Source organism: Aegilops tauschii, chromosome 7 (assembly GCF_002575655.3).
Source record: "Aegilops tauschii subsp. strangulata cultivar AL8/78 chromosome 7, Aet v6.0, whole genome shotgun sequence".
NCBI lineage: Eukaryota > Viridiplantae > Streptophyta > Magnoliopsida > Poales > Poaceae > Aegilops > Aegilops tauschii.
This window is the reverse complement of record NC_053041.3, coordinates 216,183,534-216,255,622: the sequence shown is the minus strand read 5'-3', so window position 1 is coordinate 216,255,622 and position 72,089 is coordinate 216,183,534. Positions and strand designations below refer to the sequence as shown.

Here is a 72,089-nt window from a genome sequence, read left to right as displayed (position 1 = left end):
GCCGCAGGTCGGGGGACGTGTGGTGTTGATACGTCTCCGTCGTATCTATAATTTTTGATTGTTCCATGCCAATATTCTACAACTTTCATATAATTTTGGCAACTTTTTATACTATTTTTGGGACTAACATATTGATCCAGTGCCCAGTGCCAGTTCCTGTTTGTTGCATGTTTTTTGTTTCGCAGAAATCCATATCAAACGGAGTCCAAACGGGATAAAAACTGACGGAGATTTTTTTTGGATATTTATGATTTTTGGGAAGAAGAATCAACGCGATACGATGCCCGAGGGGGCCACGAGGCAGGGGGCGCGCCCCAGGGGGTCAGGCACGCCCAGGACCCTGGTGGCCACCCCGTAAGGCGGTTGGAGCCCTTCTTTCGCCACAAGAAGTCTAATTTCTTGATAGAGATCGTGTACAACTCAGCCCAATCGGAGTTACGGATCTCCGGTTATAAAAGAAACGGTGAAAGGGCAGAATCCAGAGGGCAGAAACAGAGAGAGACAGAGAGACAGATCCAATCTCGGAGGGGCTCTCGCCCATCCCATGCCATGGAAGCCAAGGACCAGAGGGGAAACCCTTCTCCCATCTAGGGAGAAGGTCAAGGAAGAAGAAGAAGAAGAAGGGGGCCCCTCTCCCCCTCTCTCCCGGCGTCGCCGGGGCCATCATCATCATCACCACAATCTACACCAACACCTCCGCCATCTTCACCAACATCTCCATCACCTTCCCCCATCTATCTACAGCGGTCCACTCTCCCACAACCCGCTGTACCCTCTACTTGAACATGGTGCTTTATGCTTCATATTATTATCCAATGATGTGTTGCCATCCTATGATGTCTGAGTAGATTTTCGTTGTCCTATCGGTGATTGGTGAATTGCTATGATTGATTTAATTTGCTTGTGGATATGTTGCTGTCCTTTGGTGCCCATCGTATGAGCGCGCGCGTGGATCACTCCATAGGGTTAGTTGTATGTTGAAAGGACTATGTATTGGAGGGCAAGAGTGACAGAAGCTTCAACCTAGCATAGAAATTGATGCATACGGGATTGAAGGGGGACCAATATATCTTAATGCTATGGTTGGGTTTTACCTTAATGAACGTTAGTAGTTGTGGATTCTTTCTAATAGTTCCAATCATAAGTGCATAGAATTCCAAGTCAGGGATGACATGCTAGTAGTGGCCTCTCCCACATAAAACTTGATATCGGTCTAGTAAAGTACTCAATTGCTTAGGGACAATTTCTCAACTCCTACCACCACTTTTCCACACTCGCTATACTAACTTTATTGCTTCTTTACCTAAACAGCCCCTAGTTTTTATTTACACGCTCTTTATTATCTTGGAAACCTATCCAAAAACACCTACAAAGTACTTCTAGGTTCATAGTTGTTCTAGGTAAAGCGAACGTTAAGCGTGCGTAGAGTTGTTTTACCTTTAGATCCTCGTTGGGTTCGACACTCTTACTTATCGAAAGAGGCTACAATTGATCCCCTATACTTGTGGGTTATCAAGACCTTTTTCTGGCATCGTTGCCGGGGAGTTATAGCGTGGGGTGAATATTCTCGTGTGTGCTTGTTTGCTTTATCACTAAATAGTTTTTATTTTGTGCTCTTGCTTTCTATCTTTAGTTATGGGTAGGAACGGAAAATACCAAAAAAATTAGTTGTACCTACTACCCCAATGGTGTAAGAACCACTCAAAATCTACCACACTCCTAAAGCTTTTTACTTGGATCATCTTCGATCCCTTTGTGCTCGTGCTGAAACCCCAGCTAGCTTAGTTGAGGGCAAATCTTTAAATGAGCATGCTTGTTATGTGCGACACCGCTTATCTCAAAAAGGGGAACTTTTACTAGATCAAATTCATCGTTTGCAGTCCTATGCTTGGAATTTATGTGAAATATATGATGTTACTTGTTGTTCTGAAAACCCTAAGAAACACCTTCCCAACCAATGTGAGTTTAGCGACAATGGAATCGTATCTTCGTATGCTAAGGGTGTTTATAATTACTATGATGTTCAACAAATTGAAGAATTTGTTGCTTTTAAGGGTGCTTATGAAATTGCTTCTTTTTATTGGAAAGTATGATGCTACTCTTTACAAATCTGAAAATTTTGTCATACTTAAATATTGTTATGATAATTATGCTTCTAATGCCTATGTTAAACCATATATTGAGGACTCCTCCGCTGTCCAAGAAGAGACGAATATTTTGCAGGAGTCTATGGAAGAAGAAATTGATGAAACTGTGAGCTCATTGGATGAACTAGATGAGGAGGAGAGCGAAGAACAAAAGGAGGAAGAGCGGATTAGCTACCCGTGCCCACCTTCTAATGAGAGTAACTCTTCAACTCATACATTGTTTAATTTCCCTTCATGCTTACCGAAGGATGAATGCTATGATGATTGTTATGATCCCATTGATTCTTTTGAAATATCCCTTTTTGATGATGCTTGCTATGCTTGTGGCCAAGATGCCAATATGAATTATGCTTATGGAGATGAACTTGCTATAGTTCCTAATGTTAAACATGAAATTGTTGCTATTGCACCCACGCATGATAGTCCTATTATCTTTTTGAATTCTCCCAACTACACTATATCGGAGAAGTTTACCCTTATTAAGGATTATATCGATGGGTTGCGTTTTACTATTACACATGATGATTTTTATAGATATAATATGCATGTGCTTGCTGGTCCTACTTGCAATTATTATGAGAGAGGAACTATATCTCCACCTCTCTATGTTTCCAATATGATAAAATTGGAAGAAACTGTTTATACTATGCATTGGCCTTTACTATGTGTGCATGAATTGTTCTTCTATGACATGCCGATGCATAGGAAGAGATTTAGACTTCGTCATTACATGATATATGTTACTTTAGGCTCACTACTAAATTACAAATCATTGTTAATTAAAATTGGCTTTTATATACCTTGGGATCCGGGTGGACTTGAGCACTATATGCCTAGCTTAATGGCTTTAAAGAAAGCGCTGCCAGGGAGACAACCCGGAAGTTTTAGAGAGTCATTTATTTCTGTTGAGTGCTTTTATATACTTTAAAAACAAAAAAAATAAAGAGGGGAACCTAAAACTTTTTCAAAAAGGAAAGTGAAAGTGAGAGAGACAAGCATTGTTAAAGTGGGGGAGCTCCTTGAACTTTGTTCATGCTCACGGAAACTTTGTGAATATTGATTACAGAAACTTTTAAACAAAAATAATTATCCCCTTGTACAATTCCATTGTATAATAAAAATAATGTGCCAAGGTATGCCTTTTAGGATGTTTACAATGCTTGTTGGTTTGTGCGGTGCAGGACATAAACTTTGGCTGTAGTGTGCGATTTTATGTTTTTTACTGGAACGTCATATGGTTCTGAAACTTTCTGAACTGTTTTAATATACAAATTGTTTATTTTTCCTAATTTTTGAAGAATTTTTGGAGTACCAGAGGTATGGTGAATGCTCAGATTATTACAGACTGTTCTGTTTTAGACAGATTCTGTTTTTTGATGCATAGTTTGCTTGTTTTGATGAAACTATCTATTCCTATCAGTGGATTAAGCCATGGAAAAGTTATATTACAGTAGCTACAATGCAAAAAACAAAATATGAATTGGTTTGCAACAGTACTTAGAGTAGTGATTTTCTTTATTATACTAACGGATCTTACCGAGTTTTCTGTTGAAGTTTTGTGTGGATGAAGTGTTTGAAGATCGAGGAGGTCTCGATGTGAGGAGAAGGAGGAGAGGCAAGAGCTCAAGCTTGGGGATGCCCAAGGAACCCCAAGTAAATATTCAAGGAGACTCAAGCGTCTAAGCTTGGGGATCCCCCGGAAGGCATCCCATCTTTCTTCAACAAGTATCGGTATGTTTTCGGATTCGTTTCGTTCACACGATATGTGCAAATCTTGGAGCGTCTTTTGCATTTAGTTTTCACTTTTCTTTGATGCACCATGCTGGTATGAGATAGTCCATGGTTGATTTATAGAATGCTCTTTGCACTTCACTTAAATCTTTTGAGTATGGCTTTATAGAATGCTTCATGTGCTTCACTTATATCAATTGAAGTTTGGATTGCCTGTTTCTCTTCACATAGAAAACCGCCATTTGTAGAATGCTCTTTTCCGTCACTTATATTTGTTAGAGCGTGGGCATATCTTTGTAGAAAGAATTAAACTCTCTTGCTTCACTTATACCTATTTAGGGAGATGACATGAACTAGTCATTCACATGGTTAGTCATAAAATCCTACATAAAACTTGTAGATCACTGAATATGATATGTTTGATTCCTTGCAATAGTTTTGCGATATAAAGGTAGTGATAATAGAGTCGTGCTAGTTGAGTAATTGTGAAATGGAGAAATACTTGTGTTGAGGTTTGCAAGTCCCGTAGCATGCACTATGGTAAACGTTGTGTGACAAATTTGAAGCATGGGGTGTTCTTTGATTGCTTTCCTTATGAGTGGCGGTCGGGGACGAGTGATGGTCTTGTCCTACCAATCTATCCCCCTAGGGTCATGCGTAGTAGTACTTTGCTTCGAGGGCTAATAAACTTTTGCAATAAGTATATGAGTTCTTTATGACTAACGTGAGTCCATGGATTATACTCACTCTCACCCTTCCATCATTGCTAGCCTCTTCGGTACCGCGCATTGCCCTTTCTCACCTCGAGAGTTGGTGCAAACTTCGCCGGTGCATCCAAACCCCGTGATACAATACGCTCTATCACACATAAGCCTCCTTATATCTTCCTCAAAACAGCCACCATACCTACCTATCATGGCATTTCCATAGCCATTCTGAGATATATTGCCATGCTACTTCCATCATCATCATATACATGACTTAAACATTTATTGTCATATTGCTTTGCATGATCGTAAGATAGCTAGCATGATGTTTTCATGGCTTGTCCGTTTTTTTATGTCATTGCTACGCTAGATCATTGCACATCCCGGTACACCGCCGGAGGCATTCATATAGAGTCATATCTTTGTTCTAGTATCGAGTTGTAATATTGAGTTGTAAGTAAATAAAAGTGTGATGATCATCATTATTAGAACATTGTCCCATGTGAGGTTATCAAAATAAAAGAGGCCAAAGAAGCCCAAATAAAAAAAAGAGGCCAAAGAAGCACACCAAAAAAAGGAAAAAAAAAGAGGAAAAATGAGAGAAAAAGAGAGAAGGGGCAATGTTACTATCCTTTTACCACACTTGTGCTTCAGAGTAGCACCATGTTCTTCATATAGAGAGTCTCTTGAGTTATCACTTTCATATACTAGTGGGAATTTTCATTATAGAACTTGACTTGTATATTCCGATGATGGGCTTCCTCAAATGCCCGAGGTCTTCATGAGCAAGCAAGTTGGATGCACACCCACTTAGTTTCCAGTTTGAGCTTTCATATACTTATAGCTCTAGTGCATCCATTGCATGGCAATCCCTACTCCTCACATTGACATCAATTGATGGGCATCTCCATAGCCCGTTGATTAGCCGCGTCGATGTGAGACTTTCTCCTTTTTTGTCTTCTCACACAACCTCCATCATCATATTCTATTTCACCCATAGTGCTATATCCATGGCTTGCACTCATGTATTGCGTGAGGGTTGAAAAGGCTGAAGCGCGTTAAAAGTATGAACCAATTGCTCGGCTTGTCATCGGGGTTGTGCATGATGGGAGCATTTTGTGTGACGAAAATGAAGCATGGCCAAACTATATGATTTTGTAGGGATGAGCTTTCTTTGGATATGTTATTTTGAGAGGACATAATTGCTTGGGTAGTATGCTTGAAGTATTATTGTCTTAATGTCAAATGATAGACTATTGCTTTGAATCACTCGTGTCTTAATATTCATGCCATGATTAGATTATGTGATCAAGATTATGCTAGGTAGCATTCCACATCAAAAATTATCTTTTTTATCATTTACCTACTCGAGGACGAGCAGGAATTAAGCTTCGGGATGCTGATACGTCTCCGTCGTATCTATAATTTTTGATTGTTCCATGCCAATATTCTACAACTTTCATATACTTTTGGCAAATTTTTATACTATTTTTGGGACTAACATATTGATCCAGTGCCAGTTCCTGTTTGTTGCATGTTTTTTTTTCGAAGAAAATCCATATCAAACGGAGTCCAAACGGGATAAAAACTGACGGAGATTTTTTTTTGGAATATTTATGATTTTTGGGAAGAAGAATCAACGCGATACGATGCCCGAGGGGGCCACGAGGCAGGGGGCACGCCCTGGACCCTCGTGGCCACCCCGTAAGGCCGTTGGAGCCCTTCTTTCACTGCAAGAAAGCTAATTTGAGGATAGAGACCATGTCCAAAATGCAGCCCAATCGGAGTTATGGATCTCCGGTTATAAAAGAAACGGTGAAAGGGCAGAATCCAGTGGGCAGAAACAGAGAGAGACAGAGAGACAGATCCAATCTCGGAGGGGCTCTCGCCCCTCCCATGCCATGGAATCCAAGGACCAGAGGTTAAGCCCTTCTCCCATCTAGGGAGAAGGTCAAGGAAGAAGAAGAAGAAGGGGGGCCCTCTCCCCTCTCTTCCGATGACGCCGGAACGCCGCCGGGGCCATCATCGTCATCACCGCAATCTACACCAACACCTCCGCCATCTTCACCAACATCTCCATCACCTTCCCCCATCTATCTACAGCGGTCCACTCTCCCGCAACCCGTTGTACCCTCTACTTGAACATGGTGCTTTATGCTTCATATTATTATCCAATGATGTGTTGCCATCCTATGATGTCTGAGTAGATTTTTGTTGTCCTATCGGTGATTGGTGAATTACTATGATTGATTTAATTTGCTTGTGGTTATGTTGCTGTCCTTTGGTGCCCATCATATGAGCACGCGCGTGGATCACACCATAGGGTTAGTTGTATGTTGAAAGGACTATGTATTGGAGGGCAAGAGTGACAGAAGCTTCAACCTAGCATAGAAATTGATGCATATGGGATTGAAGGGGGACCAATATATCTTAATGCTATGGTTGGGTTTTACCTTAATGAACGTTAGTGTTGCAGATGCTTGCTAATAGTTCCAATCATAAGTGCATAGAATTCCAAGTCAGGGATGACATGCTAGCAGTGGCCTCTCCCACATAAAACTTGCTATCGGTCTAGTAAAGTAGTCAATTGCTTAGGGACAATTTCGCAACTCCTACCACCACTTTTCCACACTCGCTATACTAAATTTATTGCTTCTTTACCTAAACAGCCCCTAGTTTTTATTTACACGCTCTTTATTATCGTGCAAACCTATCCAAAAAGACCTACAAAGTACTTCTAGTTTCATACTTGTTCTAGGTAAAGCGAACGTTAAGCGTGCGTAGAGTTGTATCGGTGGTCGATAGAACTTGAGGGAATATTTGGTCTACTTTAGCTCCTCGTTGGGATCGACACTCTTACTTATCGAAAGAGGCTACAATTGATCCCCTATACTTGTGGGTTATCAGGTGTCATGGGTTCGTGCGGCGTCGTGGGAATCGCGTGTGGCTGTGGTAGAAACTTGATGCTCGCCGCATTTAATGTGGCCCACATGTCATGCACACAAAGGTAGAGGGGCGGTGCGACCGAGAGGGGTGAGGCGCACGTCGGGGGACGTGGTGCCGTGGGTTGGAGCGGCGTCATTGGAATCGCGAGTGGCAGTGGATGAAACGTGATGGTCGCCGTAGTTGAACTTCCATGGACAAGCTGTCATGTCTACGGACACATGCGTTGCATACCGACCACTGGAAGGAGTAGTAGAGAAAGCTAGGCGGATAAATAGTTCCTTATAGTCAAGCGGACCCGCGCTACTACTTGTTCCAAAGACATGCACACCATCGGAATAGTCCATCTATATCAATATACATAGAGAGGGGATTTTTTTTTACAAGAGAGGAAATAGTTCATCCATCCATAATGCCCTGCTGCTGGTGCAACATCTTCTTCTTCTTCTTCTTGTTCTCATTTTCTGTGGGAGACGGCTTCGCAACAAGCTCTCTGGACCTTGCAGCTATCTCGAAACTCACACAGGCATCGAGGGCAGCATATTTTATCCGCTCGTACGTCAAGGGATAATTCTCCCATCCAGACGACCTTAATGCCAGCGTCTCGTCACCCTTCTGAAGATTTGTTCCTAGCACAAAATTTGCTACGTCGAATAGGGATGGTGTCAGTTTATCACAATCTTCTATAGGAATTTTTATTTTGGTTTGTAGGTCAGCGATGCTTTTCAAATCAAAGATGTACGGCTCCAACTTCTATTTGTCCCCTGCGATGGCTGCCCCGCAGAAGTGTATGTCCTCCCGAGACAAGAAATCATGAACCTCACCTGGTATGGAGGGCGCATGTATGATGTGGTACACCAAAACATCATCTTTGAGGCATAGCTGAAGGACAACGGCGCGTTGGATCTTCCCAGTGGCACGCTCCATGTACTCTGCGTCGAGACCGATGACATTCATCTCCACCTTTTGGAGGGAGTTGGATACATTGTTGATCCACTTCCGAACAACTCTTGGGTGGTCGGTGACTATGGCAACTATGCTCAACGAGCCTTCGACGAGGACATGTTGGACGCTAAAAACCTGCATCTCGATCTCTTTCGCCCTTTGGAACCACTGGACCGGAAGGCTATGGTTTGGAGAATTAGGATTAGATGGCTAGTCTAACTGAAGAAGATGATTATTTATAGGTGCTTCGGAATTACTCCAGGAGGATGTGAAGAGGTTAAAACAATGTGAATGCAGTGTGGTTTGGATGCAAATGAAGATCAAGGAGTAGTGAAAAAGCCAAGGAAAATCGGTTCCCGATGGAGAAGTAAATGGGAGAAGTTATGCGCATGCATGAGGAGAGCTGCGGTGGTTTGACTGCTGCATGCAATGGATTGGACGGGCTCTTCGGTTGCCTTTTCTCTCTCCCACGCGCACAGAATGGCCCACTTGCATGCTGCAGTTTATTGGCTGGAGTCTGGCTGCAGCTGCTCATGCGTACGCTAATGCTGTGATTGCGGGGCATGGAGGGAAATGGGCGCATGAAAAAGGTTATATACGCAGACTAATTAGAGAAATACTGAAAAACGTTATGTGCAGACAAAAGAGGACCGGAGGGAGTACTACTCATGTTCCTACTACGGTTAAGGAATATGCGGTTATCCTCAAAAAAGAAAAGTCCTTCTTCGCGCTTCCGCATGCACGAGAATTTGGTTCTGCTCGCAATATGGATGATAGCTGGAGGATGAAGTGAACCCAGAGGCATGCTAGCACGGGAGTACTACTCATGTTCCTACTACTCCTACAAGTAGTAGTAGTACAACTGTGGTACACTTGATGGTCAAAATACTATTATTCATCCGGTCCTCACAATGAAGTGACAAGACCCTGCGCCCGAGGTGACACCAGTCCAGGCGGCGTGTCCGGGTTACCAAAGTTAGCCTCACCTTGTGCACTGTGCAGTCACTGTCACCGCCGTTGTATAGCATGCCTCGCCTCGTCTCCCTCTCCCCTAGCACCACTCCATCTCCATCTCCGTCTCGCCGGAGATCCTGAGGTCACTCTTCATCATCTCACTGTGCCCCCACGTACCCTCGCCTCGCTCGCCTCCCCTAGTACCACTATTCCCTCGCTAGCCGCTCCAGCACCGATAGCCTTCTCCCCCGTAATCAAGCCCCCCAAAACCCCACCTTCCAAACTCCACCAGAGCCGAACGCGAACTGTGCAGCATCCATATGAGCTGCGATTGGAGCAATCTCCCCAGTGACGTCCTCGACCTCTGTTGTTTGTGTATGGATATGTTGAGCGCCCTACAGCTGGCTGCATGCTCGAGGGGCATGCACACGGCCATCATCGAAGTGAGGCCTAAGCTTTTCAAGACACCCCGCTTGCTGCTATCTGGTCTTGCGATATTGGCTCACCATGATACGGAGGCGTACATGATGCCCCTCGACTTCAATCCGATCTCCATTAGCCGAAACTTCTTTGCAGGTATGTAGTGGGTCGCCGTACATCATTTCCCTCGACTTCGATCCGATCACCATCGCCTGAAACTTCTTGGCAGGTATGTACTGGGTCGGCATGAACTCCCACAGGATGGCTGCCTTCAGAGAAGACGGTAAAAAGTTGGTGCTCGTGAATTTCCAGACCTCCCATGAGATTATCCTTCCTCCATTGGATTATATAGAGTTTTACCATCATGGTCCTAGTCATCTAGATTACCATGTCAGTTGGAAGGACCTTGTTTCGCAGAAGATTGTAATCTGCCAAGTGCCCACACGACATGCGAATTACGCAGACTTCAAGCTAATTGCCTTGTTCGACCGTGGACTCGCCTATCTTTACGCCGGTGCCTTCTTTAGCTGGAGACAACTCAGCTCGAAGTGGATCATCGTCAAAGCTGATACACACTTCTGTGATGCTATTGAACACAATGGCATCATCTACGCGATCGACAAAGTAGATGGCACCACGTATTGCTGGGATGGTGCGTGTAAGTTGTTTCCATCTCATGTTAATGATGACGCCATGACACCGTTTGAACTTTTTGTGATGATTGGCATATCCTTGTTTGAGCAGAATTTGAGTAGAACTATGGCAATGTATTAGAGACGCCGTAAATCAGCTATATTTGGAATGAGTTAATTCATGCGATTGTGACCATGTCATTAGAGCCAATTTGTACCCCTGAATAATCAAACGGTTAGGAATATATGGATATTCTCCTTATTTTATAGTAGTCTATATACTGGTACTAAATATGAGTTTGTATCAATGGCCATGTTAGTTTCCTCATTTTCATGATGTAGAAACATGCACCACACTGTTGGTTTCATCTAACCATACATTAGGGAAGTAAATGTGCATATGGAGAACTCTATATTTGGATGTAGTGAAATCCTGTAATGCTTACCATGTGTACATACCTATATTCGCCCTTCAGCAATCAATGGCTAGAATAATATCCTCACAAAAATTTTGCCCAGAGAACACGAGTATATAACAATGCATGGTCTGTTAGTTACCTTGAAGAATTTGTTTGTGAGGACAGAACATGATTACATAACATGCATGACACGGTAGTTTCCTGTGAAGAATCGATTGCGAGATAACATGAGTATAACCATGCATGGCACTTCTATATTTTCGAACCCAGTATACATTTCCCTGTATTTTCCTCCCAGTTCCAACAGGGACATATCAATGTTGTTTCTTGCATTATCCTACTCATACTCTGAACAATGCTGACCTTACATTAACAATGTCTGTCCTTTTTGATATGATGCAGTGTCCCTATAGTTACTGCCCTTTGTAATCACACCACCTTTGCCAAAAACAGGGAAGCACAACTGGTTCCTCGCTCGATCAGACGACGGCAAAAGACCGATGATCATTCGGACACATGAGCCAGAAAAGTTATATTGCAAAAGCCCCACTGTATACAAGCACCGTGAAATACGTGAGTATCCGGACAGTGGCTATTACGTCTATGAGCAGGATACCAGCTTGTTGGGGCCTTCGGTATTTTTTAGTTGGAGGCGGGTAAACATCCTTGGTTCACACTCTCTTTTTCTCGGACTTAGTTATCCAATTAACTAGGAGATCACCGTTGGCAAGGACCTTGATGGCAGAGAGGCTCTGTTTGCTATGGAAAACTGTGTCTACACGGCGAGCCCTAGGAGTTCGGGAGCAAACTCCCCTGATTGTCAATGATACAGCCTGCAGCCAAAAGAAGGTGAGAATGACAAAGGCATCCGGATTAACTTTGATCCTTGGATGTCTCAATTACGACAGGCAGTGATGTGGTTCAAGACTTCAGGTTGATAGGTAATTGGGCTGTTGCATTGAAAGGGTGGAGTACTGGTGTCTCCGGATCATTGGTCGCTGAAGCGGGACTGCAAATTATGATAGTGTTGGATCATCTCTTCGAATGACTTTGTTGTCTTTGCTGCTTGTTCTGGATGGGTAGTTCTTTCTTTTGTTATGCATATTCCTTGTCATTTGGTCATCCTCGTCTATGTCACTCTTACTATGTAATAGTTGCCTCTGTTTAGAATGTCATTCTCGTCTGGATCACGAGAGTCTGAGCGCTGCAGATGGGTGCGTTTTGGTGGTGTAGCAATACTTCTTATGAACTATCATGTCTTGCTGTTTATGTCAGTAGTAGTCGCTAATCAGTGTTTGAATGTTGTATATATCGTTGTTTCGAACTGTTTATTGTCTCGAACTACTGGTGGGCTAAATGAGGGCATCACCATTCTCCAGTGTTCAGAGTGTATCTCCTTTTTTCAAGTTATATAATTTGAGCTCAGTGTCTTTTCGATGATGTACACTTGTTTGGGCCAGTGAGGTGTCGTTGAATATGGGCCGAGTAGTAACGCAATGCCAAACAGGTCAATTATGACTCTCAGGCCGGGCTCTCAAAAGATCCTCAAAAAAAGGTCGGGCTCTCCAAAAAAGAAAGAATAAGGACCCTTAGGCTGACATGTGGGCGCCACCGGTGTTTTCGTGCGCTTGCGCGCCTAGAGCATATTGGCGCGTGTTCGAAATTCATGCTACCTTTTCATCCCCAATCTCCCGCCCCTCCCCTACCTCTGGAATCTCGATTCCTACTCCAGTTCCCCCAAATCCCCCTCCTGTACTCCTATACTCAAGCGCACTATCATGTCGCCGGTCAACGCGGATCTCTGAGCCGGAGATCCTGAGGTCCGTCCTGCCTTCGGTTGCTGCGTGCTGTCGCTCAACAGTGGCATGGCGGCGCTTGACGACCAGTTTGCCGGCAAAGTGCTGATGGTAATCATCAATGACGACCGGCCTCCCGTCTCGCCGGATGACCTTGTCAAAGCTCTTGGCATTGCGCACGGCATCCAAATAAGTGACTTGCTCGTCGAAGTCTGTCCGCCACCGGCTGATTTCTTCGTCAGGTTCCAGACAACTTTCGACTGCAGTCGTGTGTTTGAATCTTCCCGGAGTTTGTTCTGCGATGGCACGCTAGTGAGCTTTTATCGGTGGCACCCAGGATGGGGCTCGGTGCCCTCTGAGATTGAGTTTTTAACAAAGCTTACCTTCCACGGCATGCCTCGACGTGCTTGGAACAGCGAGTCCATGAATGAGCTTATCAACGACCTTAGAGGTGAGCTCGTAAGTATATTTGTTCCTCCAGATAGCTGGGCTCTGACGGTTATGGCATGGATGAAGAAGTCGTCCACCATACTGAAGGTGATTGGTGTTGAGATACCGGTGCAGGAACCGGGGTTGTACTATTCGTCACCACCAAGGCCGCCGCGGACCACGTTAGGGATGTACATGTATCTAGTGTTCGTGCATGTCGAAGAAGTGGTCAATCCATCAATCGAAGTCCTGCCGCCGCCGCTGGTGCCAGGGTCAGTCGATGACGTCCATTACAGGTGTCAACGTCAGACTTTCCCCGTGTTGCTCGGAATGATGGATGGCACAGGGCCTACTCCATCGCGCGGCGGAGGCCACTGCTTCTTTGGGAGAAGCGGCAGGGCTGGCTGCCTGGATGTGCTCTAATTTGAGGTAACAACTGAATCTTGTCAGATACTAGTTAAATCCGAGCTATGCGTGTGAAGCACTGATGTGCCAGTACATTTGATTCTGACTTGTTCTAATTTTGTACCTGAACTTTTTTTAGAAAGGGTTGTACGTCAACTTAATGTGCTAGCAGAACTTATTGTGTTGTCTGTCTGTTTTCTTTGCACAACATTCAAGATATTTCCCCGTCATTGATAAAGACGATGAACCATTATGTACGTGTTTGTTGGTTTCAACATAGCCCTACCCGTAGCGATCCACTGCTTCCATCCTGATTGTGCCGCCTGCGTGAAATTTTTGTATGCAAGTTCAGTGTGCTATGATGTTCTATATGACTGTGTCAACTATATAAGTTTTTACTGAGCATCAGCAATGCATATGGCTAAGAGATGTATTTACCAGCATCGACCGATGGATCTCTCTCTCTCACACACACACACACGCACAAGTGGGGCCTGTTGAATTATTTCTTTGCTCGTGACAGCTTTTAATTAGGTGCCACTGTAATCTAACTTTTTTCTTAAGTCATTAATTGAGCTCAGTGACTTCAAAAAGTTGTACAGAAGCCTTGTTTGCGCCTTTCTGGCGTCGCTGAATGTGGGCTGAGTAGCCATGTTAGGTTGTACTGTACTACACAAGCCTTTTTTCAACATCAGCAATGCAACTGGGCCGACAGTTGTACATAATATCCGGGTCAACTTGTTATTCTCCGCCCCGCTGGGCTGCAAACTTTCCTAGGAGGTATGCATTAGGCTTAACAAGAAAATTGACTTTAAGAAATAATAAATGAGATGTAATTATAATAACGGGACAGTAACTATAAAAAATGCACCAAACGCGTAATTAGTTTAAAAAATATATTATTTTTGGAATTTGAAAATTTTAATTTCATTACTTGTTGCGCGCGCAATATTTCATTGGATTTTAACGTAATACAACTTTATTTTGAAATTATATTTAATCTGACTAGAAATTTCGGATAAAAATATTTCGGATCCCATAAAAACGTGGGAATTTTTTTTGAATTCTGTTTTGAGCGGTTGGTTGAAATTATTAATCGTTGTCCTAGCTAGAAAATCGGTTGTACTTTTAACAAACTATAAATGGGTTGTAGTAAATTCCATTAGAATTAAAAAATGGGTTGTACATTCTTACAAATCGCAAATGGGCTATATGTTCTCTGCCACACACTTGTGGGCCTTCTAAGTTGACGCGTCCCCTAAAAAAACTAAGTTGACGCGTATGCAAGGCTTTGTCAACAACACACAGTTCTGGCAGCTGTGGCCGTTGGATATCCATCCAACGGATATCGTGCTTCTTCTTAAATCTCGGATATTCTTGCTTCAGCCGCCCAAAAAATGATTCCTCCCCCTGACATCTAGGGCGCACTGTTTCAGAGACTGACCTGTGGGCCTACTAAGTTGACGCGTACCAAGGGCTTTGTCAACTTAGTCAATATAAACGATTCTAGCTGCAGTGACCGTACAATGTCCATCCAACGGCCGTAGTGCTTCTTCAACCTATGGTCTTCTTGCTCCAGCCGCCCAAAGCAGCGCCGGTCGTGCCGCGTGCTCCTGCCTCCCATGGCCGGCTATGATGCCGCGGAGGCCTCACCGCCCCCTACTACTCCCACCACTGGCCAGGCCATCCCTCTACTCACCCACACCCACTGTTATTCTACGGCGACGGCAACCTCACACCGCAGCCGAACCAGTGAACTCTCGTACTCCTCTCCACGTGGGCTTCCACTGCCACGTCTTCCTCGGCTCCGCGTCGTCCCCTTCCTAGGCCTCGCCGTCGTGCACCGCCGTGGTGCTCTCAGCACGGCGTGGTCAATGTGGTCAACGACCGACTTCCATCGGAAGAGTACTGTACATGGAGAGGCTGACAGCTAGGTCCACGACGGCCACAAGGAAGTGCCTCCTTATTACGCGCAAAATAATTATTCCTCCACCTGACAGCAGGGAACCACCAGACGGGCCACCGTATTTCGCGAAAAAACGTTTCCCCCCTGACTGTTGGGACCCACTAGCTACATCTTCGCACGCAAGGAAGTGCGTCCGGGCAAATAAAAAAACGATTCGCCCCCTGACTGCTGTGACCCACCAGCTACATCTTCGCACGCAAGGAAGTGCCTGACAGTCGGGACCCACCTGGTCGAAGCGTATGTAGCATTGTCACTCTGGTCGCGAACGTGTACGTACATACTGGTCGATGTAGAGGCATGCACGTGTCTTAGTAGAGGTGCGCACGTAGCATGTACACGTACGTACAGTGGCCAGTGTGCAAGAAAGGAAATACGGCCACGTACATACATACGGGTGGGGTCTCGAACGCCTACTCGCGCATACGTACGGCCAGGGCTCGTGTACATGGCTGGGTCGGAACGGAGAAACAGCGTCTTCGTCGTGTTCATGGGGAGCCAACCGGCTGGGTCGGTACGGAATGCGTCGTCGTGTTCATCGAGAGGGCTTGGACGGAACAGCCGATGGAAACGAGGCATGGCGTACCGCAGAATGGAGGAAACGGCCTTGTGTTCGACCGGCCATGTTCGAAACAGGATCCTGTTCATCGTGAGGGGTCTGGCGTACCGCAAAACGGAGGAAACGGACTTGTGTTGGAGCGCTACGGTCGAAAAGGGGGTCCTATTCATCGGGAGGGGTGTGGCGTACCGCAAAACGAAACTCCACGGGATACTGTTCATCTCCACCGTCGACCCCCTCCAGCCTCCACGGGCTACTGTTCATCCACCATCGACCTCCTCCAGCCTCCACCTGCGACTGTTCATCCACGGACTCCTATTCATCCAGCCTCCACCGCGTGCTACTCCACCGGCTACTGTTCAACCAACCCTCTCCACGGGCTCCTGTTCAACCACCCCTCCACGGGGTGGTCCCGTTCATCCAGCCCTCCACGGGGTCCTGTTCATCCAGCCCCAACCGGCTCGATCGATTGGGATCCTATTCATCCAGAGGCAAAACCACGGGGTCCTGTTAATCCACCCCCACTGGGAACTGTTCATCCAAACCCCTCCCCAGCAACGCTCACTGTTCATCCAGAGGCAGCATCGATCGCCTTCAATTAGCAGCAGTAGCAAAGGAATCGCTCGATCGGGTTCAGTTAATAGCCATCGATCGATCGCTCGGGTTCAGTAACGCGTAGCTTGTAGTGCAATCGCTCGGGTTCAGTTAGAGCCCAACGCCTCGCACCCAAGCGCGTGCGTTTATGAGAGAAACGCGCATCGCTCGGCCCCGACCACCCACCGTAACCGGAAACACCCTGATATTTTCCTCGCCCTCGCTTCTACCACAGTTTCTTCCGTCATGGACACCCCAAAGAATGTCATGCAGCTGTGTCTCCGGCCCGCCCAGGACGAAAAGCCCATTTTCTGTCATGAATTTTTGTCATAGAAGTAGGAGTCCACCACATCTGTGATGATACCGGGTTTTGTCATAATTATCGTTATAGAAGTGTCATAAGTATGACAGGAAAAAAATTCGTTCGGCCCAAAATGTCACGGATGTGTCTTTTTTTGTAGTGTTTGCTGAAGGCGAATATAGGTATGTACACATGGTAAGCATTACAGGATTTCTCTACTTCCAAATATAGAGTTCTCCATATGCACATTTACTTCCCTAATGTATGGTTAGATGAAACTAACAGTGTGATGCGTGTTTCTACATCATGAAAATGAGGAAACTAACATGGCCATTGATACACACTCATATTTAGTAGTATATAGATTACTATAAAATAAGTAGAATATCCATATATTCCTAACTGTTTGATTATTCAGGGGTACAAATTGGCAGTAATGACATGGTCACAATCGCATGAATTAACTCATTCCTAATATAGCTGATTTATGACGTCTCTAATACATTGCCATAGTTCTACTCAAATTCTGCTCAAACAGGGATATGCCAATCATCACAAAAAGTTCAAACTGTGTCATGGCGTTATCATTAACATCAGATGGAAACAACTTACACGCGCCGTCACAGCAATACATGGTGCCATCTGCTTTGTCGTCCGCGTAGATGATGTCATTGTGTTTAATAGCATCACAGAAGTGTGTATCAGCTTTGACGATCCACTGCGAGGTGAGCTGTCTCCAGCTAAAGAAGGCACCAGCGGAAAGATAGGCGAGTCCGCGGTCGAACAAGGCAATTAGTTTGAAGTCTGTGTAATTCGCATCTCCTGTGGCCACTTGGCAGATTACAATCTTCTGCAAAACAAGGTGCGTCCAACTGACTTCGTAATCCAGATGAATTGGACCGCGATGGTAAAACCCTATATAATCCAACATAGGAAGTATAATCTCATGGGAGGTGTGGAAGTTCACGAGCACCAACTTTTTCCGGTCTTGTCTGACGGTAGCCATCCAGTGGGAGTTCATGCCAACCCAGTACATACCTGCCAAGAAGTTTCGGGCGATGGTGATCGGATCGAAGTCGAGGGAAATGATGTATGGCGACCCACTACATACCTGCAAAAAAGTTTCAGCTAATGGAGGTCGGATTGAAGTCGCGGGGCATCATGTACGCCGCCGTATCATGGTGAGCAAATCTTGCAAGACCAGATAGCAGCAAGCAGGGTGTCTTGAAAAGCTTATGCCTTGCTCTGATGATGGCCGTGTGCATGTCCCTCGAGCATGCAACCAGCCGCAGGGCGCTCAACATATCCATACACGAACAACAGAGGTCGAGGATGTCACTGGGAGATTGCTCCAATCGCAGCTCATATGGATGCTGCGCGGTTCGCGTTTGGCCATGGTGGAGTTTGGAAGGTGGGGTTTTGGGGGGCTTGATTTATGGGGGAGAAGGCTCTCGGTGATGGAGCGGCTAGCAAGGGAATACTGGTACTGGGGGAGGCGAGCGACGCGAGGGTACGCGGGGGCACAGTGAGATGATGAAGAGTAACCTCAGGATCTCCGGCGAGACGGAGATGGAGATGGAGTGGTGCTAGGGGAGAGGGAGACGAGGCGAGGCATGCTATACAGCGACGGTGCCAGTGACTGCATAGTGCACAAGGTGAGGCTGACTTTGGTAACCCGAACACGCCACATGGACGGGTGTCACCTCGGGCGCAGGTCTTGTCACTTCACTGTGAGGACCGGATGAATAATATTTTGACCATCAAGTGTACCAAAGTTGTGCTACTACTAGTAGGAACATACGGAGTAGTACTGTATAGCGGAAATAGGTCTCCCGTGCTAGCATGCCTCTGGGTTCACTTCATTCGCCAGGTATCATCGATATTGCGAGCAAAACCAAATTCTCGTGCACGCGGAAGCGCGAAGAAGGTTTTTTTTCTTTTTTGAACATAACCGCATATTCCTTAACCAGGGAATGTTGTGTCTCCCACACACATGCCAATGTCCATCCAAACTAGCTACGGCACATTTTTTATATCTGTTTGCATAGGTCCCACCTGTCAGGAGGGGCGCAGAAATAAAAAGGAATCATAAAATGTGTCGCCCCGGTGATTCGAAAGAGTGACCTCAACTAGCCAGTGGCACATGTAGCGCTAGAAGGATGGGCACGTACACGGACAGGTACCACTCCAGAGTCTACCCGCATAGCCTTTTCTTTTAGTCTACCTAGCCGTCTAATCAACTGCCTGCAGGCCACTTCTCCCATTTACTTCTCCATCGGGAACCGATTTTCCTCAGCTTCTTCACCTCTCCTTCATCTTCATTTGCATCCAAACCCCACTGCATTCATATTGTTTTAACCTCTTCACATACTTCCTAGAGTAATTCTGAGGCCCCTTTAAATAATCATCTTCTTCAATTAGACTAGCCATCTAATCCTAATTCTCCAAACCATAGCCCTCCGGTCCAACGGTTCCAAATGGCGAAAGAGATCCAGATGCAGGTTTTTAGCGTCCAACATGTCCTCATCGACGGCTCGTTGAGCATAGTTGCCACCGTCACCGACCACCCAAGGGTTGTTCGGAAGTGGATCAACAATGTATCCAACTTCCTCCAAAAGGTAGAGATGAAGGTCATCGGTCTCGACGCAGAGTACACGGAGCGTGCCACTAGGAAGATCCAATGCGCCGCCGTCCATCAGCTGTGCCTCGAAGATGATGTTTTGGTGTACCACATCATACACACGCCCTCCATACCAGGTGAGCTCCACTATTTCTTGTCTCAGGAGGATATATAATTCTGTGGTGCAGCCATCGAAGGGGACAAACAGAAGCTGGCACCGTACAACCTTGATTCGAAAATCATCGCTGACCCACAAACCAGAATCAAAATTCATGTAGAAAATTGTGATAAACAGACACCATCCCTATTCGACGTAGCAAATTTTGTGCTCGGTACAAATCTTCAGAAGGGTGACGAGACGCCGGCATTAAGGTTGTCTGGATGGGAGAATTATCCCTTGACGTACGAGTGGATAAAATATGATGCCCTCGATGCCCGTGTGAGTTTCAAAATAGCTGCAAGGTTCCAAAGAGCATGTTGCGAAGCCGTCTCCCACAGAAAATGAGAAGAAGAAGAAGAAGAAGAAAAAGAAGAAGTTGCACCAGCAGCGGGGCATTATGGATGGATGAAATATTTTCTCTCTTGTAAAAAAAATATTTCCTCTCTGTGTATATTGATATAGATGAACTATGTGCATGTCTTTGGAACAAGTAGCAGCGTAGGTCCGCTTGACTATAAGGAAATGTTATCCGCCTAGCTTTCTCTACTACTCCTTCTAGTGATCAGTATGCAATGCATGTGTCCATAGACATGACAGCTTGTCCATGGAAGTTCAACTACGGCGACCATCACGTTTCATCCACTGCCACTCGCGATTCCCACGACGCCGCTCCAACCCATGGCACCACGTCCCCCGACGTGCGCATCACCCCTCTCGGCCACACCGCCCCTCTGCCTTTGTGTGCATGACATGTGGGCCACCTGAAATGCGGTGAGCATCAAGTTTCTACCACAGCCACACGCGATTCCCACGACGCCGCTCGAACCCATGACACCACACGTCCCCCGACCTGCGGCTCACCCCTCTCCCTTCGGGAGCATTACATGTGGACCAGCCACCTATTAGGTCCACATGTTATTGACTCAAACGCAGGTGTAGTAAGGCGCTGAAGCTCAGTCCCGAGGGCCTCGAGAGGGAAATGTAACTCCTGCGCCAGGCCTTGTGGTGCTACCGCCGCACGAACTCGTGCCAAACTCGAGATTTGTTTCTTACTAGTACATGCACGCAACGATTTAATGGACATTGTAATCTCAACATGTGATGGGGAGCTCTAAATTTGAATTTGAAACTTATAAAAAAAATTAAAACAAAATAAACTTGAAGAGAGGGAGTATACCGTAGGATGTGTCCCATACGAAACAAGTTCCCTGGTTTGTCACAGCGAAGATGCGGTTTGAAAGGAGCACAACGTCTTTGTACTCGTACGGCAACAAATCGGCTGGAGACAGCATGGTCCACCTTTGACCATCATGTGCAGGGTTCGTGAAAGCAATCACGATGTCGAGCACCGCGATGAAAGTGTAATTTTGGTTGGCGGACGACATTATCGGGGCTTCCAGGATTGCTATCTTCTTCAATCTCACTATGGTTCTATCGTACCAATTCAGGCGGTGGCCCATTGCATGGCTGATCCCAATGTTGGACAAAGGTTCTACGGGAATGGTGTCACCATTGTAAATGTTGTGCAAATTGATGTTGGTACCCTCCCGTACATATGCAAGCCAATCTCCACTGGCACCAAGCCTAACCTGTGAAACAGTGGGCAGCGGGGGAATTAGGAAATGGACATGGAAGTAGTCTTTAGAATGCATTTACTACGTGATGAAACTCATCACTTATGCTCATCGGACAAAATCCGAGTGCCCCTCAACGTCGGCATCTCAAGGAGCGTCAACTTGCAACTACGGCCACGCCGCGCTGGAGAGACCCCCAAGGAAACTCCCCATGCGTTGCACGTAGGGGTGTGTGTATCTTTTTGCAAAATTGCCATAGTTTCCTTCCTATCCGTCAGATATAAATCAGATGGCCTATATTACAGGATGGCAGGCACACCCTCATCAACAACTCTGTTTTTCATAAGAGTAGAGATAGAGACTACTACTACCAATGTGCCGGCCCGTGCATTGCAATGGATCCAAAGTAGTAGAATAATACTTGTTCACGGGCTTGAAATATAAACACTCTAGTTTGATATACATATATCAGTAAAAATAAATCATGCTTCACTCAAAATATATTCCTCGGGTAGTTTTGATGAGGTGAGGGCGGGTGTGGCTGGTTTGAAGATAACAGGTTTACAAAAAATTGGATCTATTTTTTTTACATTTTGTAGCATGGCACGGCATCCGGTGCACCTAAGCGTCTGAAAAAAATTGAGTTTCGTGTGGGCTTCTTCTATAACTACCAAGATGCCCGTGCATTGCAGGGAACATCGAGATTCATTTTTTTACAAAACACATGTTGTGATTGACCCTTGCAGGAGTAATCCCATGTGTAAAAACTAATGATATCTCGAGAATTTTATTGGAAAAATGGTATCTTTGGAACAAGTTTTCTCTATTACTGCTCCTTGCAGTGAGCGGTATGCAATGCATGTGTCAGCAGACATAACAGCTTGTCCATGGAAGTTGAACCACGACGACCATCACGTTTCTACCACTGCCACACGTGATTCCCATGACGCCACTCCAACCCACGGCATGACGTCCCCCGACGCGCGCCTCATCCCTCTCGGCCCCACCGCTCCTCTGCCTTTGTGTGCATGACATGCGGGCCGGCTAAACTGCGGTGACCATCAAGTTTTTACCACAGCCGCACCTAATTGGACGCGGTTTGCTTGCTCCGCTCCTTTGCTCCGATCCGTACTCCCGCACCATTGAATTTTCATCCAGCGGTTGTGACACATTTCGTCCTGGGCATCAACCCTCAGCTGATATACTTCTGGACTACAGGTAGTACCCGCTGGTGTGGCCATCTACGCCTCATAACGCCTCGACGCCCAGCTGTGGCACCCTCGCCACGGCCACGCCTCCATCGGCCGGTTCATCTCGAACGAGTGAGTCGCGAACCACACCACCACCATGAGAATGACATGTGGGCTAGCCACATTTAAGGTCCACATGTCATTGATTCATCGGCCGGTGCACTAAGCCACTGAAGCTCGGTCCCGTGGGACCCGAGAGGGAAATGTAACTCCCGCGTCAGGCCTTGTTGTTCTCCCGCAGTATGAACTCGTGCCAAACCCAGAATTTGTTTCTTACTACTACCAATGTGCCAGCCCGTGCGTTGCAATGGATCCAAAGTATATCTATTTAGTGGAGTGCACTCTATACACATTATCTATTTATTTTTCTCTAGCCTTTCCTAGCCAGGCAACCAAGCCACATAAGCTTCATGGGTGCCCCCACATCATATTATTCATACTATGTTGACTGAGAAAAAGATAACTCACCCAAAACAAGATCTTCCTGTTTTTTGATCCTGATGCTATGTCGTGCACGTACCTAGTTGTGTAGTGGTAGTACTAGTTGTATTAAAAACTTCGTACTAGTAGGAGTAGTAGTACGGAGTGCTCCTACTCTATCAACGAGCCCCATCTGACACCAAATTTCTTGGCTTCCGTGCTACAGCTAGATCTTCCCCTCCTCATTTCTGTTTTCCAATGCGGTGGGCAGGGTGCGGTTTGCCACTGGTCGGTTTGCTCAACTGCGGTCCCACATGAAAGTGAAAAATGCTAGAAAACATGCCTTCCCTAGCTACGTGGCGTGCCGGACATGCCGTGGAGTACTCCTTATTCCCGGGCGTGTGGGGGTGCGACGCGAACGCGGCAGGCCTTTTCCTTTTACTAGCAATGTGCCGGTGCATTGCGACGGATCCAAAGTAGTAGAATAGTAGTACCTGTTTCACAAACTTGAAAGAAAACACTCCTGTTTTGATATACACTAGTCAATGTGCATGTGCAATGCACGTTAATTTGGAATTGCATTAAGTGCATGCGGATATTAAGTAGGATATTATTGGCGTGTTATTATGTGATTAGCACTATATTTGGCATGAAATTAACTGCACGCCAAACATGTTGAGCGCTCGACATTGAAGTAGTCTAGGTCGTTGGATTGACATGATTTGATGGCCGAGATTAATTGGATCTGCCCATTTGGGTCTTTTTATATTGGTATAGATATAGATATATACCACTAAAAATATATTACTTTTCACTCAAAATATATTTCTCAGGCTGTTTTGAAGAGGTGAGGGAGGGATCTGGTTGCCTACAAGATAATAAGGGGGTTTCTGCAAATTGGAGCAGAGAAGTGGGCTATTGTTGCAAAATGCCCCAACTTACCTCACAGCCGCTAGATGCAGATCTAGTGGTCAGAAACGACGGATGGTAGACACACCAATGTCACCAACTGAGTCTTTTATAGGAGTAGGAGTAGAGAAACATGTATAAATTGTAACATTTGGTTCTGCTCCTTGGCATGATCGATAGATAGAAATAACGATTGAAAACGCTAGGGAGGGGCTTTTTCCGCCAGATAAGCAGGGTAGTAGCTAGGTTGGCGCATCGTCACTTTGGTCACATGCGGTCCGACATGTTCTAGTGTTTCTAGAAAGATGCCCATGCATTGCAGGAAGTTGATGGAAAAGGTAAGCACAACTTAGAAATTGATGGATGGAGTACTAGTTATAGTGATGCACATAATTAAGCAAAGGGATCGCACATGTCTGTATTGACTGGAACGAGAATGCAATAGCACAATAAGAATTAAGGCCACGATGATGCGATTGCAGTGGTGGTTACAAGAGGCAAGAAGAAAGATGCACTAGAAATGACAGCTTGTCCATGGAAGTTCAACTACGGCGACCATCACGTTTCATCCACTGCCACTCGCGATTCCCACGACGCCGCTCCAACCCATGGCACCATGTCCCCTGACGTGCGCCTCACCCCTCTCGGCCACACCGCCCCTCTACCTTTGTGTGCATGACATGTGGGCCACCTGAAATGCGACGAGCATCAAGTTTCTACCATAGCCACACGTGATTCCCACGACACCGCTCGAACCCATGACACCACAGGTCCCCCGACCTGCGGCTCACCCCTCTCAGCCCCACTGCTCCTCTCCTTTCGTGAGCATTACATCTGGACTAGCCACCTATCGGGTCCACATGTTATTGACTCAAAGGCAGGTGTAGTAAGGCGCTGAAGCTCAGTCCCGAGGGCCCCGAGAGGGAAATGTAACTCCCGCGCCAGGCCTTGTGGTGCTACCACTGCACGAACTCGTGCCAAACTCGAGATTTGTTTCTTACTAGTACATGCACGCAGCGATTTAATGGACATTGTAATCTGAACATGTGATGGGGAGCTCTAAATTTGAATTTGAAACTTATCAAACAAAAAAAATTCAAAACAAATAAACTGGAAGAGAGGGAGTATACCATAGGATGTGTCCCATACAAAACAAGTCCCCTGGTTTGTCACCGCGAAGATGCGACTAGAAAGGAGCATACTCGTACGGCAACAAATCGGCTGCGGACAGCATGGTCCACCTTTGACCACCATGTGCAGGGTTCGTGAAAGCAGTCGCGATGTCAAACACCGCGATGAGAATGTAATTTTGGTTGGCGGATGACCTTATCGGGGCTTCCAGGATTGCTATCTTCTTCAATCTCACCGTCGTTCCATCGTACCAATTCAGGCGGTGGCCCGTTGCATGGCTGATCCCAATGTTGGACAAAGGTTCTACGGGAACGGTGTCACCGTTGTAAATGTTGTGCAAATTGATGTTGGTACCCTCCCGTACATATGCAAGCCAATCTCGACTGCCACCAAGCCTAACCTGTGAAACAGTGGGCAGCGGGGGAATTAGGAAATGGACACGGAAGTAGTCTTTAGAATGCATTTACTACATGATCAAACTCATCACTTATGCTCATCGGACAAAATCCGAGTGCCCCTCAACGTTGGCATCTCAAGGGGTGTCAACTTGCAACTACGGCCACGCCGCGCTGGAAAGACCCCCAAGGAAACATCCTCGTGCGTTCCACGGAACATCAAGATGCATTTGTATGAGTAGTTTATCTTGTGGGTGAAAAGGATGAACGAGGGAAGGCCTTATTTGGAAATGTGGAGAGGGGTGTGGGTATCTTTTTGCAAAATTACTATAGTTTCCTTCCTATCCGTCAGATATAAATTGGACGGCCTATATTGCAGGATGGCAGGCACACCATCATCAACAACTCTGTTTTTTTACAAGAGTAGAGATAGAGACTACAACTACCAGTGTGCCGACCCGTGCATTGCAATGGATCCAAAGTAGTAGAATAATACTTGTTCACGGGCTTGACATATAAACACTCTAGTTTTGATATACATATATCAGTAAAAATAAATCATGCTTCACTCAAAATATATTCCTCGAGCTGTTTTGATGAGTTGAGGGACGGGTGTGGCTTGTTTGAAGATAACAGGTTTTAAAAAAATTGGAGCTGTTTTTTTTACATTTTGTAGCGTGGCACGGCATCCGGTGCACCTAAGCGTCTGAAAAAAATTTGAGTTTGGGTTGGTGGCACACCCTGAGGCAAGATGCCCGTGTGGGCTTCTTCTATAACTAGCAAGATGCCCGTGCATTGCAGGGAACATCATGATGCATTTTTTCACAAAACACCCGTTGTGATTGACCCTTGCAGGAGTAATCCCATGTGTAAAAACTAATGATATCTCGAGAATTTTATTGAAAAAATGGTATCTTTGGAACAAGTTTTCTCTACTACTCCGGCTTGCAGTGAGCGGTATGCAGTGCATGTGTCAGCAGACATGACAGCTTGTCCATGGAAGTTGAACCACGACGACCATGATGTTTCTACCACTGCCACACGTGATTCCCATGACGCCGCTCCAACCCACGGCATGACGTCCCCCGACGCGCGCCTCATTCCTCTCGGCCCCACCGCTCCTCTGCCTTTGTGTGCATGACATGTGGGCTGGCTGAACTGTGGCGACCATCAAGTTTCGACCACAGCCACACCTGATTGGACGCGGTTTGCCTGCTCCGCTCCTGTGCTCCGATCCGTACTCCCGGACCATCAAATTTTCATCCAGCGGCTGTGACACATTTCATCCCGGGCATCAATCCTCAGCTGGAGTACTTCTGTACTATAGGTAGTACCTGCCGGTGTGGCCATCTACACCTCGTAACGCCACGACGCCCAGCTATGGCACCCTCGCCATGGCCACACCACTCATTGGCCGGTGCACTAAGCCACTGAAGCTCGGTCCCGTGGGCCCCGAGAAGGAAATGTAACTCCTGCGGCAGGCCTTGTGGTGCTCCCGCAGTACGAACTCATGCCAAACCCAGAAGTTGTTTCTTACTACTACGAACATGCCGTCCCGTGCGTTGCAATGGATCCAAAGTATATCTATTTAGTAGAGTGCACTCTAAACACATTATCTATTTATTTTTCTCTAGCCTTTCCTAGCCACGCAACCAAGCTACATAAGCTTCATGGGTGCCCCCACATCATATTATTCATACTAAGTTGACTGAAAAAAAAAGATAAATCACCCAAAACAAGATCTTCCCATTTTTTGTTCCTCTGATGCTGTGTCGTGCACGTACCTAGTTGTATAGTGGTAGTACTAGTTGTAGTACAAACTATGTACTAGTAGGAGTAGTAGTACGGAGTGCTCCTACTCTATCAACGAGCCCCATCTGACACCAAATTTCTTGGCTTGCGTGCTACAGCTAGATCTTCCCCTCCTCGTTTCCGTTTTCCAACGCGGCGTGCAGGGTGTGGTTTGCCAATAGTCGGTTTGCTCAACTGTGGTCCCACATGAAAGTGAAAATGCTAGGAAACACGCCTTCCCTAGCTATGTGGCGTGTCGGACAGGCCGTGGAGTACTCCCGATTCCCGGGCGTGTGGGGGTGCGACACGAATGCGGCAGGCCTTTTCCTTTTACTAGCAATGTGCCCATGTGTTGCGACGGATCCAAAGTAGTAGAATTGTAGTACTTGTTCACAAACTTGAAAGAAAACACTCTTGTCAATGTGTACATCCAATGCACGTTAATTTGGAATTACATTAAGTGCATGCGGATATTAAGTAGGATATTATTTGTGTGTTATTATGTGATTAGCACTATATTGGGCATGAAATTAACTGCACGCTAAACGTGTTGAGCGCTCGACATTGAAGCAGTCTAGGTCGTTGGATTGACATGATTTGATGGCCGAGATTAATTGGACCTGCCCATTTGGGTCTTTTTATATTGGTATAGATATAGATATATACCACTAAAAATATGTTACTTTTCACTCAAAATATATTTCTCAGGCTGTTTTGATGAGGTGAGGGAGGGATGTGGTTGCTTTCAAGATAATAAGGGGTTTTCTGCAAATTGGAGCAGAGATTGTTTTAAAATGCCACAACTTACCTCACAACTGCTAGATTCAGATCTAATGGTCAGAAACGACGGATGGCAGACACACCACCATCACCAACTGAGTCTTTTATAGGAGTAGGTGTAGAGAAACATGTATAAATTGTAACATTTGGTTCTGCTCCTTGGCACGATCGATAGTTAGAAATAACGATTAGAAACACTAGGGCGGGGCTTTTTCCACCAGATAAGCAGGGTAGTAGCTAGGTTGGCGCATCGTCGCTTTGGTCACATGCGGTCCGACATGTTCTAGTGTTTCTAGCAAGATGCCCGTGCGTTGCACGAAGTTGATGGAAAAGGTAATCACAACTTATAAATTGACGGATGGAGTACTAGTTACAGTGATGCATATAATTAAGCAAAGGGATAGCACATGTCTGTATTAACTGGAACGAGAATGCAATAGCAAAATAAGAATTAAGGCCACAATGATGCGATCGCAGTGGTGGTTACAAGAGGCAAGAAGAAAGATGCATCCATCAACGTACGACCTCCTCCTCCTCAACTCAGTGCGCCAGGCCACCGACCGGTGGCTAAGTAGCGGCGGCTTTTGTGGCGAGGTCAAGGTGCTTCTCAGTAAAGGCATCCAAGGCTTCCAGCCGGTTGAGGAAGGCCAACATTGTAGCGTCCTCACTGGCCTTGTAGATACCTATGTACACGACTTTCTCGTACACGTGGATGTGTAGGTCTACGAATTCTTGCAGGCGAGCGCGACCTCCAGGTGGACATTCTTCATTGCGTCAGCGGGCAGTCGTAGGGCCACCAGTGCTTGAAAGTGGTCCCGGCCATGGAGGCCGATTAGGGTGGAACGCAATGAGGAGCCCGAGTGTGCGGGCTGGAGGAGTACGGCGATGTCGTCTGCGAGCTTCTTGACGATGGTGAACTTGTTGATGGTGGCAACGATCATCTGGTCCAACTGAGAGTCATAGCTGGCATCGACGATGGCCATCCACCAGCCGGTCGCCAACACCGTCTGGAGACGATCCTCGGCGCCATGCCGCAGGCCGGCGTCGTGGATCATCTGGCACAGCCGCTGGCCGCTCGCGTGCATCGCTGCCATGGGTCTGGAGTGAGCACTTTTGCGCTTAGTGTAGGTGCTTAGGTGCGTACGATGTGGTAGATGTATTGGAATGGAGGGGTGATGTCTACTACGCTACGTTCTCCTTGTAGACGTTGTTGGGCCTCCAAGTGCAGAGGTTTGTAGGACAGTAGCCAATTTCCCTCAAGTGGATGACCTAAGGTTTATCAATCAGTGGGAGGTGTAGGATGAAGATGGTCTCTCTCAAACAACCCTATAACCAAATAACAAAGAGTCTATTGTGCCCCCCACACACCCAATACAATGGTAAATTGTATAGGTGCACTAGTTCGGCGAAGAGATGGTAATACAAGTGCACTAGTCGGTCAGGGGAGCCATGAGGGGCCCACGAGGGTGGAGGGCGCGCCCCCTGCCTCGTGCCTTCCTCGTTGTTTCCCTTACGTATACTCCAAGTCTTCTGGATTGCTTCCGTTCCAAAAATAACTCTCCCGAAGGTTTCATTCCGTTTGGACTCCGTTTGATATTCCTTTTCTGCGAAACACTGAAACAAGGAGAAAAAAAGAAACTGGCACTGGGCTCTGGGTTAATAGGTTAGTCCAAAAAATAATATAAAAGTGCATAGTAAAGCCCATTAAACATCCAAGATGGATAATATAATAGCATGAATACTTCATAAATTATAGATACGTTGGAGACGTATCAGCATCCCCAAGCTTAATTCCTACTCGTCCTCAAGTAGGTAAATGATAAAAGAAATAATTTATGAAGTGTGAATGCTAGCAGGTGCACAAGTTTGATCAATGATAATTTCAATCACCTTTTCTACCATCATTATATGTCATAACAGTAGCTCATATCATAAAACTTTGCATGATCAAGTAACAAACTATTCACATGTTAAAGTATAGATCATAAACTTTCTTGAAAACTAACAAACCGTGTTATTAGTCATCAAACAATTACAATTCATCTTATTTTCAAGAAGAGTCTATGTCAGAGCTTTGATTCCGCAAACTTCACATACTCAACTATCATTTAGTCTTCCATGATTGCTACCTCTCAAAGCATATTTTTAGAACAAATAGTCATCGGACATAGAGAAATATAGGGGCTTAATGTTTCGCCTCCCAACCTTTTACCTCAAGGGTAATGTCAACAATAATAATTCATGCTCAAATATATTTGAATGGCCATATATGCTTAGATCTTTCTCCACCACATGATGCTTGCCAACTAAAAAGTAGGTTGGAATGAGAAGGAATACTACTGACTCTTGCATAAAAGTAAAAGATAGGCCCTTCGCAGAGGGAAGCAGGGATTTGCAGAGGTGCCAGAGCTCGAAGCTAAAACAGAGATGAAAATAATTTTGAGACGTATGCTTTCATTGTCAACATAACGACCAAGAGTTCCCAATATCTTCCATACTACATACATTATAGGCGGTTCCCATGCAGAAAGGTAAAGTTTTTACTCCCTCTCCACCAACATTCACACTCCACGGCTTGTCCGAAACAATGGGTGCCGTCCAACTATCAACATTCCTGGCGGAGTTTGTTTAAATTATTTGTGATTTTGTTTTTGATCTTTTGATTATAGGACAGGGCATCCCAGTTACCAGCCATTTTCTCGTGAATGATGAGCGGTGTCCACTCATCGTGAGAATAACCCACCTAACATGGAAGATACTGACAGCCCCTAGTCGCTACATGAGCGATTCGGGCATACAAAACAGATTATTATTTGAAGGTTTAGAGTTTGGCACATGCAAATTTACTTGGAACGACAGGTAAATACCGCATATCGGTAGATATGGTGGACACTCATGGAAGAAACTTGGTTCAAGGAATTTGGATGCACAAGCAGTATTCCCGCTTAGTACAGACATTTTGGCTAGCAAAGGATTCTAAATAGCAAGCACCACATGTTAGAGGATCCATAACAATATAAGTTCTATACAAATATACCCAAGCATAACTCATTATGTTGTCTTCCTTGTCCAACTTCAACTAATTTGCTCAGGTTTGAAAATAATTAATGGGGCTCACAATCATAGAAGATGTCCAAGATAGTATTATATGTGAAATCTCTCTTCCTTCAATATTCTTTCATGAATTGTTCAAGTGACCAATACAATGTTTGCTAACCTTCAATAAACTTACCACCTCTACTTCTTATATGTGAAGGCATTACTCCCCATGGGAAAGGCATATGAAACATATATAATTTCGGATATATGACATTCAAATCATTCAACCATTTACTCATAGGATATAAGTGAAGCACACGAGTAAATGACAAACTACTCCAAAAAGATATAAGTGAAGATCAATGAGTAGTTAAATAATTATGTAGCTATGTGAAGACTCTCTCTCATTTAAGAATTTAAGATCTTGGGATATTATTCAAACAGCGAGCAAAACAAAATAGGATAGCACTCATCATGTGAAGAACCAAAAACCTAGGCTCAACCAATACTAACCGATAATTGTTGAAGAAGAAAGGTGGGATGCCTACCGGGGCATCCCCAAGCTTAGATGCTTGAGACTTCTTGAAATATTATCTTGGGGTGCCTTGGGAATCCCCAAGCTTGAGCTTTTGTGTCTCCTTAATTCCTCTCATATCACGGTTTCCTAAATCTCGAAAGCTTCATCCACACCAAACTCAACAAGAACTCGTGAGATAAGTTCGTATAAACCAATGCAAAAACCTTATCATACTCTACTGTAGCAAATCACTAAAATTATTATTCAACATTGCCTACTAAATGCCTCTGCATATTTAATACTCATATCCTCAAATAGAATCATTAAACAAGCAAACATATGCAAACAATGAAAACATAACAGCAATCTGCCATAACAGTACAGTCTGTAAAGAATGCAGCAAGATCCATACTTCCCTAGCTCCAAAAATTATGAAAGAAAATTCCCACTATAGTAAATTTACAGAGCTTATTATGCAAAAGGTTTCAACATTTTATCACGTTCTGAATTTTCTAGGGAATTTTTGCAACAGCGGTAAACTTTCTGTTTTTTAACAGCAACATGTAGACTTGTAAAATAAGCATGGTAAAGGCTATCCTTGACATTTTTATTGAAAATAGATATGCAAAACATTATTCTAAATAACAGCAAGTAAATACTAACAAAATCAAATGACGCTCCAAGCAAAACACATATCATGTGGTGAATAAAAATATAGCTCCAAGTAAAGTTACCGATGAACGAAGACGAAAGAGGGGATGCCATCCGGGGCATCCCCAAGCTTAGGATCTTGGTTGTCCTTGAATATTACCTTGGGGTGCCTTGGGAATCCCCAAGCTTAGGCTCTTGCCACTCCTTATTCCATAGTCCATCGAATCTTTACCCAAAACTTGAAAACTTCACAACACAAAACTTAACAGAAAAGTCGTAAGCTCCGTTAGTATAAGAAAATAAATCACCACTTAGGTACTGTTGTGAACTCATTATAAATTATTGGTGTAATATATACTGTATTCCAACTTATCTATGGTTCATACCCTCCGATACTACTCATAGATTCATCAAAATAAGCAAACAACACATAGAAAACAGAATCTGTCAAAAACAGAACAGTCTGTAGTAATCTGCATCAAACGCACACTTCTGGAACTCAGAAAAAATCTGCCAAAATAGTACGGCCTAGATAATTTGATTATTGATCTACTGCAATTGGAATCAGTATTTTATCACTTTCTGGTGATTTTTAACAATTGTTTTCGTGAGCAGAAAGTTTCAGTCTTTTTCAGCAAGATCAAATAACTATCATCCAAGAAGATCCTATAGGTCTTACTTGGCACAAACACTAATTAAAACATAAAACCACATCTAACCAGAGGCTAGATGATTTATTTATTACTAAACAGGAGCAAAAAGCAAGGAACAAAAATAAAAATTGGGTTGCCTCCCAACAAGCGCTAACGTTTAACGCCCATAGCTAGGCATGATGATTTCAATGATGCTCACATAAAAGATAAGAATTGAAACATAAAGAGAGCATCATGAAGAATATGACTAGCACATTTAAGTCTAACCCACTTCCTATGCATAGGGATTTTGTGAGCAAACAACTTATGGGAACAAGAATCAACTTGCATAGGAAGGTAAAACAAACATAACTTCAAGATTTTAACGACATAGAGAGGAAACTTGATATTATTGCAATATGTAGAAGCATATGATCCTCTATTATAATAATTTTCAGTAGCATCATGAATGAATTCAACCATATAAATAGCACATAAAGCATTCTTTTCATGATCTACTTGCATAGAAATTTTACTACTCTCCACATAAGCAAATTTATTCTCATCAATAGTAGTGGGAGCAAACTCAACAAAATAACTATCATGTGATTGAAAATTAAGATCAAGATGACAAGTTTCATGGTTAGAATTATTCTTTATAGCATATGTATCATCACAATAATCATCATAGATAGGAGGCATGCTTTCATCATAGTAAATTTGCTCATCAAAACTTGGGGGACAAAAAATATCATCTTCATCAAACATAGCATCCCCAAGCTTGTGTCTTTGCATATCATTAGCATCATGGGTATTCAAAGAATTCATACTAACAACATTGCAATCATGCTCATCATACAAAGATTTAGTGCCAAACATTCTAATGCATTCTTCTTCTAACACTTGAGCACAATTTTCCTTTCCATCATTTTCACGAAAGATATTAAAAAGATGAAGCATATGAGGCACCCTCAATTCCAATTTTTTGTAGTTTTCTTTTATAAACTAAACTAGTGATAAAACAAGAAACTAAAAGATTCGATTGCAAGATCTAAAGATATACCTTCAAGCACTCACCCCCCCCCCCCCGGCAACGGCGCCAGAAAAGAGCTTGATGTCTACTACGCAACCTTCTCCTTGTAGACGTTGTTGGGCCTCCAAGTGCAGAGGTTTGTAGGACAGTAGCAAATTTCCCTCAAGTGGATGACCTAAGGTTTATCAATCCGTGGGAGGTGTAGGTGAAGATGGTCTCTCTCAAACAACCCTGCAACCAAATAACAAAGAGTCTCTTGTGTCCCCAACACACCCAATACAATGGTAAATTGTATAGGTGCACTAGTTCGGCGAAGAGATGGTAATACAAGTGCAATATGGATGGTAGATATAGGTTTTTGTAATCTGAAAATATAAAAACAGCAAGGTAACTAATGATAAAAGTGAGCGTAAACGGTATTGCAATGCTAGGAAATAAGGCCTAGGGTTCATACTTTCACTAGTGCAAGTTCTCTCAACAATAATAACATAATTGGATCATATAGCTACCCTCAACATGCAACAAAGAGTCACTCCAAAGTCACTAATAGCGGAGAACAAACGAAGAGATTATGGTAGGGTACGAAACCACCTCAAAGTTATCCTTTCTGATCTATCTATTCAAGAGTCCGTAGTAAAATAACACGAAGCTATTATTTCCGTTCGATCTATCATAGAGTTCGTACTAGAATAACACCTTAAGACACAAATCAACCAAAACCCTAATGTCACCTAGATACTCCAATGTCACCTCAAGTATCCGTGGGTATGATTATACGATATGCATCACACAATCTCAGATTCATCTATTCAACCAACACAAAGAACTTCAAAGTGTGCCCAAAAGTTTCTACCGGAGAGTCAAGACGAAAACGTGTGCCAACCCCTATGCATAAGTTCACAAGGTCACTGAACCCGCAAGTTGATCACCAAAACATACATCAAGTGGATCACGTGATATCCCATTGTCACCACAGATAAGCACATGCAAGACATGCATCAAGTGTTCTCAAATCCTTAAAGACTCAATCCGATAAGATAACTTCAAAGGGAAAACTCAATCCATTAGAAGAGAGCAGAGGGGGGAAACATCATAAGATCCAACTATAATAGCAAAGCTCGTGATACATCAAGATCGTGCCAAATCAAGAACACGAGAGAGAGAGAGAGAGAGAGAGAGAGAGAGAGATCAAACACATAGCTACTGGTACATACCCTCAGCCCCGAGGGTGAACTACTCCCTCCTCGTCATGGAGAGCGTCGGGATGATGAAGATGGCCACCGGTGAGGGATCCCCCCTCCGGCAGGGTGCCGGAACAGGGTCCCGATTGGTTTTTGGTGGCTACAGAGGCTTGCGGCGGCGGAACTCCCGATCTATTCTGTTCCCCGAAGTTTTTCGGGTATATGGATATATATAGGCGAAAGAAGTCGGTCAGGGGAGCCACGAGGGGCCCACGAGGGTGGAGGGCGCGCCCAGGGGGTGGGCACGCCCCCCTGCCTCGTGCCTTCCTCGTTGCTTCCCTTACGTATACTCCAAGTCTTCTGGATTGCTTCCGTTCCAAAAATAACTCTCCCGAAGGTTTCATTCCGTTTGGACTCCGTTTGATATTCCTTTTCTGCGAAACACTGAAACAAGGAGAAAAACAGAAACTGGCACTGGGCTCTGGGTTAATAGGTTAGTCCCAAAAATAATATAAAAGTGCATAGTAAAGCCCATTAAACATCCAAGATGGATAATATAATAGCATGAATACTTCATAAATTATAGATACGTTGGAGACGTATCAAGGGGCGCCTTTATATGAGTGCAAACTGCATTGCATTCACATCGTGCTGCCTCTTTTCCCGGTCCTCCTCCCATTACTCCCCTCATGCATTCACGATGCTAATTGAAGGAGTATGCATCATTGGCCGTTCAACATTTCAGGACCCGCTACCCTCTCCCTCGTCTGCATTAAAGCCGTATTGGGAACTGCGTCGCCCGCTGTCAAATCAAATAGTACCGCGCCGCCCACAGCACGCCCGGCTGAACATGCCTCCTTGCCTCCATCAAACGCCTCCATTAAACCCGCATGCAAACCGAGAAACCTACTCCGGCCACACGTCCGTTCATGAGCGGGCCGGAATTAAATGCAATGCCGGCCGAGCTCCTCCCGTCCGCCCTTAGTTTAAACGAGGCCATACGCCGTCCAAGCTCCTACCGTCCACCCTCTATCTAAACGAGGACAGACAGACAACGGGTAAGAATTGCACCCCTCCGCCGCTCCCCCATCTCCTCCTTCACCATTTTCTCCACTCTTCCGATGGCTTCCGAGGAGCCGTTCTCCGGCATACTACCCGGCTGGGTGGCCCGCCGAGCTCTCCAGATATGGGCGAGGCTACTCTGATCTTCACCAACCTCGCTTAGCCCGACGGAGCCAATTGCCGCCCCAAGCCGGCGCGTGGTTCAGCAACTCGCCGCTCCAGTTCAGCTCGATGAGGAGTGGCGAGTTGGTCCATGCCGGCACGGCGGCACGAGTGTCGTCGCTACCACGTCATACCGTGCCACCAGTGTCTGCGGTGGTCGCGCCTCCTGTGTCTGTGGGCACGCCTCCCATGCCAGCGGCAGCACCATGCAGGCAGAGACAGAAGCCGGGTGCGTTGAAAGCGACGAGTCAGTGGCCAGCTTCTCCGTGTCTGCGGCCATAATCAAGGAGAAGTAGAACACAGGAGGCCGCCGCCACTTGGGTCCCATGAAGGCCACCGCCGAGGCGACGACTGCATATTCAGGTGGTTTCTTTGCAGCTTCATCTCTTCCAAGGACCTTCGTCGACCCCGCAAGTGTCTGCCGGACATGACGAAGACAAAGGGATCCACGGGCGGCCATTTAGATTAGGTACTCCCTCCGCCCGGAAATATTTGTTCTCAAAATGGATAAATTGGCTGTATCTATAACTAAAATAAGTCTAGATACATCCATTTCTAGGACAAGTATTTCCGGACGGAGGGAGTATTAATTATACCACGAGAGCCGGATTAGCACCACTTAGTTCATGTTAATGTTATGAAATCCATCATGTTTATATGAAGATCCGACTTTTTTATGTGAAATCCTTCATTCTTATATGAAATCAGTCCGTGTTTGCATGAATTTCCTCTGGTTAGTTAGAGTTGTGAAAATGTATGCCGCTGGCATTTGATGTCATCCTCCGCAGAAGGAAGCGGGAGGAAATTTGCCGGCTGCCGTTGGAGATGCTCTTATGCTGGAAATAATAGAGTCACATCCAATCCGTTTGAGTTAATTGCGTGTATGATTCTCCCTCTATAAAAAGTTAATTGCATGTACAGTGTACACGTGACTTGCAGGGTGGCTACAACTTCATACAGAAAGTCAAAAAGAAATAAATCCATCCTTAATCTCGTATTCTAAGTACTCTGTGGGTTCCACTGTCAGTACAGTAGCGAAAGAAGTATATATTAAATAATATATAATATAAAAATCTAAAGTTAAAGACAGAATTTGAACTCAGGTCATCGCACATTTTCGTTGTGGACCATGCTATAGATATATATCTATGTCTACTCTTATACTCCCTCCGTTCCTAAATATTTGTCTTTTTATATTTCAAATGGACTAGCACATACAGGTCTGTATGTAGACATATTTTAGAGTGTAGATTCACTCATTTTGCTTTGTATGTAGTCACTTGTTGAAATCTCTAAAAAGACAAATATTTAGGAACGGAGGGAGTAGAAAACAGAGTTTTTTTGACTGGGAACTGTAGGGGAAACCCCCACAGCATATCAAAACTTTATTGATAAAGAGAGAGCAAGTACAAGTATTATGGAGGATTACAAGAGGTAATCAAACTAAACTAAGGGAAGAAGGAGAAGAAACAAGTTAAAATTACATAATATTGGCCTCAAGGTAGCAGAAATGAGATCCATCTAAGGAGATCATCCTTATAGGCAGCTTTCACTCTATATTGCATTAAGCTAATATCATGGATGAATGCACTTCTCCATTTATTGAATCTAGCTCTCTCATGCCTGAAGACCTTAGCGTTCCTGAGAATCTAGATATTCCAGCAAGCAATAAACACCACTTCAGTGAAGAAGGGCTTCCTAAAACTCCTGCTAGCATTAATAACCAAATCAGCCATGGAGTCACCAGATGACCAATCAATTTGCAGATAGTTCCAAACTCTGACACTAAAATTGTAATTAAAGAACAAATGATCTCTTGTTTCCCTAGTCTGCAAAGGACAAAGGACACAATTTACTCCATCCTCCAAATGCCAATGCCTCCTGTCCACCATGTCCTTGGTGTTCAACCTGTCCATAATAAGCATCCAAGCGAATACTTTGATTTTCATTGTACAGGAGGACTTCCAGATCCAAGCTGTCAAAGGGTTGAAGGATTCTGTTGCAAAAGTATGTGAGTAAAACAACTTTGGTGAGTACCCCTTGGCAGTGCCATTCCAAAACCAAATATCCTTGGACCCAGGTGTTCTATTGTGGCCACCCAACAGAGACTGTAGAGTGGTCAGGTCATCAAAAGCCTGGCTGGACAAAGGAAGGTGGAAGTGCTGGAACATGCCTTGAGAGTCCAGGAACTCTTGAGCAGTGATCCAGGGGTCCTTAACATAGGAATAGAGCCTGGGAAATCTGAATTGAAGACTAGACACCTGATCATCAAGTTGCCAGTTGTCTGACCACATGAGGGCAATGTCCCCTCCATTAATCTGAACCCAAGCACACTCCCTAAAGTTTTGCATGACCTTGCATATATCCTTCCACCAGAAAGAGCCACAATCAGAAGTTCCTTGGGGTACTCTACCATGATAGTAGGTATCCCAAATTAAAGACACCCATGGGAGATCCTTTTTATTAAGAAAGTTATTCACATGTTTGAGCAGAAGTGCAACATTCTGAACACCAAGATTAAGAATACCAAGGCCTCCCTTGTTTTTTGGCCTGCAAATAAGGTCCCAAGCAGCAAGTGAAGGGGTAGGCTCACCCCTATTCTTCCTCCAGAGGCATTGTCTCTGGATTCTCTCCAATTGCTTTAGTATTCCAGCAGGAATAGCCAAACTGCAAAGGAAAAAAATGGGCATAGAAGACAAGACAGAGTTTAGAAACTGCAGTCTTTCCCCCAGATTTAAAAAAAGAGGAACTAGCTGTCATTCTCCTCTCCATGCAGTCCACCAATGGCATAAAATCCACCATTTTAGGCCTTGTAGTTCCCACTGGTAACCCAAGGTAGGTAAAAGGCATTTTCCCAATCTGGCATCCAAATGAAGCAGCTAATTCAGACATGACAGCAGTGTCCACATTGATGGGAATAATAAATGATTTGTGGTAGTTCACATCAAGACCAATGGACACAGAGAAGACCTTGAGAATGTCCTTCAGAGCTATAAGTTGGTCCTTGTCAGCAGGCAAGATACTTAAAGTGTCATCAGCATACTGAATCACAGGGTAGTCCTGGTCATGACAAGGTATAGGTAGATGAAGAATGCCCCTTCTGAACATGTCATTGATTACAGTCTGCAGGAGATCAGCAGCTAGGAAAAAAAGGAGGGGGAGACTGGATCACCCTGTCTGACACCCTTTTTACATTTGAACTTCCTACCAGGAACTCCATTAAGCAGAACAGATGAGGTACCTGTGGACAAAAGTTGCTTCATCCAAAGAATCCACTTCTCATTAAAGCCCTTATATCTCAATATTTGCACTATGGCCTCATGCTCAAGGGAATCAAAAGCCTTCTCAAAATCCAACTTTAGAATCACAATAGGTCTCTTGGACTAGTGGCACTGGTGTAAATACTCAAAAGTCCACCCAATACAATCCTGAATTGTTCTGCTTTTTATGAAACCATACTGGTTCTTGTGAACACACTGCATAATCACCTCTTGAAACCTATTGGCTGCCATCTTAGATAGGAACTTAAGACCCATTCCTGTTAAAGAGATAGGTCTGAAGTCACCCACCTCTTTAGGTGAGGGCTTCTTAGGCACCAGAGTTATATATGAGTCATTGATATTTTCCAGATGAGCAAAACCATCAAAGAAAGCCTGGGCCAGTTCATAAAAATCTTGAGAAATTATGTGCCAGCACCTTTTGAAGAAGAGACCATTAAAACCATCTGGACCTTCAGCTTTATCAACTGGCATATGTTTGACAATCTTGTCCATTTCCTCCTTCTCAAAAGGCTTAGTGAGAATATCTAAACCCTCAACTGGTTCAGTGAGGGAAGAAAGATCAAAACCCATGCTAATTCCCCTGGAAGAACCCATTCTGTTTTTAAAACAATTCCATATAATACCCTCCATTTGTGAGTGATCAGTCACCAAAGTACCATCAGGCAATTTTAAGCTAGCAATAGAATTCCTTCGATGCCTCTCAGTAGCCATAGCATGAAAGAACTTGGTGTTCTCACCACCCACTTTAATGTATCTGATAGTACATCTTTTCTTCCAATAAAGACATTGAAGGTGGAGCAATTTCTCACATGGTTTTTAACCACTTTCCTGAAATTGGATTCATGCATGTAAAGTGGTCTATATTCCTCAAGCTCATCCAAGAGCAGAACAACATTATTGCATTTACATACTAGAGTTTTCAGTTTGGAAATGTTCTTCTGCCATCTCTTGAGACACATTCTCAGGGACTTAAATTTGTCAGCTATCCTAGCAGTAATATGCCCCTTTCTGGATTGTTTCTGCCATGAAGAATCAACACAATCCATAAAACCCTCCAGCTCCAACCAATAATTCTCAAACCTAAAAAGATTAGACTTGGAAATAGAAGTTTTGATTGTAACCACACAAGGCACATGGTCAGATGCAGTTCTAGCAAGAGGTAGCACCTCAGTCATGGGATAGTCAGATATCCAATCAACAGAAGTGAAGAACCAGTCTAGCTGCTCAAGCAGTGGAGTATCCTGCATATTGGACCAAGTGTAGGATCTGCCTTTGATGGGCAATTCCAAAAGACCTAAGTGGCCAATAATCTCATTAAAGATGAACATGTCATTCAAATCACCACCAGGTAGGTTTCTGTTATCCAAAGAACGCAAGAAATTAAAATCCCCCAGTAGCAGCCAATTTTCATCCACAGGAATATTCAGGTGATACATCCAGGTTACAAAATTATCCCTAGCTTCCCCTGACAAGGACCATAAACCACCACAAGTGTCCACCTCTCATTGTTTTGCCTAGAAACAAACTCAATCACCACTGCAAATTGTTGGACTTGCAATAAAGTCCCATCAAAAATAGATGAGTTCCAAACAACTAGAATTCCACCAGAGGCCCCCAAAGAAGGAGAGAAAGCAAAGCTGTCAAATCTCTTGGGGCAAAAGCTTTTAATTGTTCTGGGATCGAATGAAGCACATTTAGTTTCTTGCAGACAAGCAATAGCAAAGTGACTTTCATCTATCTTTTGTCTAATAGCTCTTTGCCTAGTCTCAGAGTTTAAACCCCTGACATTCCAGCACAGGACATTCCAGCTTCTACATTGAGTATTCATAAATAAAGATCATAAAGAAGTCCCCAAACCACATGACACACAATGTCATATGCCCAAAAATCACATAAAGGTCTGAACCAACATTATTACATAGCCAAGGATCAGAAAATGAAAACCAAGCGTAGAAAGCAAATTTATGGGCTTGCAAAACCCAGCATATGAAAAGCACACTATTCATTGAAGGCTTGATTTGTGGCAGCAGTAGGGTCCACCATAAGTGCATCCTCAGTGAGCAGTGTTGCATCAATCTCCAGCTCCTTGCCAATAGCTTGCAGATGACTTATGGGAGTAGGCGGAGGAACATCTCCAAGTGCAGGGTCATCAGGCATCTCTGCAGAAAGGGGCTTGGCCTTGGGCTTCTTCTTCTTGGGCTGCAGAACCAGCTCATGGAAAGTGGGCTTAAACCCATCACGCTGGGCCGAACTTCTAGTACATCTTCGAACAGATGTTTCAACGAGAGGCGTTGGCGCCAGAATTTTGCGAGGCCTCCTCGTTTGTACACGCGCAGGGGGAGAAGGGACAACATCAGGCGTAGCCCTCTTAGCATCATCCACAAATAAAGCTCTAGCCACAGGGCGAGCAGGTTCCGGCTCCTTCCACGTCAACGGAGGAAGATCATCTAGCTGAAAAGCAAAATCCCAGTTTCTCTTTGTCAAAGTGACCGGCGATAGGGGTTTAGGCAGCAGTGGTTTTGGCACCTCAAACACAACTGGTGCATTCAGCAGGTTTTCAAATGATCGCCTCCAGATCATTTCAGGGGGCAGAGGGGGACCAAAGGGGACCTTAATCGCAGGCTGATCCAAAGCTTGAACGTCAATGAGAGGAGGTTGATAGACCACAATTTCCCAGTTACTAGCATCCTCCAGGTCCGGTGCAATCTCCATCAGATCATTTTGGTTCACAGGTTGAGCCCCATCAATAAGAACAGGGGACACCTGTTGCTGCACATCAGAGCTTGGTTGAGCAGAGGCCAACACCATGGATTCTTGATCCTCAACAGCAGGTTCCGCAGCAGGCTCATCCCAGTTTCCCCAATTGTCCTCATGCACCTCATTATGTGCAGGTTCAGGTGGAGGTGGCGGCACATCGGTCCACCCCAGAGCTGGGAATGGAGGTAGAAAAAAAGGTGGCATCTCCGGGAAGTGCACACCAGGCAGGGGATGAGGATTGCCATTGATGGGCATCCAGTCTTCATCTTGGGGCATCTGCTCAGCAAAATTGGCCCCAGGAATATACAGAGGTGCCGTCCAAGACACCCTGGCACCACCCCAGGCTGCATAATCCATGAACACCACATCTCTTGGCACCAGAATATCTTCTGGAAAGGACGCAAAGACTAAAGTGCGCACAAGGTATGGATCCTCACTAATCCAATGATGAAATTTCCCAAAGGTGTTGACCGCTGCCTGAATACCTTCTTCATTGCGAAGATCAAGCGGAATCCCCAAAAACATGAGCAGTCCCTGACGGAAACCCTGAACACCTCTAAAAGATTCGCCCTCATCGTGCTTCATAAAACGAACAAAACGATCATTACCAAGAGGTTGGGGTGGCATCTGAAGGAGCGAGAATCTGACTGCAGCACCCCGAAGCTCAAAAAGACCCACCGATCTAATCCAAGGTTGAGCAGACCTCACCAAAACCCCATGAGCTTGCAGCCATTGAACAACTTCCTCTCTAGCAACACCAATCTGATCGGGAGGAGGGATGGGCATTACCTCAGCTAACATGAACTCCTCATGGCGGCGCACAATTGGGGTATGTGGCGTCACAAAGGTCCGAGGCAATCGAGCATCACCGTCGTCGACAATGTGATGGCCCGCCGGCACATACAGCAAGGGGTCGAGGGGGAAGTTGGCCATCGGAGAGGCACAACCCGGGCTGGAAGCAGACGGCGAGGACTCCGGCGGAGGAGGGGTCTCAAACGGCGCAGACGAAGGTGTTTTGGGACCAGGACTGATGGAACAGGGCGAAGAAGTTAAGGAGGAAGTGCAAGAGGAGTCCAAGTTTGGTAAAAGCTGTGTCAGAGAGATATTCTCGGTAGGAGCTGAGCGATCCTCGGAAGTTGCAACGTTACCGGGTTTCGATTTCCAAACCAAACCCAAGATCCGTGCAAACTTGTTGCAATCTTTTTTACCATGCCCCACCCGCAGACAAGAGGTACAACGCAGATTGGACGTGCATGCCGCAGCAAAATGGCCCTTTTGCAAGCATATCTGACACGTTAAAATTTCGTCCACCATACCCGAAACCAAGTTATCAAAATCTTCTTCCGCTTGCTGAGAGGAAGGAATAATAGAAGGCCCAGAAGATAACACTAGCTCGACTTGGACCGTGGCACGTGCAGATGACGGCCCAACATGGGATGGCACGTCCACATTCAAAGAGCCAGTATTTCCGCCCGAGATAGACGGCGCTCCATCCGCGGCTGGAAGAAGATCCCTAACCGTGCCAAAAGAAATGGAGGGGGTGGTCGACGTCCACCGGAGTTCAGCCGGCGGCGGGGGATGGATGACCACCCTCTCATGCACAGAAAGCGTGTACCCCGCATCTTCAACAGTTTGAATGCAATTTTGTGTGGCCGGATAACGATAACCACGGCAAGCAGGATAATTCTGGAACTTTGAAAATGAAAGCTTCTTGGCAGGGGCATGAGATGATCTTACCGAAGACTTAAGGGGTTTAGAGTGCATAGCCAACATGCCAAGGGCAGCTCGACGTTTGGAAGGACTAACAATGATCCACTCAGCATCACATTCCAACTTCCAAAGTTTAAACTCAAGGCCCCAATTTGGGCCACCATTACCCCAAAGATGAAAGAAACATTTAAAATGATCACAAGAGAATGAACGAAGCTTGAGAATGATCATAGCCACTGCCTTGCAAGAAACTTGAAAACCAAAAACCTTATCCTTGATCATAAAAACCATAAACTCAATGGCAGAACCTCCGATGGCCGCCTCAAGCGCCGCTGCCACTGAATCCTCATTCAAATGAAAATCGTGCCGGCCAAAAGAAATTACCATGGTGAAGAAGCCCGTATCATCCATGGGGTGCACCGGAAAGCCCGTAGATTGAAAAACCTTATCCACAAAAACCAAACCCTTGGAGAAGTCCAAGCCAAGGGTGGATCCATCAACAGAACCCATGGAGATGGGTATTAGGACATAGATCTCAGAGCGCCGGAGAGATCTAATGGAGAGGAAAGGAAATTTGATGGCTAGGGGAGGAGATCACCGGAGGTGGTGGCGATCGCCGGGGTGGGGGTGGGGGCGCCTGTCATTACCGTATTCAATCTTGTTAATACGTCGGATTCATCCTGCAATATAGTCCGTCTGATTTATATCTAACGGATAGGAAGGAAACTATGGCAATTTTGCGAAAGGATACCCACACCCCTCTCCAAATTTGCAAATAAGGCCTACCCTCGTTCATCCTTTTCTCTCACAAGATAAACTACTCATACAAATGCACCTTGATGTTCCGTGCAACACACGGGCATCTAGCTAGTTTCTTTTAAAATAGTTACTGCGATAATTGGGTTGAAGTGATATATTTTATGTCTGTCCCAAATGATTTCAGATTCACTAGTAGTAACAAAGAAAAGGTTGCCTTGTTAATTAACAGAAAACAGGGTGAAAACTATCACATGAGGCCGGTAAAAACAAGGCACACTGGGTTGAGCGTCATCGTCACTATAGCTGTGCGCGCGCAAGAAGTCTACATATCTAGGGGGCTACAGAGTGAAAGATGTATCGAGTGTGTCCGAGCAAGGCACAGAGACACAACTAGCGCGCGCGCGCGCGTGTGTGTGTGTGTGTGTGTGTGTTTGAGAGAGAAACCAATTGATAGATTAAGATCAAGATCGAGTTGTCACCCTTCTGCTGTCATTGTTGGGGGGTGGGGAGGGGGAGGGAGAGAAAGACGTATCGAGAGTGTGCGCGCGGTAGGCACAGAGGCACAACTAGCGAGTGTGTGTGTGTTTGAGAGAGAAGCCAGTAGATAGATTACTATCAAGATCGAGGTGCCACCCTACTCCTTCGGTGTCGGGTAGTGTGTGTATGTGTGTTTGACCGAGAAACCATTAGATAGATTAGTATCAAGATCGAGGTGTCACCCTACTCCTTCGGTGTCGGGAAGTGTGTGTGTGGGTGTGGGGTGGGGGGGGGCAGTGACACTTAGATATAGGGAGAAGGATTTTGTGTGACACGTATCTATATTAAGGGATAGGTAGATAGCATGTGTGTGAGGCATACTTAAAGCATCACGGAGATAAACAAACGGTGTGCATGCAAGTGCCAGAAAAAAATGAAGAGAGAAACAATGTCTACGCGCGCGCGCGCTCATGTGTGTGTGTGGGTGGGTGGGTGTGTGTGCATGTGTGTGTGTGTGTGTGAGAGAGAGAGAGAGAGAGAGTGAGATCTCAAAACAAAAGGTGCTCTGCTGGAATCCCATTGTAGGTATTCATATGGTTCCGGAACTCGAGTTAACCTTAGGCATATGTGTGAGAGACATAATTATACATTGAGACATTAGTGGCGGTGGGCGGAATTAAAAGGGTGGGCGTGTTCGACAGAGAGAGCGTGTGTGTTTCTGTGTGAGAGACTTGTAGGACGGGGTAGAAAGACGAATTCTAACCTTGACAGAGGGAGAGAGATACACGAAGTGCGCGTGTGTGATTCCGATGCCCACGGAGAAATGAAATATGTATGCGTGTGAGAGAGATTGCACAATTCATTCACGTATCACTATCTAGCGATCGTGGACGTGCATCGCTTGAACATAAATCAATATCTACTTCGTATTTTGGCCAAAGATACAATATCGACTCAACGCTATAAAGATTGGACACTCACATATCTCATTTTTTTCTAAATAATACTTTTCAATTGTGCATGCCAAAGTTACAGTGATGTTTCTTCAAACAACCAATGTAGCTATCATGTACATGCACCATTGTTAGTCATGCATTAAAATTCATTAGTCTGGGATGGTTTAAGGTTCTATTATGAAGTAATATATGTAATATTCGTATATGAATTCAATGGGTACGCAATTTATGAAATGGAGGCTATGTAATCATATGAGGTAACACTTTTAAGTAGCGGACTACAATATCCATTTCTTTTTCTGCGCTTACAATAACACGTCAATGCATTATGTTTAAAGTAAATAACCAATGGCACTAAATTATCTATTTACACGAGAAAAACATATGCTGAGTGTTTGATCCCTTCTTTTGTGAACGCGCCTCTACACCCATACAATTGGCCGTGCCCGTGTGAACGTCCAAGTTATCGGTGCATCATCCCGAGTTATTGTCTTTTTTCTAGGGTGGACTTCACACCAGTTATTAACTGCTGACGCGTGCCCCGTGTACACAGTCTCGCATGACCTTCCCGCTAGCACTGTCCAAAATTATTTGAAACTGGATACGAACGATCCTGCGGGCGGCAAAATCTCCCGCCTCCTTCTAAAATTTTCGCCACCTAGTCTTTAGCATGCGAAATTCCCGTTTTGTCCTTGGTGCACGAAGAACAATAGTTACAATACTGCCCTCATTTACTAATAGGTCATCGCTGCTTTGGTAACTTCCGGTTCCCCCACCACACAGCACCCCCATTTCCTCTCCCCCTCCTGCAAAAACGACTAACTCATCCACCGGCGTACCAGAGCCCATAGGCCTTTCTACCCCTCCCCTCTCGAAACCCTAGACTGCTCATCCACCGGCGTACCAGAGCCCATTCACTGCCAGCGGCGTCCACATCGCCGGATCTGCTTCTGTGGCCGCATCTACCCCTCCCACCTCCCCTAGAAACAAGTAGACTGCTCGTCCACCACTGTACCACAGCCCATTCAGTGTCGGCCTTGTCCACGACGCCGGATCTGCTTCGCCGGTACTCTCGTCAACCGCAATGCATCTGTAGCGGCTCTTTCGTACTCCCCACCGAAGACGCTTTGTCCACACCCCCCGGAGCCGCCCCACCGACGCCCCGTCGACAGCCTCTGATCCTCTTCGCCGACACCTTCCTCAACCCTATCGGAGCCGATTCACCGACACCATCGTCAACCCTACCGGAGTAGCTTCGCTTATACCATTCTCAACCCTATCGGGGCCGCTTTGCCAACTCACAAGTCCACGGCCTCAGATCCGCTTCGTCGCACCCTCGTCCAACCTACTGAAGCAGCTTCTGATGCCCCATCCACGGCCGCAAATCTGCATCATCGACACCATCCTGAACCCAACCACCGGAGCAGCTTCACCGACGCCCTCGTCCACGGCCTCAGATCCGCTTTGCCCACACCGTTGTCCACCCTACCGGAGCCGCTCCACAAAGACCCTACTCGACGGTTCTAGATCTCCTTACCGGACCCCGATAGCCAGCACAGTGTCATCACCCTTGACGTTTCTAACCTGATTCCCACCTTCTAGAAAGATGCCAAGCACCCGCCACGGCCTAGGTACTTGTCACCTTTAAACCCGTCCAGCATCACTGGCCCGATGTACTTCAAATATACTAACAGGTTGCTGTTACATGTTATGCAGCTGGCAAAAACTACAAGGACGATGTTTCTTCTGGATCTAACAGCTTGGCCAACCAAGATCCTGGACTGAGGCATTGCTATGATCTTGTAAGTGTGTCTCTCTCTTGTATTGTTGTGTGCCTGCCAGCGTGCTTTGCTAGGATTTTCGACCAGTAATCCCTTTGTGCAGACAATGATTTCTACTACTGGCTGCTAAATTAGATATGTAGATGTCATACATGATACTACCTCCGTTCCTAAATATAAGTCTTTCTAGAGATTCCACTATAGGCTACATACAGAGCAAAATGAGTGAATCTACACTCAGAAATGCATCTATATACATCTATATCTGGTCCATACTGGAATCTCTACAATGACATTTAGGAACAGAGGTAGTACATTACACAAAATCGTAGGTGGCATATAGGAATTCCAGTGCACTACATTAGGCTCCCTAAGAGTGCCTGCTAGTCCAGCACATAGAGTCATGGCTAGTTTATGATGCACACACAATCGTTAATTGGTGGTTTAAATATGTGCAAGGGATATGCAATGTATTATCATGTAGAGATGTCTGAAATTAGCCGTGTCAACTTGCAGATAGGGTTACGCAATGAAAAAGTACAAGATGTATGTGGCAATTTCATGGAACATCGCGAAAGAAGGAGAGGCAGCGGTGAGCCTATACAGTGTGCTATGGTAGGTCACTCCTCCATTGCAATCATCGTGACATGTTATTTGTATGTCAGTTCTATTGGCCAAGTTTCTTAGGGACAGTTATTACGAGTTATCCTTGTCGTGGTTCTAAGTCTGACAGTAGAATGGGGGGTAGGGATGTAGAGGCAAGATCCTAGCTATGGAGAAGTTGTACGCACGAGTTTTATGAGTTCAGGCCCTTCTCGGAGGAAGTAACAGCCCTACGTCTCGGAGCCCGGAGGCAGTCGACTGGATTATATGCGTGTGTGTTACAGGGGGTGCGAACCCTTGTGCATGTGGAGGGGGTGGCTCATATAGAGCGCGCCAGGACCCCGGCCAGCCCACGTTACAAGGGATTTAAGGTACATCAAGAGGGGGGCGTTACTGGTAACGTCCGTAATAAAGTGTTATAAATGGCTATTAAGTCTAGGAGTTAATGCTCGACCGTTGCTGTGTAGAGTGACTTTAGGTCTTCTGTCCGTCGAGTGTTTCTTGTTACGGTCAAGTGATCTTGATTCCTCTGAGTGGAAATGTTTCTAGTCGAGTGGGTGATGGTACCCCACGAATGCTTCTGGCTTTAGAGTGATGTCCTTGGGGAGGGTATTTAGGTCAGGCCTGTGACCCTACCCTAGCTACATGTCCTCATAATTAGCCCCCGAATGGATTAGGGTTTGAGTGGAGAAGGAGTTGAAAATACTTCTGACTCATTTTTCGCGCTTCGGGTGTGTCTTGTCTTGGATCAACGAACCGAGGTGGTGACACCAACTTCTTTTTCAGTCGCCTTGATCCATTCCTGGTTTTGTCGAGTGAACTTTTGCTGGAAGAGATCCGAGTGCTAATGTGGTGGAGATCTTCCGTCTGACAAAGTTGTTCTGCTGCCCGCGGATCTCATGGGATTCGAATTTCGAGAAGCGCGCGGGGCGGAGGAGGCCGCAGTAATTGGGCTGGATATGGGAAGGCCACCTCGATTCCCGTGCCGCCTTTTTTGCCACGTATCACGCACGCGACTGTTGCGGGATTTGATAAGATTGCCCGGGCCTACAGGTTAGTCACTCGGAAGCAACCCCATATAAGGCGCCGGACCGGGGTTTTTGAACAGTGCGTCCTCATTCTTCTTCTCTCTTCTCAGTTTTCCCCACTACGCCTGCTCCTCCTCCTTCGCCGCTGCTCCGCTCGAGCTCCGTTCGCGGCGATGGGGAAAGAAAAGACGGTGGCTCTGGAGCGCGCGAAGAGGCGACGGCGAAGGCGAAAGGGAAAAAGTCCAGCCGGGGCGGATCCTCGTCGCGGTCCGGTTTGCCGTGCGGCTGGATCCAGGGCGACTGGATCCGGTCGATGATCAGTCAGGATGACCTCGATGATCTGGCGGAGGAGGGGTTGATTCCTCACGGATCGGCGTGGCTCCCGGAGGATGAGACCGAACCTCGACCGCGAGAGGGTGAGTGCATCCTCCTTGCCACTCACATCGACCGTGGGTTTTCTCTGCCTCTGCATCCTTTTTTCTGGGCTTTCTTGAATTTCTTTGGAGCATAACTTCATCACTTTTCCCCCAACACCATCATATATCTTGCTGCTTTCGTTTCTCTGTGCGAAAACTTCTTGGGTTGTCGACCACACTGGGGTCTCTTCAAGCACATTTTCACGTGTCGCTCCCAGTCGGTTAAAAAGGCTAACCCGAGTGACGAGAGGACTCAGATGAACCAGATGTGTGGGGGTCTTGGGATTCAGATGAGGGGTAAGAGCTCTTTCCCAGCCATAACTCTTCCTGAGTCAGTATGAGGATGGCAGTCGACTTGGTTTTACTGCAAAGACCAGCCGACTCCAGGTTAGTTTACTGGACTTCCTCCTTTTTCTATGGCTCGCATAGAGAAGCCCTCCACCTTGAAAGTGACTCCAGGGGAGAAAGCGGAGGTGAAAGTGCTGGTTGAGCGAGTGGTCTATCTCATCCGTGAGGGTGTAACTGGAATGGATCTGCTGGAAGTCTTCCTCAGACGACGCATTCAGCCACTTCAAGCCCGCGACCATCCGATGTGGATGTATTCGGGCATTGAAGATTCCACTCGGGTGCACCCAGAAGAAGTCGACAAGGACACGGTGGAGAAGTGGTTGAGGAGTATCACTGGCAACAAGGATAACCCCAGAGGAGCCAGGAGAATCCCTCCACTTGACCAATCCTACGAACCAGACAAGGTCCGATTTTGAATTACCGAGTGTCATCTTGATTTAACATGCAACTGTTTATGCTTCACCGACTGACTTTGTCTTGCTTGTTTTCTTCTAGGCCCTTACTGAAATGTATTCGATGCCCAACAGAGAGCAGGACCCGGAGGGGGAGGCAACCGGAGGTGAAAGCGGCGAGTGGCATTCCAACGGAGAGGGGGGCGAGGAGAGTGACGACCCGAGTGACGAAGAAGAGGTCGACTCTCCTCCCCGCAGGGAAAGGCGATCCAAACTTACTCACGACCCGGCGAGCGCCTGTGACAAGGCGACCGTTCAGACCGGGCAGTCGTCAAAGCGTCCTCGAACGTCCTCTCTGGCACCAACTGAAAAAGCTCCAAAGCAGTCCAAGGTTGTAGTGCAGAATACTCGGAAGGCGCTGCCGAGAATCAAAATTGTCGTTCCTGTTGCTTCTACGTGAGTGTTCTTCTTTCGCTTTTACTCAACGTTCTGTGCTGTTTATTTTTCCCTTGGTTTGACCAAATGAATCTTGAAACTGGCAGTGCCGCTACCTCTGGGACCTCTGCTTATAAGAACGAGGATGAGGAAATGGAAGATGCGGTGACCTCCAATCCGGGTACAATCCTCGTGATTTTGTCTTCAATTTTTCGATTGAACTGTGCTATATCCAATCGGGTGATGAAACTTTGGCGACTGATCTTTTTACAGCCCTCAACGTCATTGACCTCCCCGACGACGACGAGGACGAGCCACAGAGGCCCTTGGGGAGAAGAAACAGGAAAACGTCCACTGGCAAGACGCTTCAATCGACACCGGTGGTGGAACCGGTAATTCAGGACGCCGGCAATGCCAATCAGACTTCCGTCTCCTTCGCCATACCGCTGTCGAGTGCTCAGCCTTCCTCGTTAGCTGCACAGAGTCCCACTGATCCACCTTCACTTTTTGCTACACATCACGTCCCAGAGGACCAAGTGGGTGCCGCAAAAGAGGCTATACGCCAGGCGGGCATTATGATGGAGAAGATGAAGATGGTGCGGGAAGCCAGCCAAGCTGCTTATGATGCCAGCTCCGCTCTCCAGAGCAACGTCCAGGTTAGTAGATCGTCGACTGACTCTTCTGGCTTGTTCTGTTAGGATATGGTACCTGAAAACTTTCTTTCCAAGAATCTTTGCATCTGTCTGCGCCTTGCATCTGTACACCCACTGGGTGTTTTGATTTGTCATTGAATAGATTCGCACTTTGAGCTGATAATGTTGTTGTCAGTTGAATCTTTTGACCAGTGGGGGCATGCTGAGTGCACCCACTGGGTGTAGTCCCCGAGACCATAATTGACTGCGGGCAGTCGACTATGGTGTGAGCATCAGAATTCGAATTTCTTCACTCGGTCTGGTCAGGCCATGTCGGGTGGAACTTTGAACCAGTGGGGGCACACTGAGTGCACCCACTGGGTGTAGATCTTTTGACCAGTGGGGGCACGCTGAGTGCACCCACTGGGTGTAGTCCCTGAGACCATAATTGACTGCGGGCAGTTGGCTATGGTCTGAGCATCAGAATTTGAATTTCTTCACTCGGTCTGGTCGGGCCATGTCGAGTGTAAACTGAACTAGTGGGGGCACGCTAAGCGCACCCACTGGGTGTAGTCCCCGAGACTACTGTTGGATGTTTGATTCAGCAATAGTCTTAGAATTTGTTGGCTTTATCCTTTTACCTCTCCGAAATAACCAATCTTTTCACCAGTCCACTGACCTGTTCTTTGGTTGCAGAAACCTTGTGATCTTGGAGCTCGTTTTGCTGACCTGGAGAAGCTGCAGATTCAGCTCAACCTCAATCCGGAGTTGACCAAGACAGAACTGCAGAAAGCCAAGGATGACGCCGCTGGTAAGGAAGACCTGTCGACTGAGTTTTCCCTGAACCGGATTTCATTCTGCTTTTTCTGAATCCAATATTATTTCTTTCAGAGAAACTGAACCAAGCTCTGGCGAAAAAGGATAAAGATCTGGTGGCCACGCAGAATAAAGCTGATGAGAAAACCGCGCTCGCTGAACAGAAGTTGGCTTCAGTTGGCAAATTGGAGGAAGAAAACTCCAGGCTGAAAACTGCCCTTGACGAAGCCAATAAGGAAGCGACTCGCCTGAAGAAGGACAAAGAAAATCTGAACGAGAAGATGGAAGGTATTGCCCGCAGGAGGAACGATCTGGAGAATTATCTGGGAAGCCTTGCTAAGAAGTTGTTCGTCATGCTTGAAGGTGTTTCCTTTGATCCGACTGGTTTGTTCTTGTCGACTCGACATATGATCATTGGCTTACCCTTGAATTGTGTATGCAGAGTTTTGCTGGGACTTCGAGGAAGAGACCGGGCGAATTGAACCAAGCTTGGACCCCATCAACTCTCCAGTGAAGGATGAAGCTGCCATGAACGTGCTCCGACTGGAATCCCGCATCACTGGTGTTGTCGATTATCTCGCCCGACTGAAAGTCGCGATGTCGCGGATTGACACAGCTCTCTGGCCCATGGCAACACTTCAAAATGACCTCGAGTCTATGATGGCTCGGCTCAATGAAGCCCCTAGTCGAAGTCAAGAATGGAAGAAGTCTTCTGCCCGGTGCGGCACTGATGTGGCTCTATCTCTGGTTCGCGTCCACTGTCGAGAAGCTCGGGAAGAGAAGCTGGCGGCGATTAAAGTTGCTAACACCAAGAGGCATGACTTCCAGTCCTTCATGGAGACTTTCATTGCTGCCGCCACTCGGATTGCTGACGGGGTCAACCTGGACGAATTCGTCGAGCCTGCCAGCCCTCCTCCTGCGGAGTGAACAAACTTTTATGCTCTGCCTTAAATTTGCCTCGGAATGCCAAGTGATTTTGTAACCGTTAAACTCCTTTGGGCTGAATGCCCGAGTACTTTGATCCGTGGTCTTGAACTTTAGGATTTATCTGAACTTGATTTATCTCTGAATATGCTTGTATTTTTCTTCGAGTGGAATTTGTTCTTCACACGGAACAATCTTTGTGCTTGAGATGCAGCTCTGAGGTTGATGCTCCAGTCGACCCGCACCTCGTCATCCTTGCGGATAAGGGTGGAGCGCACGTTGTACTTATGGCCCAGCTCCGAAGGAGAAGGTTGCAGTCGACCTGCACCTCGTCGTCCTTGTGGATAGGGATGGAGCACACGTTGTACTTGTGGCAGAGCTCTGAAGGAGAAGGTTGCAGCCGACCTGCACCTCGTCGTCCTTGAGAATGGGGATGGACTTCGAACTTAGGCGAGTACTAGACTGCAGCTAAGCCCCCGAGTGGGAGGGTTGCTCACCACTCGGTAGGATTTTTCAAACTTAGGCGAGTACTGGACTGCAGCTAAGCCCCGAGTGGGAGGGTTGCTCACCAATCGGTAGGATTTTTCAAACTTAGGCGAGCACTGGACTGCAGCTAAGCCCCCGAGTGGGAGGGTTGCTCACCACTCGGTAGGATTTTTCAAACTTAGGCGAGTACTGGACTGCAGCTAAGCCCCCGAGTGGGAGGGTTGCTCACCACTCGGTAGGATTTTTCAAACTTAGGCGAGTACTGGACTGCAGCTAAGCCCCCGAGTGAGAGGCTTGCTCATCACTCGGTAGGATTTTTCAAACTTAGGCGAGTACTGGACTGCAGCTAAGCCCCCGAGTGATAGGGTTGCTCACCACTCAGTAGGATTTTTCAAACTTAGGTGAGTACTGGACTGCAGCTAAGCCCCCGAGTGAGAGGGTTGCTCACCACTCGGTAGGATTTTTCAAACTTAGGCGAGTACTCGACTGCAGCTAAGCCCCCGAATGGGAGGGTTGCTCACCACTCGGTAGGATTTTTCAAACTTAGGCGAGTACTGGACTGCAGCTAAGCCCCCGAGTGGGAGGGTTGCTCACCACTCGGTAGGATTTTTCAAACTTAGGCGAGTACTGGACTGCAGCTAAGCCCCCGAGTGAGAGGGTTGCTCACCACTCGGTAGGATTTTTCAAACTGAGGCGAGTACTGGACTGCAGGTAAGCCCCCGAGTGGGAGGGTTGCTCACCACTCGGTAGGATTTTTCAAACTCAGGCGAGTACTGGACTGCAGCTAAGCCCCCGAGTGGGAGGGTTGCTCACCACTCGATAGGATTTTTCAAACTTAGGCGAGTACTGGACTGCAGCTAAGCCCCCGAGTTGGAGGGTTGCTCACCACTCGGTAGGATTTTTCAAACTTAGGCAAAACGGATTCACGGGTAAGCCCCCGAGTGAGAGGCTTGCTCATCACTCAGTAGGTTTTTTCAAACTTAGGCGAAACGGATTCACGGCTAAGCCCCCGAGTGAGAGGCTTGCTCATCACTCGGTAGGATTTTTCAAACTTTAGGCGAAACGGATTCGCGGCAAAGTCACCCACTGGGGGATTTCAGACGCAAACAAAAGCAACAACAACCATTTAGGAAGACTGTAAAGCTCTTGTCTTTGATAAACAAACTACAAAGGTATTTCTTATTACATCTCATCCGAATGAGTACTTAAGTATAAAAGGGGCAGAGCAGCTCCGCGTTCCAAGCCCGTGGCTCGTCTCTCTTGTGCTCGACATTGTAAAGATGGTATGCTCCATTGTGGAGAACTCTGGTGACAATGAAGGGACCTTCGCAAGCAGGGGCGAGCTTGTGTGGTTTCTGCTAATCCACTCAAAGAACCAAGTCTCCCTCTTCAAAGGCTTGGCCCCTCACATTTCTGGCGTGGAATCGACGCAAGTCTTGCTGATAAATGGTCGACCGGATTAAGGCCATTTCTCTTTCCTCCTCTAGGAGATCGACTGCGTCCTGCCGGGCCTGTTCTGCTTCATCTTTAGAGAAGAGCTCGACTCGGGGTGCATTGTGAAGCAAGTCACTCGGTAGAACAGCTTCAGCTCCATAAACCAAGAAGAATGGAGTTCGGCCAGTCGACCGATTGGGAGTTGTCCTCAATCCCCAAAGAACTGATGGAAGTTCATCGACCCAGGCGCCTGCTGCGTGCTTGAGATCACGCATCAGTCGGGGTTTCAGTCCTTTGAGAATCAAGCCATTTGCTCTTTCTGCTTGTCCATTCGACTGGGGGTGGGCGACTGAAGCATAGTCGACTCGTGTGCCTTGGGAAGCACAGAAGGCTCTGAACTCATCGGAATCGAAGTTCGACCCGTTGTCAGTGATGATGCTGTGCGGTACTCCATATCTGAATGTCAATTCTCTGGTGAAGCTGACGGCAGTACTGGCTTCAAGATTCTTCATAGACTTGGCTTCAATCCATTTGGTAAACTTGTCGACTGCTACAAGCACATGAGTGAAGCCGCTCCTACCAGTCCTTAGGGGTCCAACCATATCCAATCCCCAAACAGCAAAGGGCCAGACGAGTGGAATAGTCTTCAGGGCTGGCGCAGGCTTGTGGGACATATTGGAGTAAAACTGGCAGCCTTCACATTTATCGACTATATCTTTCGCCATTTCATTTGCTCGTGGCCAATAAAATCCAGCTCGGTATGCTTTGGCCACAATGGTCCGAGAGGACGCATGGTGACTACAGGTCCCCGAGTGGATGTCGTTGAGGATCACTCGACCTTCTTCTGGTGTTATGCATTTCTGGCTGACTCCAGTTACGCTTTCCCTGAACAGCTGTCCTCTTATCGCAGTAAAGGCTTTGGATCGACGGACGATCTGTCGAGCCTCTTCTTCATCCTCTGGGAGTTCCTTCCTAAGGATATACGCAATGTATGGCACTGTCCAGTCGGGAGTGATGACCAAAACCTCCATGATCAGGTCGACCACGGCTGGGACTTCTACTTCAGTCGGATCTGTGGCACTCTTAGGCTGCGGGGGCTCTTCAGTGAAAGGATCTTCTTGAACTGAAGGTGTATGAATGTGTTCCAGAAACACGTTGCTGGGAATGGCTTCCCTCTTGGAACCTATCTTTGCCAAATCATCGGCTGCTTGATTTTTCAGTCGGGGTATATGATGGAGCTCTAACCCCTCAAACTTCTTTTCCAACTTCCTCACCGCATTGCAGTAACTAGTCATAGCTGGACTTCTGACGTCCCACTCCTTCATCACTTGATTGACTACCAAATCTGAGTCGCCGTAGACCATGAGGCGATGGACGCCGAGTGAGATGGCCATACGTAACCCATATAAGAGTGCTTCATATTCCGCTTCGTTATTGGAGGAATCAAAGTGAATCTGGAGAACATATCTGAGCTTGTCTCCTCGGGGGGATACCAGTACCACCCCGGCACTAGAACCATTCAGCATCTTGGAACCATCAAAGAACATGGTCCAGTGCTCCGAGTGGACTTGAGTCGGCAGTTGCTGTTTGATCCACTCAGCGAGGAAATCTGCTATTGCTTGGGACTTGATAGCTTTCTTTGCCTCAAACTTAATATCCAAGGGAAGGAGTTCAATCGCCCACTTTGCCACTCGACCAGTTGCATCTCTGTTGTTCAGAATCTCTGATAATGGAGCGTCGTTGACGACTGTAATGGAGTGGTCAGAGAAATAATGTGCAACCTTCTTCGTGCTCATATAAATCCCATAAACAAGCTTCTGATAATGTGGATATCTTTGCTTTGATGGAGTCAAAACTTCAGAAACATAATATACTGGGCGCTGAACTTTATAGGCTTTTCCTTCTTCTTCCCGCTCGACCGTAAGTACTGTACTGACTACTTGTCCAGTGGCTGCAATGTAAAGCAGTAAAGGCTCTTTGCTGATTGGGGCAGCAAGCACCGGCTGGGTGGAAAGTAGGGCTTTGAGCTCTGCAAATGCTGCATCAGCTTCAGGAGTCCACTCGAACTTATTAGACTTCTTCATCAGTCGGTAAAGAGGCAATGCCTTTTCACCGAGGCGAGAAATGAATCGACTCAAGGCGGCCAAACAACCTGTAAGCTTCTGGACATCGTGCACACGCACAGGGCGTTTCATTCATAGAATGGCACCAACTTTCTCTAGGTTGGCATCGATCCCCCGTTCGGAAATGAGGAAACCGAGTAATTTTCTGCCTGGAACTCCGAATGTGCACTTTGATGGATTAAGCTTGATATCATACCTTCTGAGGTTGGCAAAAGTTTCAGCAAGGTCAGCCAACAGGTCGGAACCTTTATGTGACTTGACCACAATGTCATCCATGTATGCTTCCACATTCCGACTGATTTGAGCGAGTAAACACTTCTGAATCATCCTCATGAATGTGGCTCCAGCATTCTTCAGGCCGAATGGCATGGTGACATAACAGAAGCACCCAAATGGAGTTATGAAAGCTGTTTTTATCTCATCGGGTCCATACAGTCGGATCTGATGATACCCGGAATAAGCGTCCAAAAAGGACAAGCCCTCACACCCTGCAGTCGAGTCGACTATTTGATCGATGCGGGGGAGAGGAAAGTGATCTTTCGGGCAGGCCCGATTGATACGCTTGAAGTCAATGCACATGCGAAGTAAGTCGTCCTTCTTGGGGACCATGACAACATTGGCTAGCCACTCAGAGTGGTAAATCTCTCGGATAAACTCAGCTGCTAGGAGCCGAGCCACTTCTTCACCGATTGCTTTTCTCTTCTGGACGGCGGACCGTCGAAGATGTTGTTTGACTGGTTTCACTTTTGGGTCGACTCGCAAACGGTGCTCAGCCAGCCCCCTGGGAACACCCGGCATGTCAGAAGGTTTCCATGCAAAGATGTCCCAGTTCTCACGGAGGAACTGGATGAGCGCTTCTTCCTATTTGGAGTCGAGTGTTGTCGAAATGTGAGTCGGAGCAGCATTGGGATCGGTCGGGTGAATATGAATCGGTTTCGTTTCACCAGACGACTGAAATGCTGAATCTGTGGTAGGATTCTTAGCTCGCAACAAATCACTCGGATCTGCATTTTTTTGATACTCCTGCAATTCCACTACTGCCATTTGCGCATCGGCAATCTTTGAGCCCTTCTGGAAGCACTCTTCTGCCTTCTTCCGATTGCCAATGATAGTGATCACTCCTTTAGGACCAGGCATCTTCAATTTGAGGTAAATGTAACATGGTCGAGCCATGAAACGTGCATAAGCTGGCCTGCCCAGAATAGCATGATAAGCACTCTGGAAATCGATGACTTCAAACATCAACTTTTCTTTGCGGTAATTCTTTGAATCACCGAAAACCACATCGAGGGCGATCTGGCCGAGTGACTCAGCCTTCTTGCCAGGAATAACCCCATGGAAACTCATATTGCTTTCACTGAGTCTGGACATTGGAATGCCCATTCCTTTCAAGGTCTCCTCATACAGTATATTCAGGCCACTGCCACCATCCATCAGAACCTTAGTCAACCGAGTGCCTTCAACGACTAGGTCGACCACCAACGCTTGCCTCCCAGGGGTGGCTATGTGAGTCGGGTGATCAGACTGGTCGAATGTAATGGCAGTCTGGGACCACTTCAAATAACTGGGCGTCGCCGGAGCGACCATGTTCACTTCTCTGTTGATGACTTTCAGTCGACTCTTGCTCTCAACATCAGCAAAAATCATCAGAGTGGAATTCACGTGGGGGTAAGCATCATCGTCCTCTTCCTTATCCTCAACTTTGTCCGATTCTTTCTCCTTTTCTTTGGGTTGTTTCTCTCGGAACTGCTGGATTAGGAGCCGACATTGTCGAGTGGTATGTTTTGGATAAATGAGATTACCCTCCTCATCCTTTTTGGTGTGAATGTGGCATGGTAAATCCAACACATCATTTCCATCTTGATCTTTTACTTTCTTGGGGTTCCATGGCCCTTTCGGCTTCCCCTTGAACTTTCCTTGAGTCACGGCTAAGGCTTCTCCGGGAGCAGCTGGCTCGGCTTTACGCTTCTGCTTCCGACTGGTGTTCCCTCCCCCGGTTTCGTGGACGACTGTTTTGTGTTTGCCACTCCCCCGATCCTCCTCTTCACCATTAGCATACTTGGTGGCAATTTCCATCATTCGACTCAGAGACATATCTCTGGTCTGACCGAACTTCAGATTCAATTCTCGATACTTGACGCCTTCCTTGAAGGCACAAACTACTTGGTGATCAGACACATTTTCCACCGTGTGGTGCAACGTGATCCATCTCTGGATATAATCTCTCAAAGTTTCATTCGACTTCTGCACACAAGACTGTAGCTCTGTTAGCCCTGCTGGCCGTTTGCATGTACCTTCAAATGTCCTGACAAACACTCGGGCAAGCTCTTCCCAGCTATAAATACTGCCAGGTGCTAACTGATTCAACCATGCTCTGGTCGATCCCTCTAACATTAGAGGAAGGTGCTTCATGGCCACTTCATCATTGCCACCACCAATCTGCATAGCCACTCGGTAGTCCTCAAGCCAAGTGTCAGGCTTGGACTCACCAGTGAACTTGCTGACTCCAGTCGCCAACCTGAAGTTGGGAGGAATCACTGCTGCTCCGATGGCTCTGCTGAAACACTCGGGACCTGAAACATGCACCCTGCTGCCGGTCGGGTAATCTCTATCGTGGCCATCTCTGTGTGCTCTGTTCCTGTCAACCAGACCTTGAACAAGAATGGATCTCACGTCAAAGCCCGGCTCCCAGGGGTCGACTGGAATCCTTCGCCCACCACTGTGAGGGTGCCTGTCATCGTGCTGCCGAGGCGTGTATGACCCACTCCCTGGGGGAGGCGTGGGTACTCGACGATGATGATACTGCTCACAGTTTCTGTACTGATCCTGTCGATCTCCACGTCCTTCACGCCTTGGAGGTGATCTTGGGCTGTGAGCCGACTGAACTGTGTCTGCCATTATGGATCTACTATGAATCCTATTCCGAGACTGTGACACTGTTGTGTTCTGCTCCCCCGCCGCCCGGAGCAAAGCCCGGATCTGCACCAAACCCCTACCAGCGTCCGACTGGGAAGGCTGAATCGACTCTGCTATTCGGGCAGCAGCTGTGAGATTCTGGATCGGAGTTCGATATACCTGGGTTGGAGGCGGAAAAAGTTGTCGTCGACTGGATTCAGGAACTCGCTGCCGAGCACGCTCGTCGAGTGCGTGCTGGAGATTCTCTAGTCGAGTGCGCTCAGCCAAGTTGGCCAGGCGCACCTCCTCCAAGGCCCGGGCCTCGGGGGTTTCTCCAACGATAGGAGTGTGCACAGCATCCATGTTACGGCGGTGAAGCTCTTCCCTCTGCTGCGAAGAGAGGGGCTCGGGGCGGTACTCCTCGTGGACACGCGACGGATCGCCTCCGCCATCACCACCGTCGTCGCGGGGGAAGCCAGGAGGACTGCGCGGTCCGTTGACCATTAGGACTTCCGCCGCGGGGTCACTGCTGTCGCACTCAGATGCGGTCTCAACGGAGCCAGTCGAACAGGCCGTAGAGAGTTTCGTCGGGCTCGATTGCCGCGACTTGGGGGTGGCCGACTGGCGAGCCACCACGTGCCTCACCCACCGCTGGAGCCTCGACCGACTGGAACGCTTGTGCCGGCGGGCAGCAGGGAGTGAAGACGCCACCGGAGCCGACCGATACTGGGTCACCGGCTGCCGCATGAGGACGCCGCAGACGCACGCGCGAAAGTGCGTTGCCCACGGACGGGGAGCGCCTCGACGTCGAGCGGAGCTTCTTGGAGCCAAGCGGAGTCGTCGGCGACGAACACGAGCGTGCCGAGACGGATCTCGTGGCCCTCGGCCAATCCTTCGCCTGAAACCATGCTGATGGGGATCGGAAAAATTGCAACTTCTCCAACAAGTCGCTAAGACACCTGCCCCACGGTGGGCGCCAACTGTCGTGGTTCTAAGTCTGACAGTAGAATTGGGGGTAGGGATGTAGAGGCAAGATCCTAGCTATGGAGAAGTTGTACGCACGAGTTTTACGAGTTCAGGCCCTTCTCGGAGGAAGTAACAGCCCTACGTCTCGGAGCCCGGAGGCAGTCGACTGGATTATATGCGTGTGTGTTACAGGGAGTGCGAACCCTTGTGCATGTGGAGGGGGGTGGCTTATATAGAGTGCGCCAGGACCCCGGCCAGCCCACGTTACAAGGGATTTAAGGTACATCAAGAGGGGGGCGTTACTGGTAACGTCCATAATAAAGTGTTATAAATGGCTATTAAGTCTAGGAGTTAATGCTCGACCGTTGCTGTGTAGAGTGACTTTAGGTCTTCTGTCCGTCGAGTGTTTCTTGTTACGGTCGAGTGATCTTGATTCCTCCGAGTGGAAATGTTTCTGGTCGAGTGGGTGATGGTACCCCTCGAATGCTTCTGGCTTTAGAGTGATGTCCTTGGGGACGGTATTTAGGTTAGGCCTGTGACCCTACCCTAGGTACATGTCCTCATCAATCCTAACAAAATAAGCACTTGTGAATATAAGCTCCAGGTAATAAGCCAACCAGTTCTTTTCATTGCCTTCCTTTTCAGCTTATCTTTGCTATGATCACTGAAAAGTCTAGATTGCATTATATTTTGTCATTTTGCTGCCCATATGAACATTAATTTGACTTGCAAACATCACAAATTGAACCCAGTGCAGTAATTAATATGATAGGAAAATAGACCATCACTATTTGTTCAAAATGCAAATGCAAAGATACCATCTACTTGGCACAATCTACTTTGGTCAATGTCTTCCATAGAGATCCCATTGCCTAACTTAAACGAAGAACGCATGACCCAAATTTAAATGAAGAACAATTATTTATCGAAATTCGATGGTCCAAGTGGCTGGTTATTATCATATAGCAGCACCACCTGAAAGCATCATATAGCAATAGCAGCAGCTCATAGCAACTCATCATACAGCAGCAGCAGCAGTGTGCAATACATCATATACCAGCAGCAGCTCATAGCAATTCATCATATACCAGCAGCAGGAGCAGCTCATAGCAATTCATCATATAGCTGCAGAAGGAGCAGCTTATAGCAACTCATCATATAGAAGCAGCAACAGCTCATAGCAATTCATAATATAGCAGCAGCAGCTCATAGCAATTCATCATATAGCAGCAGCAGGAGCAGCTCATAGCAATGCATCATATAGTAGCAACAGAAGCAGCTCATATCAATTCATCATATAGTGGATCAGAATGAAAATTTGGAAAAACAAATAGAGGAGATCCTCACCTTGTTGGATGAGCTCATCCTTCAACAACACCTCAAGGCCACGGCCTGGGAGGAGGGGAGGGGAATGAGGTGCCTTCTGCCGCAGTGTGGCACCGTTCGTACTTGTGCGGCGCCTGCTGGAGTAGTGCGTTGGACGGACCATAGTGGAGCAGCTGCTGGAGACCATGAGAATGAGGGGCGGCGCCAGAGGGAGGAGCAGTTAGGGAGATTTGGCCCTACCCGCCGGCCATGTAGCCTAGCTGGACAGAGCATTGTTGAGGACCAGGCCAGATGGGACCAGTGGCGACGGCTCGCTGGAGGAACCAAGCGCTGCAGGCAGGGGATCGAGGTAGAGGGAAAGGGGAGAGGAGATGCAAGCGGGCAGGGCAATGAACGCTTGCGTGTTTGTTTTTACTTGAGGGTCAGGTGTGATGCGGGCGTCACCAGTTGCATTTTGAGTGTAATATAGGAAGACAACAGAGTCATTTCACTATTCCCCTTCCCTTCAATTTATAGTGAGGTTCTACCCGAAACACCCCCCTCCAAAGCGAAATTAGTTAAGCCAAGCCCATAACTCAAAAATGACTTCTTTACATCTTTTATGGCTTATTTTGACAATAAGCCCTGAAAATGCGGAATAGAACTGGCCCTTAACCTGCAATTCAATTGTGCGTGCAATGATGAATCACTCCTGCCTGCTATAGTGTACATTTAGGCATCATCATACATGGCATAACCTAATACATGTGCATTCCATTGTAGAATCTGGAATATGCAATGTCTATGTTAGTTCATACGTCGCACATGATGTTTAAATGCCCCTTAAATCTGGTCAGTCAAGTGATGGTCTTTAAGCCTCCATTTGCTTCTTTTCTTGATATGTAAGATTTGCTCACACATCTGTTCAATTGCTTGTTTGTATCAGCCATCAATACAAGGACGGTTTGCTTTGATTACTTGTTTTTCTTGACCTAACACTCTAACAGAGCTTGTCAATGATTTAAACACTATGGGCTGCTGTAGTGGGGGCTTGTATAACTCATAGGTGACATAAAGGTTTGGCTGTACACTAAAGTAGGCTCTCCAAGAGTACCTGGAGATCCAGTTCGAAGGTATGCCTAGTTTTTACATAGTGCACACATAGTAAATGTTCATTTCATTGTGTGCAAGAGATGTGGCATGTTTCATTATGTGGTGTTGTTTTTTTAAAATCTCATCCTTTTGTGTTCACAGACTGGAAAGTATGCATATTTATCTTCCAAGGAGACGAGTAACTAGTTTGTGTCACCTTGCAGAGCGGGTGCAATGAAGATAAGATTGAGGATTTCCATGTAGAAGATGTTAGGAAGGAGCCTTACAAGAGAAGGAGTAGCGCTGAGCCTGTTCAACCAGTTAAGGTAAGTCACTGTATCCAACTCAAAAGTTCAATTGCTTGTTTGTTTCAGGCATAGTTAAATTGCTCTTTTCAATTTCTTTATTTGTCCTTAGTTAATGAGATGCCTAAACAATGATGCCTGATGTTGGGTACTTGTATAACTATTAGTTGACATAATTAAAGGCCTTACCATTTAATTACTCTAGCAAAGTATGTCTGAAGCTTTGAAGTCTATTAACCAACTATTACTGCATGAGGCTCACAATCTAGTTTATACTAGGCTAATGATTGCATAGTTTTGCTTGATGTAGTAGGTTTGTATGAATCCCTCTGCTGTTCATTATGCTCCCTAAGACTTTAATTGAGCTACAGAATGGCCAACTGCTTGCTTAATTATACGCAACGTGTTGTCTAAATTTGTAACATGTCTGTGTTTTGGATTTGGCCCCAACATCATGCTCCTCTGGTGAGCTAAGAGAGATTACAGTATGCGGGCTGCACAGACTACCATTTTTACAATTTTCAAAATATCACCTGCTTATGCTTCATGACGTGTACGATTATTGTTAGCCCTGTTTGCCATGTACAAAATGGTCTCTCTTGCTCGCTTCACTGTTGTAACTATATTTTTGCCCTAGTCATGTGTACTTACAGACACATTTCAGGATGAAGTGACATCAACACAAAGATCTGTGAGCAGTGCATCATGGCCGTTACCAAATGATTATGGATTGGAATTGGAATGTGCCGATGTTCCCGAGTATCAACTAGAGGTGGCAAGACAACGTGTACATGATTCTCAACGTACAATCAACAAGTTGAGACTGGACTTGCAGGTATTAGATGCAGGAGTCAAAAAAAATGAAACGAGACACTGAGGTAACCATGAAGGAATTAGAGATTTTGCAGACTGAAATTTGTGCTATCCGAATCCGACCAATCCTATTTTCTGAAGAGATTATAGTTCAAATGGTAAGTTCTATTGATGCGTGTCCATGATGTATGAGCTTTATTTGTCCAGTGTATGTAATTTGCTGTTTGTGTACGCTTTGTTATCGCTGGTTCCGAACTATAATGCCCAGTGGGTATATTCGGCTATAATTTCTTTATTGTATAGTGTAGGATTATTCTACGTTTCTATGCCTTAGTCTTTTTATTGTATAGTGTATGTTTTTTAGAGGTGATAGTATAGAGTAGGATAATTCTTGAATATGCTATATGGTTGAAATGGGGGCCAACACACCCAAACATTTCCTGGACGCCATACAAACGAACAAATTGTACTGGTCAAAATAATATTTAGTGGATCCCAAATGATGTGGCCCACCGTAACAACGGCTCTTAGCAGGCCGTTAACAGGCCAAAAGCTTGATAGGGTCGTATAAATGGAAATGGCCCGCGGGCCTCTAGCAGGACGAAATAAATGTCAATTTTGTCTCGGCCCTTTTACTTTACGGGCCAGTAAGAGGCCGAAAGTGTTACGGGCCAGAGGAGGCCCAATTTGCAAACTAGGCTTTTAACAGGCCGAAAGTTGCGTCGGGCTGAAATTTTGCCCCACGAAACGTGGGCCCCTAATGGACCCAAATCAAAGGCCCAACTGTTATGCGGGCCGTTAACACGCCGAAAGACAAAATGGGCTAGGAATTGGCCCATTTACCAAATGGGCCGAGGACAGGCCTAAAGTCACAACGGGCTAGAATTGGACCAACTGCAGAATGGGCCGAGAAAAGGCCGAAAGACGTTCTGGGCCATTAACGGGCTGGAAATGACGATGGGATGCTAACAGGTCGAAAGAAGCTCGGGCCGTAATTGGGCCCAAAGACGTAGCGGGCCGTTAACGGGCTGAAACTGACGATGGGCTGGAAATTGTCAAATCTAGAATGGGCCTTTGATGGGCCAATTCTGTGTAACTAGTATGGGTCGTGCTTGTGAATGGGCCTGACTCAAGTAGGCCGCTAATGGGCCGGCCCACTTATTTTGATAGGTCCAGCCTTTTAACCTGAATGGGCCACTGTTGGGCCGAGAGACGTGTCGACGTATCATAGGCACGTTCCGTCCATTCGCTGGATGACAACTATCCGAACGCCGGGCCGACACGTGGATCTTCTGGCGAATGAGAATTTTACATGTGGAAAATCCCCATTGGTGTGCGCTGTTAACGGGTTATTGGATCCAAATCGGAACCCGATAGCTTAACGGCGACCCGTTACGGTGGATGCCACGTGTCGGTTACCCTTGACGAAAGCACTTCTTTGACGCGTGATTTATCGTCATGGAAGTGGACACTTCTGTGATGATAATTTTTGTAATGTCATGGAACACTTCTACGGCAGCACATGTATGACTATCTTGATTCTGTCATAAAATCGTCATGGATGTACATGCATGATAGAAAACGTGACCTACTGTGACAAACACGTATCATCACGGAAGTGTATTTTTTGTAGTGTATTGGCCACCCCCGCCGCTTCCTGAGCGGTATGGGCGCACATAATGGAAACTTATTTTGAAAAATTAGATTTGGGACATGCAAATTTACTTGGAATGGCATGGAAATAGCCCACATAGGTAGGTATGGTGACTCATTTGGCACAACTTGGGTTTAAGAAATTGGATGCACAAGCAGCATTCCCGCTTAGTACAAATGAAGGCTAGCAAATAGATTGAGAAGCGGCCAACCAAAAATGAAAACGTTCATAAACATGCATTGAACATAACTAACACTAAATAATGCACCATAAGTAGGATATAACTTCGTTGCATAACTATTGACTTTACGTGCATGCATAGGGAATCGCAAACGTTAACACCAATATTCTTACTAAACCACAATTACTCACTAACATGACTCACATATTATCATCTCCATATAGCAAAACTATTGCAAGGGATCAAACTTATCATATCCAATGATCTTTCATGAAAGTTTTTATGATATCCCTCTTGAATATTCATAACTTTGGGACCAAGTTCATATCTTGTGCAAATTACCATTAGTATTATTAACTCTCAAAAAGATATAAGTGAAGCATGAGAGTGCAAATATTTCTTGAAAATATAATCTTATCAACTCTCAACATAATATAAGTGAAGCATAAGAGTGCATGTATTTCTTTAAAATATAATCACCGTCGTGCTCAAAAAGATTTAAGTGAAGCACTAGAGCAACTGCCTAGCTCAAAAGATATAAGTGAAGCACATAGAGTATTCTAACAAATCATGATAAATGTGTGGCTCTCTCAAATAGTTGTGTCCGGAAAAGATTATTGTGATAAACTAAAAATCAACCAAAGCAAAGACTCATATAATACACGACACTCCAAGAAAAACTAATATCATGTGACGAATAAAAATATAGCTCCAAGTAAAATTACCGATGGTCGGTAGAAGAAAGAGGGGATGCCTTCCGGGGCATCCCCAAGCTTAGTTGCTTGGGGATCCTTGAATATTACCTTGGGGTGCCTTTGGAATCCCCAAGCTTAGGCTCTTTCCACTCCTTATTCTTTCATCCATCGTGATCTCACCCAAAACTTGACAACTTCAATCACACAAAACTTAACAAAACCTTTGTGAGATTCATTAGTATAATAAAACAAATTATTACTTTAAGTATTTTGCAAACCCATTCATATTTTATTTTTGCATTATACCTATTGTATTCTAACTTCTCCATGCCTTATAGCCCCCGATACAATCCATAGTTCCATCAGAACAAGCAAACAATGAATCAAAAACAAAATAGTGTGTAGCAATCTGAATATTGACTATACTTCTGTAACTCCAAAAATTCTAAACAACTACGAAAACGTAGGCCATTTCTATATCAATCGTGTGTAAAAACTTCAGAATTTTATCACGCTCAAGTGATTTTTGATAATTCTATAACTAGACGCAAAACTTTCTATTTTTGCACAGAATCAAAGCAACTATCATCCAAATCATCCCAAAGGCTTTACTTGGCACAAACACTAATTTAAACTCAAAAACATAACCATAATAGTAGCATAATTGTGTGCACACAAGAAAACAGAAAAATAAACAAGAAAATTAAAATAACTATTGGGTTGCCTCCCAACGAGCACTATTGTTTTATGCCCCTAGCTAGGCATAATGCATAGTTTCAAGTATTGTCGTATTTCTTCTTATTTTCTAAGGATATTTCTCTTCTGGAGGATTTTAAAAGATAATATGAAACACATCATCCATAGGAATTTTAGGATTACTAAGTTGACCGTCTTCGAATCCCTCTTGATTCCCTTTTACAATCCAAGAATATTGTTTATTAATACCATTGAAAACTTGTTAGATTATGTTTAAGGGAGGGACCTCCTTTTTGGTATTCTCATCAAAAGTGTGATCATTGCAAAATAAATATCTCAACAAGTAATCACTATTGTATAAAATCTCATCTATCACTGGTTTTTCGCGGTTCATACCGTAAAAATCAAAGATCTCTCTAGCTTCTCGCACTATGTAAATAAATTCACTCATGACGATAAGGGTAGCTATCTTCTTAGCTCTAGGGTTTTCTATAACCGGAAACTCATAAAACAATCTTTGCAAAGTAGGATGGGTACGGATAAATCTTCTCTCAAGTTTAAGAATAAGTCCAGAAATAGCTTTGGCATACTTTTTTTGTTCTTTTAAGTATAGGAACATCATCACAGGCCAAGGATCCAATGCAATTAAAGAATTCTTGGATAACACTTTTTCCTATAACATTCCCTTGTCCAATCACAAAAGTTTTAGCATCAAGATTGGTAGAAATTTCAATTTTAGGATTTTACCATCCTCACTTACTGCCATGCCAAAATCACCCATGATAGCAGTTTCAAACAAGCAATAAGCAAGAAAACACGCAAAAAGGCAAATGGAAAATATTTTTGTATTTTTGTAAGAACTTTTTAGAAGTGGGGGAGATGAAAACGAGAGGCAAAGGCACATAAGATAAATGCAAGGAGATTAAAGTTTATGCGTAGGTACTTGATAGATGTTGATGATGTCTCCTCGATAACGGCACCAGAAATTCTTCCTGCTACTTGTGAGCTGTGTTGGAATTTCCCCGAAGAGAAGAGGATGATGCAATACGGTAGACATAAGTATTTCCCACGGTTATGAAACCAAGGTTATCAATCCAGTAGGAGAATCATGCACCACTCGTTAAAAACACCTCCACACAAAATAACAAATCCTTGCACCCAATGCGAACAAGGGGTTGTCAATCCCTTGGCGGTTAATTGCAAGATTAAATTGTATGGTGATAGATAGATTGATTGAACAAAATACAAAATAAAATAAATAAAGTAAAATTGCATAAAGGTATGTTTAGGAATTTTAATATATGATATAAGTAGACCCGGGGGCCATAGTTTTCACTAGAGGCTTCTCTCTTGAAAATAGCATATGGTGGGTAAACAAATTACTGTTGGGCAATTGATAGAAAAGCAAATAATCATGACAATATCCAAGGCAATGATCATATATATAGGCATCAGCTCCGAGACAAGTAGACCGAAAGGATTATGCATCTACTACTATTACTCCACACATTAACCGCTATCCAGCATGCATCTAGAGTATTAAGTTCATGAAGAACGGAGTAATGCCTTAAGCAAGATGACATGATGTAGACAAAGTAAACTCACGCATGAATAAACCCCATCTTTTTATCCTTAATAGCAACGATACAATACATGTCATGTCCCTTTCTGTCACTGGGATTGAGCACCGCAAGATCGAACCCATTACAAAGCACCTCTCCCATTGCAAGATAAATCAATCTAGTTGGGAAAACCAAATCAATATATCGGAGAGAAATACGAAGCTATAATAATCATGCATAAAAGAGTTCAGAAAACTCAAATAATATGCATGGATAATCTGATCATAAACTCATAATTCATCGGATCCTAATAAACCCACCGCAAAAAGTGATTACATCGGATAGAACTCCAAGAACATCGAGGAGAACATTGTATTGAAGATCCGATAGAGACAAGAAGCCATCTAGCTACTAACTATGGACCCGTAGGTGTGTGGTAAGCTACTCACACATCATTGGAAGGGTAGCAAGGTTGATGTAGAGCCCCTCCGTGATTGATTCCCCTCCAGCAGAGTACCGGAAAAGGCCTCCAGATGGGATCTCTAGAGAACAAAGACTTGCGGCGGCAGAAAAAGTATTACATGGACTCCTCTGTTGGTTTCCCGATCTTAGAGAATTTATAGAGGCGGAGTTAGGTCAAACGGAGCCACATGGGCCCCACGAGCCACCAGGGCGCGCCCTACCCCCTGGGCGCACCCTGGTGCCTCATGGGCCACTGCTCCATCTTCTCGTCCCCTCTTGAAGCTTCCAGGGTCTATTATGTCCAAAAAAGTCTCCAAAAAGTTTCATGGCATTTGGACTTCGTTTGGTGCTGATATTCTGAAAAACCAAAAATAGGCAAAAAAAAACATCAACTAGCACTAGGCACTAAGTTAATAGGTTAGTCCCGAAAGATGATATATAATCACTTGTAAGTGTATATACATCCAAGATTGATACTATAATTGCATGGAACAATAAAAAATTATAGATATGTTGGAGACGTATCAGTGCTTCATTACATTGGCCTCTTGAACCTCTTTTCCTTATGCCACCGGGTGTGCTCTGCTATTTCCCTCAAAGAAACAAAATCCTTGTAAACGAGGGATTATAGGAAAGTATCGGAGGATCTTGTGAGGAACCTTTTTATTCCCATGAATGTGTCTCCACCTTGATGTACCACAGTGGGGACAGTGAGTACTGTTGGCATAGTCTCCCCAATACAAAGGCAGTTATACATGCATACATGAATTGTCTTGTATCCAAGACCAAGATTAGAAAGAGCTCTCTTAGCATCAGCGTAAGATTTCAGAAAGTCCACCTTAGGCAAATCAATATTCAATAGTTGACAAAGCATATTGAATGTCTTGCCGATCATACGCATATATGTTTTGATATGAAGCACCCTGATAATGAACACCATCCGTGTCATACTGCCACATTCCTTGTGAAGGGGTTTCATCGCTTATTCGTTGAGCTTCTTAAAAATGTCCAACCCATGCAATGCATCTTATTTATTTCTAGTTGCTCTACCCATGTCTTCCACTAGACCTCCACCATATCAAACACAGATTGCTGGTACAACTCAAAATCATCAGAGTCGTCAGATTCATAACCATCATCATTGGGAGTACAATTGCGTGCATAGATGTACCCTGATTCCCCATGATAGATCCATAGCATATAGGACCTGAGCATACTAGTGACATTTAGGTGACATCGGACAACATCAATAGTTTTGCAGATCCCATTACGGCAATTTTTGCATGGGCACAACATATCTTCGGCCATGTTGTTATGAGCAAGCACGAATTCCATAAACTGATTCACGGCAGCCGTGTATGGTGGCGTGAGGACCATTCCATGAGTAATCCAACCATGATCCATTGCCTATAAAACATGAAAAGTAAATAGAACGCACCTGATATTTTCTACTACGATGTTTTTCAGTAAACAGATCTCACCTGAAACCGCCCATGTTTGACGCTGCCGCTATCACGCGTGACTTCGCCCTTCAACTGTAGCATGTGGCCTCGTGGTACCCTCGCAGCCATGTTCACCTCGCTGTGACAGCCTCTCAACTCGTTGCTGGGGGTGTGGTACGATGGAGGGCCCTAAGCCGATGATCCCAATTCCCTTTGTTAGGAGGGAACCGAACGATCCCAATTCCAAGTTCCCGCTATTATGAAAAGAGATGCCGCTAAATGAGTTAGCTGAAAAACAATTATTTCTTTTCTTATTTACATTTACAAAAAATGACCCACCAACATTAACTGACACTGAGGCTCGCCATTGAAACTGGACATGTGTAGTGATGGCCCAATACGTCGCCAAAA

The 72,089-nt window shown here is 45.7% G+C and overlaps 1 protein-coding gene across 1 annotated transcript; it reads right to left on the bottom strand.

The window, feature by feature from the left end:
* Positions 1 to 37,901: 37,901 nt before the first annotated feature.
* Positions 37,902 to 40,127, bottom strand: LOC141027047 (uncharacterized). Its single transcript, XM_073503968.1, has 4 exons — positions 39,741 to 40,127; positions 39,494 to 39,593; positions 39,083 to 39,392; positions 37,902 to 38,919 (listed from the first exon to the last, which is right to left on the bottom strand). Exons 1-4 carry the CDS (start codon positions 40,125 to 40,127, stop codon positions 37,902 to 37,904), a joined length of 1,815 nt encoding a protein of 604 aa, XP_073360069.1.
* Between the last annotated feature and the right edge of the window lie 31,962 nt (positions 40,128 to 72,089).

Excerpts from the sequence above, each read along its gene's own strand:
- LOC141027047 (XM_073503968.1), bottom strand. The coding sequence starts at position 40,127 with ATGGGTTCTTCCAGGGGAATTAGCATGGGTTTTGATCTTTCTTCCCTC. Across the intron at positions 39,393-39,493 it reads GAAGCAACTTTTGTCCACAG|CTGCTGATCTCCTGCAGACT; the intron begins GTACCTCATCTG and ends TTTTTTTCCTAG. Across the intron at positions 38,920-39,082 it reads ATGCCTTTTACCTACCTTGG|TTTGGCTATTCCTGCTGGAA; the intron begins GTTACCAGTGGG and ends TTTCCTTTGCAG.